The sequence below is a fragment of the Arachis ipaensis genome, chromosome B9 (genome assembly GCF_059453495.1).
Source record: "Arachis ipaensis isolate K30076 ecotype BB chromosome B9, ASM5945349v1, whole genome shotgun sequence".
NCBI lineage: Eukaryota > Viridiplantae > Streptophyta > Magnoliopsida > Fabales > Fabaceae > Arachis > Arachis ipaensis.
In genome coordinates this window covers 1,800,640-1,861,812 of record NC_142444.1, presented here as the reverse complement: position 1 = coordinate 1,861,812, position 61,173 = coordinate 1,800,640, and the positions used below count along the sequence as shown (strand labels likewise).

Below are 61,173 nucleotides of genomic sequence, written 5' to 3'. Positions count from 1 at the left end.
ATCGTTCATTCAATCTAATTAAATCTGAAAAGGCAAAAATTGATTAAAACCGCACTAATTCGGATTTGATTAGATTCTATTTTTTTACAAACCACTAGATCGAATCAGATCGGATTTTGGATATACTTTTCATAACCGATCCAATTCAATTCAAACTGCACAATATGCTATAATATTATTATTTTATTAGTATATTTACAATTATACTTATAACATGTCCAATTTGTTATATATTTTTTATATTATTTATGTATTATTATTTAATAAATATTTTATGTTCAAAATGTTATTTATTTATTTATTTTAACTAACCTATAATTTTATTTCTATTGTTATGTTATTATTGGCTTTTTAAGATATTGTTGAGACTTGTTATGTCATTGTTGATTATTTAAAATTTGATGTTGAAATTTGTTATATGTATTTAATTTTTTTAATTTACAAAACCGCAAATCCAATCCAATCCAAACCGCTTGAAATTGGATCGGATGAAATCGGATTGGATTTTTTAAAAAGTTTATCTAATCCAAACTGCACCGCAAGTAAAATTAATGTTCGAATTGGATGATTTTTTACTCAAAATCGATCCAAACTGCACCACAAATCCCCTAAAAATGTTGGCTCAAACATTATCTTATATGTATATAAATTGAATTTCTATACACTATTTATACGAACAATTAATTATATATTACTATAATACACTAATAAAAATAACCAATTTTTAAACACTTAAAAAATATTCTAAATACTAATTAAGTAAAACTCTATTTATATATATTGAATAGTAGTTGTTTTTTGAAGAGTGAAGAGTTTTTAGGAATTAGGATTTATTTGGAAGCTTAAACCCTTCATTGTGTTCTCTTCTCTTCAGACTTCAGCCGCATCAAGTATTAATATATTGCCGCTTCTTCTTCCAACCATCAAGACATTATGGTGGCAATTGATAAATAGATTAAGAACAATGTTAGGAACCAAAAGGGTATTAGCAAAAAATTAGTTAAATATTTTTAGGTGAATCCAAAATTTCTACGAATTAATATATATGGATGTTTCTTCTGCTATCAGAATATTTCTTTTTCATACTAAATGGATGTTGTTTTATATATTTTTTTAATTTTTTTGTATTGCAAATGTGAATGTCTCTATTTCTTTAAGAATTTTATATTTTTTTAAATTTTATAGATATTTAATTATTTTTGCTAAAATATAACTGGATATTTTTTTTGTTAATTATTAGGATATTTTTTTTTCATATTAAATGAATATTTTTTTTATATTTCTGTAATTATGTAATTTGTCGTCTCTTTAATCATCAAAACGGCACCTAATATCTCAAAACGCAGAGAGCAACATGGTGATGATGCTGCTACTGTGCCATGTTTCGGTGAACCATTGTCCTTTGATGGAGAATTTAAACCCTCATTCATCACCACCATCTTCTTTTCCCTCAACCCTCTTACATATTCCTTTTTATTTGTATTCCTCACAGTTTTTCTTATTGGCTTTGAATTTGAAGAAGAAGAAAAAGAGGTATCACTCATCACTGGAATTACATACCACAAAACACATGTGCAAAGTATCGCCACCGATCTACCAAACACCGTCACTCACCTTGGAATAAACCTTCTTCCTTCTCTCATCGAGTTCAGCTAGAAGTTCCCAAAACTTGTCTAATCCACGTGTTGAGTATGGATTCTTGTCGATAGTGGCGAATCCGACGAATTAGATGTCGATGATAGAAGAGGAGTGGGTCGCGGTGGAGAGGCGGAGAGAGCCTGACGGTTAAAGAGAGAGGTCTGTGTGTGATTGTTGGAGGTGGGTAGGTTAATGTGAGAGAGAAGAGGAAGTTTTTATAGGTTTTAATTAGGTTTACTTAATCAATTTTAAATTTTTTAAATTTTGAATTTAAAAAATTTAAAATTAATTATTAATATAAATTAATGTGGTTTTGTTTAGTTTTTTGCTGGTAATCTTTTGATTCCATATACTTTTCCATAGATTAATCACTATAGCTTATAAGCTAATAAGATTAGGATAGTTTTTGACACTTATACATGACTACATATTCTCCGAATTCGAAATCTTTAAATTTTGAATTTCACTTTAGAAGGTAAAATGTAATTTTTTATCATTTATTTTATAGATGAGACCAAAAAAAATATTAGAGAGAAATTATTTAAAAATGAAAAATTATACTTTATTCTCTAAAATAAAAATTTAAAATTTAGATGATCCAAAATTATATTCTCTGATTGACCAGCTTCAACACTATATGAGTAAATTTTTATATAAAGAAAAAAAAATCAGCTCAGTGTACAAAGCATCTTTGCATTATCACAGGATTTAAAAAAAAACTGCACCCAAAAAATATAATGTACGCAATCTAATTTGATAATTATATTGGTAGCTGTTTTCACGACTTGAATTCGTGACCTTAATACAAATTAAGAATATATTAGATAATTGGATAATGAATATTCGTGAAATATTTTTTTTTATGTTTTTGTAACGTTTCATGAAATTAGAAACTTAATTGAAAAAATTGTATACTTAAAAGACATAATTAATTTTTTTAACTATAAAAAATATAATTAAAATAAAATTGAATAAAACTATTAAAATGTACAGAAAAATTAATCTTATAAGAATAAACTTGGTTAACTGCTCGAGTTTTATAGTAGTATTTTACTTTGTCTGTTATTTATTCAGACATAGCAATTAGCAAGTGTTACTGTGTTACTATTAACCACGATATGCTTTTTGACTTTTAAGACAGCTCATACTCTTTGTTTTCTTTTTTTAAATTAAGAATCTTAACGACTATTTTACCCTTTCTCTTTTAGTTTCTATGTCAACCTCGAAGTCTTTCATTTTGTGTTTTTTAAACCATTGTTTGAGATTATTTGTGTGAATTTTATATTCAATCTCTTGTGGATCTCGATGACTGGATATCATTTTAATTTTTTGTATAGCATAAAGAACCAGTAATATGACATGAGCACTTAAATTATAATTGAATAGTAATACTATTTTTCTATAAGAACTCATTCGTATAGAAAGACTTTCTTTCTCAACTACTTCACGTGTGTTTGGATTTACGTTGGGCAAATTGAAGTTTGAACAGAAATAATTTTGTAAAATTAATTTTGGGTAAAAGTGAGTTTATACTAACATGATTTATGTTTGTCAATTTTTACTAAAATTGATTTTGATAAAATAAATATTATTTGAATAATATTAGTTAAAATCACTTCTAGATAAATAATTAATTAATTACTAAAAAAATATAATATTAAATTATAATATTATTTTTTTAAATATATTTAATATTTTTTATATAGTATTTTTTTATAGTACTTTATTTTAATATATTATAATTTTTTATTATTATAACAAAAATTAATATTTATTTATTAAATTAAAAATAATATATATTAGTACTCTTTCTAAATATTCTTGATAATTTTATTTTTATTATTATTTTAGGTTCTAATTTTTTATAAGTTATATTTTTATTATTATTTATAATTAACTTTTTATTTAATTTATCATTTCTAATAGAAACAATAATACATATTATAAAAAATTAAAATAGTAAACAGTGCACAAAAATTAGAATAATTGTTTTAATATTTTCAGTATTTATTTAAAAAAAATTATAAAAAAACCAATAATAACTAGCAACAAATTTAAACGTGCCTTGAGTAAACACAAAAGCTATAATTTTTTGCTTCTAGTAAAAAATCTTTTGGGATGCAGAATCACGTTGGCCTTCAGAAAAGAAAAGTTGCCAAACATCAAAGAACGTTCAAATTACTGAAACGCACTTTTATCCTCTCCTACTAAATTTCTGTGAATATTATAGCTTTTAAAAAGTATGGCAGTTTCAGACGAATAAATCTCTAACTAAATTAAATTACAAGTAAGTCCTTGATTAAAAAGGAGAGAACCAGATTCCAATTACTGCATAGTAGTTTATGATTGAAATACAGATTACACACAGCTCACATACTCATATGAGTAGTGTTTTATTCATCATCAAGCAAAACATTGAAAAAAAAAAAAAAGATATTAAAGGAGAGAAATGAACAAGTGATAAGTAAGAAAACAATACAACAGCTTTTTCTTTAAAAGTGATGTTATGATTTATGAAGATTTAGGGTGGATAGCAAACCATGTTTGGATAAATGTAAGAACAAGGCCAAGCACCGCAGCAAGCAAGGCAATGATGGTCCATGGCGAGCGGAAAAAGGTGTTAGAGGCCTCTCCCATCCAAGACAGCATCCTGATCTTACCTCTCTTGGATTTAAAATGTACATGGATTTGGTCTCTGATGTGAGCAAACAATGGTGTCTCAGGCACCAGAATAGTATCCATCTTATTAAACAGATCAGCCACTTCTTTGTCATTGGCTAGTTCATTGATAAGTACACCAGCTAATCTGAGTTCCTTGACATCCTCAGGCTGGTCAATGAGAGAGCTCATGAACACTATAAATGAGCTGATCGCGAAGTTGTTGCGAAAACCAGGCCATATCTCATGGGCTACAAGGTTGAGGAAGATATGAGCTGTTGAACCATCCACAGTTAGCTCAGGAAGGTAGAGTATGCCATGATTGAAGGTGGGGTACAAAGAATTGATGTTGGAATGTCTTCTAACTCGAATCCCGGCTGCTCTGAGTTCTCTTATGGTCCCAATTCTATACTTCCTGAGGTGCCAGGATCTCATCTTGACCCTGATATCCTTATGGATTGTCTCTAGATCTCTCATCAAGAGTGCCCTCCTCAAATAATCTAGAAGATGGAGGGGATCAGATTCATTACCCTCTTCTTCTTGGTTATCTCCTTGGACAATTAGCCTTAACTCTTGTTCTTCTTGATTCTGTCTTCGAAGCTTGGGTGCTGTCTGAATACCATGAACTTGGAGGAAGTTCCCGAGGCATTTTTCGAGCCTTTCTTGATCCTCACACAAGAGCCTGAGGACTTGGAAGGGAATTTGGTTGTCCATGATAAGCAGATCCTGGTGCATCCATAAAAGCTTGTCAATGCTAATTTCTAGCTCTTCTTGTGCCTCAAATGAGTTGTCTGATTTCTCCAACAGGTGAAGTACACAACATCCATCCGAAACCAGCGCCAATGTAGCAAACATTTTTCCATCCGGGGGATGGTCATATGCAGATGCAAGTTTTTCATTCTTTAAAAGGTCGAGGTACATGAACTGCATGGAGATATAAGCATTTTGGCGAGTCATCCTATGTACTTCCTGTATCCGATGGAAATCAGCACCTTGAACATACTTTGCAGCCCACAAATCCTTATATAACTTTCCTTGAAGAAGATCTTCTTTGGGTAGATGAATTGGACCAATTGAGATGATCCGTGGCTCATAATAGTTTCTAAAATCCACCCTTTCAGCCATGTGCTGTGGAATTCTTGGTATATTATTTCTTTCATCTGACTTTCTAATTTTCGATTCCAAATTTTCTTCCGAAATTAGTAGTTTGCTCAGTGCTCCTCTTAACCAAGAGTCGTGTATGTTCTCTATTTTTCCTGGGAAACTTTCAGAAGCAAGCCTTTCGTAGGTACTGAAGACAAACATTCTTGGAAGCAAAGAACATGCACAAGAGAAGACTTGTGAGAAAACAGAGAGGAGGAAGAGATAGTATATGTCAAGGTTTAATAATTTTTTTCTAGCAGCTCCATTCCATCTAAGGTTTAATAAGTTTTTCAAGTTTACCAGCTAACTCCGGGGGTCAACTCACATGTTTTAGTCCACATTTTAATGCATTATTGTTTTTCTTTTAACAGAAATAAAGAAATTTTTAAGGTATTAAACACACACATTTTTCATGCATATTTCTTTCTATATATATATACATATATATTTTAAAATGTGTTTACTATTACAACATTAGAAGCTCCATTATGCATCGTTTGTTAGCAAAAAATCAAAGGATTACCGCCTTTTTTTTTAAAGATCTTACAAAAAAAATATTTAAATATTTTTTATTAAAAAAAAAATCCAAATAAGGCCTTAGTCATATTTATATTTTGTATATTTGATTAGATATTGGACTAGTGAATTTATGTATTTAGTATTTATTTTGGTGCTATTAAATTAATAGAATTTTTTTTAATATATTTAACAAATTTTTAGTAGTAAAAATAAAAATATTAAAAAAAAATTTTTTTGAGAAGTTATAATTTATATTTAAAAAAAAATATTTTTTACATAATAAATAAATAAATAATATTTTTATATTATTATATTCGAATATAATTCATAAATAAAAATTTTTTTATATTAAATATTAAATATTCAATATAAAATTATTTTTATTTTTTAAAAAGATAACTTGACAATTTTTTTTTAAAACTCGTCCAAACAAATCCTTGGTTATATGTATATGTAAAAGGATTTGTATGAATACTTTATATTCCACCACTCTTATACCCTTCCAATGAATCTGATCTTTCCATCATTAAGAAAAAGAAAAACAAAATTAAAAGGAATATTTAATACACACACAGATATATATATATATAATATTTTTTTTATAACTAAAATTAAATTGAGTAATACTAGCAAAATGTACAGAAAAGTTAATCCTATTTAAAAAGTATGGAAAAGCTCTGCATACAAGCCCTAATGGCTTGTATGCCATACAAGTTTATTAAACAATAAGATCAAAATACGCGCTGCTTCAGGTACGTTGATTACACGCGCTATATAACATCGCGCGTATATCTAACTACCAGATTTAAAATATTTCTTTCCCTTTTCGTTTTCGTTATTTTGAGATTTCGTTCTTCTTCTTCTCCCGCGTTTACCCTCCTTCTTCTTCATTGTTCTTTTCTTCTCCTTTTCTCACTAGCATCTTCTTCGTTTAGGTTACCTTTGTCTCTCTCTGCAACTCCATCTTCGTTTTCTATTTTTGATTTGTTGTTTTTCGAAATCAAAGTTTGATCTCGTTTTGAAGATAATGGATCATTCAACCTCAGATTGTCATCTGAATGCAGGCGAAGTGGATTATGAGTCAGAATCTAACGAAGTCCCTGAGATTTGATTTACATAGGATTAGTATGAAATTTCTTTCAGTAATTTGTATAGCATTGTGTAGTTGAAAAATTGCTGAACATTACTGTGAAAGTAACACGTTTACGTGAATCTGTCGATTCAATGTATTAGTTGTGATTAATTACCTGGAATTTGTAGCAGACGCTCGGGTGTAGATCAATTCTTGTTTGGGTGTATTTTAGCTAGAAGTGTGGGTGTATCTACACTTTACTGGTTTTTTGTTATTTTAATTTACTTGTTGTTGTTCAGCTGTATTATAACAGACATGATTAGGTGTGTTTTTAGAACTGTATTATATCTGCATGCTGTGTATTTACAGTTTATGGCTTTAAAAGTCATTCTGTAGTTGAGTTGTTGCGGTTAGGGTGTATCGTATTAGACATGATTTGGTGTATTTGAATCATATCTATGGGTGTATTTACAGTTCTGACACGGTGTATTTTGCAGCCTCTCTCAGTTGTTGATGACGAGCTTGTTCCAAAGGTCGGAATGACCTTTACCACCCTTGAAGATGCTGGAAAATTTTACAGGAACTACGCCAAGGCTGCAGGTTTCTCTACAAGAGTTCGGTGCACAAATAGGAAGGGAAACGAGATTAAGAACCAACTGATTACATGTAGCAGAGAGGGAAAATGGAAATCTAAAATATCTCCGACCGAGAAGACCAATTCGACAGCCGGTCTAAACTGTCCTGCAAGAATTTATATACACACATTGAAGGATGTCGGTGCTTGGATCATTTCAAAGGTTGTGCTGGATCATTCACACCCCTGCTGTCCAAGCAAAGCAGAGATGCTCAAACAGCACAGGGAACTAAGCATGTCCATTCGTCGTACGATAGAGAATAACGAGGAGGCCGGTATCAGACCAAGCAAAACCTACCAATCATTTGTTGCGGCTGCCGGGGGTCACCGCGAGTTAAATTTTATCGAAAAGGACGTGAGGAATTACATTACCAGGGAAGTGCGGAATGTTTCCGAACAAGAAGATGCAAAGAAATTCGGGAAATATTTCTTAAGAATGAAAGAGAAGAATCCGAATTTCTTTTTTGAGCTCCAACTCGAAGATGATCAATCGATTAAGCTGGCTTTTTGGGCCGATGCAAGAAGCAGAGCCGCCTTTGAGTATTTCGGAGACGTCATTTCATTCGACACCACCTACAATACAAACAGGTAACAAACTGTCCCTGTTTATGATGCCAAATTAATTTATTTTTACGAATCCGCAGTAGAGGTGTATATTGGCTGTTTCATTGGGTGTATGCGAAGCATTTGTTAGGGTGTAGCTAATGATTTTGCATTCTGGACCATGGTAATTTGTTTCAGGTATAATTTGGTCTGTGGTTCTTTTGTCGGGGTGAATCACCACGGTCAATCAACACTTCTCGGATGCTCTTTGATGAAGAACGAAGAAATTGAATCATTCAAATGGTTATTTCAAAGCTGGCTTCGTTGCATGGGAGGAAACGCTCCGAAAGGGTTTCTCACCGATCAGTGCGCATCCATGAAAAGGGCTTTAGAGGCCTGTATGCCAACAACAGTTCACCGCTGGTGCATTTGGCACATCATGAAGAAGATTCCAAGCAAATTAAACGGGTACAAGGGACATGCCGATATCAAACAAGAAATGAGCCAAGTTGTTTGGAACTCTCACAGCAAAGACTCATTCGATAGGAATTGGAACGATTTTCTGCTGAATTTTGGTCTTGGGGACAACAAGTGGCTTTCAGGTAATGTCTTTTTAAAATCTGCATCAGAGGTGTAAATTGCATGTTTTTTCGGGTGTATTTATAGACTGTCTTTGGGTGTATTATGCAGATCTGTACGAAGACCGTCACATATGGGTTCCTATCTATCTGGATCACCATTTCTGGGCAGGGATGAGAAGCACACAAAGGAGCGAGAGCATGCATTCATTTTTTAACAAGTATATCACCCGGAACAGCTCGCTTATTCAGTTTGTCAAACAATACGATAATTGCCTCGGAAGCAGGGAGCAAGCAGAGAGAGAATCAGATACTGCAGATTTTCATACGGTCATACCGTGTGCAACGAAATCCTGCATTGAAGCTCAGTTTCAAGATGCGTACACTCACGCAAAGTTTAGGGAAGTCCAAGCGCAATTCAGAGGAAAGGCGAATTGCATCACCAGACTAAAGAATTCCGCTCTAGGCTATTCAGTATACGAAGTCGGAGAACAAGTTTCCAGCTCAATATTCAACAAGTTCGTGGTTACTTACGACTCAGTTGCAGCCGAGGTAAAATGCCATTGCTTATTATTCGAGTCGAGAGGGATACTGTGCCGTCACGCACTAAGCGTGTTAAGCTTCGAACAAGTAAGCCAAGTGTCACCGAGATACATACTGGAACGATGGAGCAAGAAGGTAAAGAGGCGACACACACACATCAAGAGCAGCCACGACGAGCCACTAATGGAGCCAAGAAGCAAGAGGTTCGACCAATTGGTTTTTCGTTCGCAAAATATATGCGAATTTGCTTCCGAATCGGAGGAGCTGACTGCAATTTTGCACCGTGCGTACGATAACGTCATGGCCGAGATGGAAGCATTAAAAGCCAAAAGGAAGGGGACATCTTCTTTATCCCACGAAGACGCCAACTTGGAATCCGTTAACGAGCTTCAAAGCCCGCCAAGGATTCGAACAAGAGGACGTCCAAAAAACAGGCTAGGTTCAAAGCTGGAGAAACAGATCGCAAATGCCACAAAGAAGAAGAAGACGAAAGTTTTAAGCGAGGTAAAAGTAATGTTCTTTAAATTTGTGGCGATTGAGTTTATTTTTCTCGTTAATAGTTTAGGTAATGTGTGTGTGTTATATTTCAGATAAACCTGTTTGATGCTGCATCAGCGGCGCATTCAAATTGCAGCCAATATCAAGGACACGTTATGAGTTATCAGTTCAGGGTACCAGCAGCAGGGGATAACTCGTTGGGTGTATAGTTTTACAGAATATGGGTGTAAAAGCACCGTTATTTTGGGTGTATTTTCGTTAATTCACAATTTAGATATAGACACATATATAGATATATATAAAACAAAAGCTGTAAAAATTCTCAGGTTATGGGTTTATATTTGATTTGATGTTTTTCTTCATATTTTAGTACATGTAATTCATACATTTTGAATACAGCGCAGACAGTTTGGGTGTATATTTTATACAACCTTGGGGTGTATTATTAGACTTGCGTTGGGTGTAGCAGTTTATAATTTGTGTTTATATATGCCTTGATTTTTTCCTTCATATTTTACCACCTGTAATACAGCTTTTGAATACATCACAGACAGTTTACCAGCACAGATAGTTTAACTATGGGAAAAAATATACATGGAATAGAAGTTGTTGATAAATGGCAAATATTTACATCATTTGTTCAATTTACAAACTACCAAGCAGTTGGATTACCCAGTTTCTATATCAGCAGAATTAATCTGACAAAATGGACTTAATAATATAGAGGATGGCTTCGACAGCCTTATAGCACTACTCTCTCTAATTGCCTGATCTCTCTGTGTATTCATCTCACTGAATAGTATCCGGGATGCGTACTCCACTCTATAGTGGTCCACCTCCTCCTACAATAAAAAAGTATATTCTGTTTAAACAGCAATATTAATTCAGTAAAGTAATACAGAGTTATATGGTTTTAAAGACAGTTACCTGTGGCCAATTATCCCATTCATACTTCCCCTTTTTGATGTTTTCCGGCTCAATTATCTCCATCCACTTCATAACGTACACAGCGCAGTCATAGCTGAAAACGAAGAAAATAAATTACAAATCACATTTACAAAAATTTAATGTTCAGACTCACAAATTTATACCTTGTTTTTTGGCCTGATATTTTAACATATGGTGATTTAATTTCCTTCTCCCTCTCCCCTTTCTGAAGAGGTTCCCCGCCGGCATATGTTATCAATCTTGAAAATACGTATCCCTTAAATACGAAAACAAATCAGTAATACACCCGAATGAATGGACAAGATACATCCAACTGAATGGACAATATACACCCATCACAACTAACGAAATAGACCTATCTATTAAAGTAAAGAAGACAGATGCAACTTACAGTGAATTTATTAATGGCCTTTCTCTCATCGGTGGGAGCTTTTTTGTGTAGCGGGTCAAGTATTTGACATTTCCGCTTTCTTGTATTTATCAGCCATAACCACCAATGCCCGGCGTAGCAGACAGGGGCAAAAATCTGAAGGATTGCCACACATGAACAGTGTGTTATTTTATTTTGCAAATAAGTAAATAAGTGTACTAACAAATTTAGCAAACGAAAACTTACATATGGGTGCGAAGTCAATTTTTTTCTATCTATGAAGGGAATGAAACTCGGGTAGGCTTCCACCCTGAATTCCTTTTCCGTTTTTGGTGATACGAATTCCCCGTTTGGGTGATCCGAAAGTGCCATGCACTGCAAGAATGGGAAACGAGAAATGAAATACTAAACTTACACCCAATCGAACATGACAAATACACCCAAATCAATACAGAAAATACACCCGAAGTTCGTAGAAGTAACACTTACCACAATATCGGGGGGGAGACAGTATATTTGTTCTTGAAATCTCTTTTCATTTTTGTTGTTGAGGATGAGGCAGATGGCAGATACAATCTAGAAATATATGCCGAAATCAATTTTACATTAATAAGCATTGTAATTGACTTTGGTGTAAAAACAGTAATCTTATTCTAATATTACCTGAGATTCTATATCACTTTTTGCCTGGAGGGAAGCAAGGTGCATTCTCATCAAAATGTATTCTCCTTGGCCAATCAGAGTGCACATCTCCTCATACTCGTTAGTATTGCCATCTGCATCTTCCTTCAGTCTCGTCCCCCAGATGTAGCACTTTTGTTTCATATCATACGTAATCTGATATAATCCCCGAGGAGTTTCAAACTTTGCAGAACTTTCTCCCCCAGTCTCCCTCTGAATTTGTGGACTTGTGTTTTTTCCCTTCGTCGCGCTGCTTGCTATTCTTTGGACCAAACTGTCCAATTGTTCTATCAAATTCGCAGCTTCTGGAGATTTTTCCCTTTCTGTCTCCTGCGTTGACGCCCCCTCCTGGCTTGAATCAGTCAATCCAAGGCTGAATGATGGCACCCCTGGATCTGTTTTAGGAACATAGGAAGCTGTCCGTGCCATCATCAACAGGGCAGCAGCGTCTTCTGCGTCTGGATGACTGCGTCATCATGTATAAGAATAAGAATAAGAATAAGAATATACAGATGATAAGCAAAGATTGATTTTAGTCTGATGAACTTACACTTTAGTTGGAGCTGGGGGAACCGTGGGTGTGGTCTCTTGAAGTTGTTTGGGGGTTTCAGGAGTGCTGCACAGTTACAAAAAATTAATCACGGCGTAAAAGAAACTAATCAGGAACAATATACACCCAAACTGTTAGCTAATATACACCCAAACTCCAAACAAATATACACTCAATACTATTTCTTACGTTTCTGTAGTCCCTTCAATCTGTAGCATAGGGGTTGGTTCAAAATCTGTCTCAGTGGTTGTTTGGGATGCCGGCACAAAAACCTGAATTGGGACTCTAAACAAGAAGAAAAATGAAAGGTTAACAACGCCTTTGAAAATAATAAGGTTATAAGGTTGAATATTATTGTAAAACTCACATTGCAAGCGCTTCGGACGGTGTCTGTTCCCTCACAACCATCATATTCGAATCAGACGGACTCAACCTAAAATACACCCAAAGAAATTCAAGAAATACACCCGAACAATTCAAAAAGAAGACAGGCTTTGTTTTTTTGAGAACTTACATACTTGCAGTTTTTGCTTTTTTTTCCTGCCTTTTTTTTCTTGAATAAAATAATAAAGGGCTTTTTTTTCTAAAAAAAATATATACAGAATTAGAAGTAGAAGGGTAATAGAAGAACAAAAGTAACGGTTATTTGAAAGAGAAATTACATGCTCTGTGACGGCTGGTTTACACTACTCTGTTCTGTGTTTCCTTGAGAGGAAGGAGCATCAGTTCCCAAGTTCACAGCCGGTATTCTAAGACAGATTTGATCCAAGCAACACAACAAAGTTAATATTCCAACTTATTAGACAACATACACCCAACTTGATCCACTCAATACACCCAAATGGTACCACAAGACACACCCAATTCATGATAACAAGATTTTATTAAATAATAAAGCTTCTTACGTTTCAGACGACACATAGCGACCTTCTGTCGATCGCAGGTCAGGTTGGTTCTCCCTGCGAAACAAGAAACAATTATTAGCATGCAAAATACAACAAAATATGAAATAGACAGCCCATCAAGACATACCCCTCTGCAGCAGATTTATCAACGTTTTGCCCTAGCCATTCATCCAGTTCGTCACTTGATATTTCATATGTCTCACTACATTCATAAAGGAAGATGTTAACAAAAATAATTACGACGATAGCGGTAATATAGCTTACGAGGTACTGTACCCGTCAAAGTATTGGTCTTCTTTAGGAGGTGAATCCTCCACGAGAACTTTTTTCTTTTTTGGTTGTGTTCTGGGTGGAAAAAAAAGAGTACCAATCAGAAATAAAAAATTAATTTTATCACAGAATATTATGCAAAGAAGTGCTTACTTTTTTGGTGTTGTTTTTGTTTTTTTCTTCTCCTTCTCCTTCTCTGCAGGTGATGATTCTTCACTCCTATAAGTTAATAACAGACACTTCAGTTAATACACGAAATCTTTATAATGAAGCCAAAAGAAAGGAGTAATAATTTCAGGACATTACTCATTACTTTGTTCAGATTCAGATTCTGAATCAGAATCTGGCTCCTCTTGCCTCTGCTTTCTTTTTCTGGAGTCCATTCTGGAAGGCAAACAGTGATTATTTAGAACATACTAAAATACACCCAACGTGATCAACAAGATACACCCAACTCGAAAAAGAAATTACACCCAAGTATGGTACTTACTTTTTCCCCTTTTTGATGGGGTGTTTTCTTGCTGAATCCTCCGAGTCTTGTTGAGTCTCAGACTCAGAGGTAGAAGTGTCACTGTCAGTAGCTGTTTCTGTCTCCGAAGACGATGTTGGACTCGCCTTCCTTTTTTTGTTTTTTTGATTTCTTGTTTTTTTTCTTTTTTTTCTTTTTCTTTCATTTTTTCTCTTGCTCTTGTCTCCGCCATCTTCACAATCCCCTGAAACATGAGATATTTTAGCTAGCAGCATTCAGGTAAATAAAATACAAGCAACATATTATGTTTACTTACCAAAATTTCTTCTTTTTCTGCAGTCATTCTTTCCACCAACTTCTCCTTAGTCCAGTTGGCAATCCAAGGCTTTGGTGGTCTTTCAGCCCTCTTCTTGCCTTTGTTTTCAGAAAGATGAAAGTATATTATCATGAGGGCAAAGAGGCATCCATCAATTGCCTTCTTCTTCTTCTCCTGGTAGTTTGTGATGCCTTTGATCAAGAAGGTCAAAACATGCGCCCCCCAGTTTCTCTCCGATATGCCGTCCATCTTAAAAATTGGGGCGAGGTGCACGGGCGATATTTTGTTTATCGTCGTTGGCAAAAGGAACGCCATCTGTATGTAGAGGATGAATATCCTTTTGAACATCAGGCGTTCCTCTTCGCTGCCAACGCCGATTTCCATCATTTCATCGGTAAGACTTTTGAGTGTCTTACCCTGGAATCTTCTATAAATTATTTTGTCATCATCAGAAAGTTGCTTATAAAGTTGCTTATACTCAACTTTCTCAGGAAACGGATTTCCTACAAAAAAGAAAACAACAAAGTATCAAAATCGGTTCAAAAACACCCAAGTATCAACCTTAAATACACCCAAGCATCAACTTAATATACACCTATAATTTTGAGCTAGTTACCTGTTGCATTGATGCCAAGCGCATCACCTATTGTCTTTGGTGTTATTTGGAAAGAACCATATCCTGTCTTCAGTCTGTTCTCCCCAAGTTTGAAGTTGTTTGCCAGTTCCCTTAAGAGTTGGTGATCCACCCTTAGAGGTGGGACGTGCATCAACCCACCAAATCCGAGATCCCTGACAATTGCCTTCTTCTCCTCAGCCATGTTTCTGAACTTATCACTCAAGAGATGTGTGGCACACTTAAGGTCTTTCGTTTGGTTTCTTGCTGCCATTTTGTCTGAAACAAAAAATACACACAAATATACTCCCATTAGTAACAGTAAGATACACCCATATGTAAGAATCAGATACACCCATTGATAACAGTGAGATACACCCATTGAAATTATTCAGATACATTCATATATATCAGTCAGATATCAGTCAAACATGTTTCAATATCAAGCAACATTACAAGGTCTAATAACAGTAAGATACACCCATATGTAAGAATCCGATACACTCATTGTTAACAGGGAGATACACCCATAGATATTATTCAGATAAATCCATATATATCAGTCAGTTATCACTCAAACATGCTTCAATATCAAATTAATTCAGATATCAGTAAGATACACGCATATATGAGTCAGATACACCCATTGATAAGAGTAAGATACACCCATATGTAAGAATCAGATACACCCATTGATAACAGTGAGATAGATATTATTCAGATACATTCATATATATCAGTGAGATATCACTCAAACATGCATCAATATCAAGTCACATTACAAGTTCAAACAGTATACAACCCCCAATCTACGGAATAAAGCCCCAAAAATCAACAATAGTAGCAAGAGAACTTAGAACAAGAATGTAGAACGACGTAGAACTTAGAAGAATGACGTAGAACTTAGAACAGTGTGACAAAGAAGCAAGAATAATAGCACAGTAAACCCTAGAAGAACGACGTAGAAGAAAACTAAAATATACAGTAATCTTGATGAACTTACGTTGAGTGTATTTGCTTCGTTTTCTCTTCAGATTCTTCACGGAGAGTTTGATGTTGTTTTGATGGAGGTTTCGAAGAACGATTTGTATATTTTGAACTTTGATTTTTGCTCGAAAATGGGAGCGTTTCCTTGGTTTCGAAGCGTTTTGAGAAGTGGAAGAAGTGGAGGAAGTGGAAGAGTCTGCCATACGTAACCGTTTGTGTTGAGCGCGTGATTTTGACGCGCCATGTTATGCTTCCTTATGCGCGTGTCTTCGATTTGGGCTGGGCCAACTTGGATGCTTGGATACTTGTATGTGTAGCAGGCCCGTAAAAAGTAACATATACTTATTAATTATTTTGTAGATACCTGAATATTTAAAAATAGAAACAATAAATAATTTTGTTAGCCTTTTCGATGTTTTTATATGAATTATTTATCATCTTTAAATTAGGAAAGATCTCCAACAAAAAGAAAAAACTAGAAGAGGATTTTCATGGAAACTATTTTTGTTTATGTTACAATTTAAAAATAATCAATATATAATAAATATAAATTTAATAAAAAAAGTTAAGTTGTTTAATCTCATATTCAATCTTGGAACTAACACTATGCATGTTTGATAATAATAATAATAATAATAATAATAAATATAGAATTAGTGAATATTGAATGTTGCTAACATTTATTCTTTATAAGGCTAGCATTTTAATTTTAAGTATAATATAGAATGTTTTACATATTTTTGTTAATATATAAATATGAAATTATTTTACAGCACATCAAATTTTAAATTTTTTTCAATATCAGATTAGTAACATTTTTCTTTATACTTATCTTATATTTGACATAACAATAATTAATAATTTTTAATATTCTTACTAAAATTGTCGGTTCAAACATTATCTTATTTGTATATAAATTTAATTTCTATACACTCTTTATACGAATAATTAATTATATATTACTATAATTCACTAATAAAAATAACCAATTTTTAAACACTTAAAAAACTAATCTAAACACTAATTAAATAAAACTCTATATATATTGAATAGTAGTTTTTGAAGGGTGAAGAGTTTTTAGGATTTATTTGGAAGCTTAAACCCTTGATTTTGTGTTCTCTTCTCTTCTCTTCTCTTCTCTTCAGCCGCACCAAGTATTAATATATTGCCGCTTCTTCTTCCAACCATCAAAATCTTCGTCGCCAATCCAAGTCGGTTCCGTAAGTAGGGTTCCTCTTCTCTCTCTCTCTCTGTATCTATATATATGCGCATGAATATACAAGAAGACGAAAAATTACTAACTTTTTTTGCGTCATATTTGGTTACATCAGGAATCGCTTTCTCTCTCTTCCGCCGCCACGCTGGCACGTTCTCCTACCATTCTCACTCCCGCAAGTACGAGGTTTATCAGTCTATGTATGTGTTAGTAGTCATAAACTCCTTCATTCATGTATTTAGTTATTTTAATTGTTGTTGTTTTGCTCGTTTAAGGTTTTTGTTTGTTGTGTTTTGCTCTCTTATCAAACCAAAAACCCTACTTGTGATTGTTTATTGTGATTGTTATGTGTGTATGTGTATGTATGCATCATGCGTAATCAACTGGCTTGTTGTTTTTGCTCTGGTTCTGATTATCATTGTTGTGCCAAACTATAGTGCGAGCCACATTAAGAATTATGGTTTTGATTTCACACGCGATAGGATGCTACACCATTGTCTAATTCATGTTATTCAGCAAAAGTTTATAGATGTAGCCAGTGATTTTAATTTGTTTTCAATTGTAAAATTATAATGTAATTAACTTGGTTGGTTTTTATTTTATCTATCTAGGGTTAGAACTTGGGGAGATGAGCCTTAGTAATTAGTATAATGGTAAGGGATTGTGGGATTCAAATTCGAGAATCAATCCCACCTCTTTTGGAAGTAATATGCATACATCTTTTCCTGCAAATCCCACCCGATGGGATTCTCGTGCACTATGCCACCCCACTCTTTCGTAGGGTTAAAAGTATTGTGTTTGAAAAGCCTACCCTGCTTGAATTTGTATTCGAATAACAGAAAAAAGAACATATAAAAGGATATAGAGGGACTGAGCATGAGAATCCTTTTTTTAGCCTTTATATAGGGTATCCTTCTTGGACAGTTTTAGTGGATTTTTCTTGCAGCTGAAGTTCTATGGCTTTTAAACTTTTATTCCATGTATTAAGTTCAATTTTTTTTTAATCTATGCATTGTATTAAATTATATATTGAATATGCTTCATGATTCATTTTGCTAATATATGCATTCACCCCCCATATTGATGACCCTCTATTGTTTCGTTAATTATGTCCTCTAGGATTACACCTGCATTCATGGCGATTGATGCTGGCATTGCTGTAACTAATAACAAAGAGAAACCTGATTTAGGAGAACATCCGAATCTACCTAAGAGAAAGAAGTCTATTGTGTGGGAATATTTCACTGTTGAAACTGTTGGAGCTGGATGTACCAGGGCATATTGCAAACAGTGCAACAAATCCTTTTCTTATATAAATGATTCAAAACTAGCCGGCACAAGTCATCTGAAAAGGCACATTACTTTAGGAATTTGTCAAGTTATTCGGCAGAAAAATCAACAAGGAGAAACTCAAGATACTCCCAATCCACCCAAGAAACGTCCAAGAGCAACACCTGGATATGCTGGTAATGGTGTCTCATTTGATCAGAGCCGGAGCAACCATGATATTGCTAAAATGATAATTTTACATGATTATCCACTTCATATTGTGGAGCAGCAGGGTTTCATTGATCTTGTGCGGATTCTTCAACCCCAGTTCAATCCGATCCGATCTGATTCTGTCGAAGAGGATTGTGTTGCTTTATATGTAAGAGAGAAGCAAAATCTTTTGAATCTTATCAATGGTATTCCCGGACTGGTTAACCTGACATTGGACTTATGGACTTCAAACGAGGCAATGGGCTATGTTTTTGTCCGTGGACACTTCATTGATGGCAATTGGAACTTACATCATCCTGTTCTAAATGTCATTAAGGTACCATTTCCTCTTTCCGATGGTTCCTTAAGCCACACTATATTAACATGTCTATCTGACTGGAATTTAGAGGGACGACTCCTTACCCTTGCACTTGATAAATCCTTCTCCAGTGAGACTTTGATGGGAAATCTGAAAGGCTTTCTTTCTTCCAAGAACCCAGTGATCCTCAATGATCAGTTCTTAAACCAGAATTGTTATGCCCGTGTTCTTAGTCACCTTGCACTGGACGCATTACAGGCAATGAAGGAAACTGTTGACAAGGTCCGTCAAAGTGTGAAGTATGTAAAGTCTTCAGAATCTCACCTAGAAAAGTTTATTGAACTGAAACAACAACTACAAGTCCCAAGTAAAGTGGACCTTGTACTTGATGACACAAGTAGATGGGATTCAACATACCATATGCTTCTTGCTGCCTGTGAATTAATGGAAGTCTTTGCTTGCTTCGATACAGCTGATCCTGATTACAGAATGACCCTTACGATGGATGAATGGAAGCAGGTTGAAAAACTCTGCAAATATTTGAAATGTTTTCATGATGCAGCGAACATTTTGACTTTGCAACCATACCCGACCGCAAACTTATTTTTCCCTGAAGTGTCAAAACTTCAGGTGGAGTTGACTTATGCGGCATTTAGCGATGATCCCTTCCTTAGTGGTCTGATTAAGCCTTTGTATGAGAAGTTTGATCGGTATTGGAGAGAAAGCTGCCCCATCTTGGCAATGGCCGTTGCCCTCGATCCAAGGCATAAAATGAAACTTGTGGAGTTCACCTTTTCTAAGATACTTGGTGAGAATGCAGAGCCATGGATAAGAACAGTTGATGATGCCCTTCGTGAAATGTTCATAGAATATAACATCCAAATGCTTCCGTTTGAAACAATCAATGGGGATGATGAAGGGGATGAGATCATGATAAAGACAGAGCTGTGCCCAGAAGGTTCTCTTGATGATTCTATCTATCTTGATGACTATGAATTTTATATATCCGATTTTGTCGGTAACCAGCAATTCAAGTCAGAATTGGATGAGTATCTAGAAGAACCTCTACTATCCAGTCATCAAGAATTTGATATTTTGTGTTGGTGGAGGCTGAATGGATACAGGTATCCAACCTTGTCAAGAATTGCATCCGATCTTTTGTCTATGCCAACGTCTACAGTGTCTCGGGATTCTGTTTTTGACACAGAAATTAGGAAAATGGATAGTTACAGGAGTTCATTAAGCCCTAGGACTATTGAGGCTCTTATTTGTGCCAAGGATTGGTTACAGAATAAAATCTTACCAACAGATGATTCAAAAGCATTTGTGAAAATGGAATTTTAGGTATAGGTTCTTTTGTAGGACATAGGATTCTCGAGTAATTTTGAGGTATACTGAAGTATTGAAACAAGGTTGAAGTAAACTAATTTGTGTGATTAGTTTTCAGGATTTTTCTTTTGAACTTTTTAGTAACATGTTTATAGTATAAGATTGATTCTATATAAACTTTCAAATTTAGCCAAAATAACCCTTTTTGTAAGTGGAAGAAGAAAAATATTAAGTAATTGTGTTCAATACTCATACTCGAGTTTTAGTGAAAAGCAATTTTATTCTTTTTATTGGGTTTGGCTCATAATTCTCGGTTTATTGATTGTTACTTGCAGTAAAAGAAAATACGTGTTTCGTTTCGGTTGATGATTTTATTATGATATGTTTCGGTTGATGATTTTATTATGATATATAGAAATAGTGAGAGATTATATTTTATCTAATAATTAAAAAAAAAACTTGAGAAGATTTACGCTTCTTTTAAGTTTGAGATTCCAATTTATAAATGCATTCTTAATGGTTTTGATTAAAGATTGGTTGTTTAATATTGTCTAATGACTAATGGTAAAAAGTAAAAACAACCTTTTTCTTTCTCGGAAAAAAAAAATCTTAAGACATAATGATGCTTCAACTTGCTAATGCAAATATTAATTTATAGTTGTGAGGGATATACCAAGTTAAGCTACTAAGTCAAACAAAAACAAAAAAGTAGTACAACACGTGTTGAAATTACTATTTAATCAAGAGTTACAAAATTCTTCATTTTCCTTTACAAATTAAAAATTAATAAATAATAATCACAATATTTCTTTAGAATAATTTATATTAAAAGAATTGAATGTTATTATTTCCCCTTGCTTTTCAATTTTCATATCTTATTAAAAGAGCACCAACGTACATAAAAAGAGAATGTGTTATACAATATACATCATTTAACTTCTCATAATATTTCATTGAAATAAAAAATAACTGTTCAATATTTTAAATTGAATAATAAATCAAATTTATACAATAAACTAACATATTTGCAATAATTTCACTCAAAATAATAATAACAAATAAATAATTCCTTCCTGAGTTATTATTTTGTATTTATTTGTAATTAGAATTAGTTATCTGATAAAAATATAATATTATACATTATCATATAAATATAATATCAAAGGTCTAACCAACCTTAAACCTCGTACTCTGTCTTTTATTATCAAAAGCCTTATTCTATTATTGCATTACCATATGTGACATTGTGACAAAGGATTTTCCCTTGAAAACTGCTATTTAAAGTGTTATTGGAACTTAGTGAGTAAAGTACCCAAAGCTTCAATCTTTCACAAATATTAGAACCTTTAAAGTTAGATATAGTTTTAGTAATTTAGAACGCTTTGTGAAATTCTGACATTGATCTTACAGTTAGTTATTGTTCCATTTTTCACAGTAACATAACATTTACAGTTAAGTTAGTTATATCCATGCTTTGTTTGTCAACTTCACTGTCTTGTTCACATGCAAGTTTCACACTTTCACTTTCCTTGCTCATCAAGAGATTGGTTTCTAAGTCTTCTGATATTGCTTTTAAGTGTTCTGCACATTTTGATTCCAAATGTTTTGGAGAATATGCAATATCTTTGCTTGAAAGGTGCAATTCCATGGAACAGTTAAAGCAAATTCATTCACAAACAATCAAAATGGGTCTAACTTCAGACCCTTTAGTTCAAAACAAAGTTATAGTCTTCTGTTGTACCAAGGATTGTGGAGATGTGAAATATGCTCATAAGGTGTTTGATACAATTCCAAAACCAAGTGGGTTCATTTGGAACACCATGATGAAGGGCTATTCTAGGATCAACTGTCCTGAAATTGGAGTTTCTATGTATATAGCAATGATCACCAATGATACCAAGCCCGATCATTACACGCTTCCGTTCTTGTTGAAGGGATTCAACAGCAATGTGGCTTTGCGGTATGGGAAAATCTTGTTTAACAATGCAGTGAAACATGGATTTGATTCTAACGTGTTTGTTCAAAAGGCTTTCATTCATGTGTTTTCCTTGTGTGGCATGGTTGATATGGCTCGGAAGGTCTTTGATATGGGTGAATCATGGGAAGTAGTTACCTGGAATGTAATGATATCCGGGTATAACAGAGTTAAGGCGTTTCAGAAATCAAAGAAGCTTTTTTCTGAGATGGAGAAGAAAGGAGTATCACCCAATTCAGTTACTATAGTTTTGATGCTTTCAGTATGCTCTAAATTGAAGGATTTACTTGGGGGAAAGCACATATATAAGTATGTCGAAAAGGGTATTGTTGAACCTAATCTGATATTGGAAAATGCCTTAATTGATATGTTTGCAGTCTGTGGAGAAATGGGTGCTGCACAAAGTGTTTTCGACAAAATGAAGAGTAGAGATGTAATTTCTTGGACTTCCATCGTCTCAGGGTTCGCCAATTCTGGCGAAATTAATTTAGCTAGGAAGTATTTTGATCAAATGCCTGAAAGAGATTATGTTTCCTGGACTGCCATGATTGATGGATACCTTAGACTTAATCATTTCAGGGAGGCTCTGGTGCTTTTCCGTGAGATGCAAATGTCAAATGTAAAACCTGATGAATTCACCATGGTCAGCATCCTATCGGCTTGCGCAAATCTGGGAGCACTCGAACTAGGGGAGTGGGTGAAGACTTACATTGACAAAAACAGTATCAAGAATGACACTTTTGTTGGGAATGCTCTGATAGACATGTACTTCAAATGTGGTAATGTTGAGAAAGCAAGGAAAATATTCAAGGAAATGCATCAGAAAGACAAGTTTACATGGACAGCAATGATAGTTGGTCTTGCCATTAATGGCCATGGTGAAGAAGCTCTTTCCATGTTTTCAAATATGATAGAAGCTTCAGTTACACCAGACGAGGTAACCTATATTGGTGTCCTGTGTGCATGTACACATGCCGGCATGGTAGAAAAGGGAAGAAACTTTTTCACTAGCATGACCGAGCAACACGGAATCAAGCCAAATATGACACATTATGGATGCATGGTTGATCTTCTTGGAAGAGCTGGCCAATTAAAAGAAGCTCTTGATGTCATTAAGACTATGCCCTTAAAGCCGAATTCAATTGTTTGGGGATCTCTTCTTGGTGCTTGTAGAGTTCACAGAAATGTGGAGCTGGCTGAAATGGCAGCAAAACAGATTCTTGAGTTAGATCCTGAAAATGGAGCTGTTTATGTCCTGTTATGCAACATATACGCCGCGTGCAAGAGATGGGAGAGCTTGCGCTGCGTCCGGGAAACCATGATGGAGAAAGGAATCAAGAAAACACCAGGTTGCAGCTTGATGGAAATGAATGGCAATGTATATGAATTTGTTGCTGGGGATCAATCACATCCTCAATCTAAAGAGATATATGCAAAGCTAGAAAACATGATGCAAGAGTTGAAGATTGCAGGGTATTCACCTGATACCTCAGAGGTTTTTCTTGATATTGGGGAAGAGGATAAGGAGAGTGCAGTTTATAGGCATAGTGAGAAGTTGGCTATTGCTTATGCACTTATTAGTTCAGGAAAAGAAGTTACCATAAGAATAGTGAAGAATCTCAGAATGTGTGTGGATTGTCACCATATGGCAAAGTTGGTGTCTGAAGTTCACGGTAGGGAGATAATTGTTAGGGATAGAACTAGATTCCATCATTTCAGCCATGGTTCATGTTCATGTAATGATTTCTGGTAAACATTGGCATATCTGTAGTGGGGTATAGGAATTAGGAACAGAAACTATTTTATAAGACAATTGAATCAGTGTATCATATGTATGAGTGTGATTGGAGATATGAAGTGTTCTTGTTCACTTAGTCGATCTTCTTGTATAGCTCGTCCACCTTGGAATGAACTCGGATTTTTCTGGATGGATGAAAAATACAATAATTAAGGAAGAACACGGAGTGTGAATACCTATAAAAAGCACTTTGATACTCAAATAAGTGTTTGAAGTATTTCTTGTGAAAACTTAATTTTAGATTCAAAACATACCTCTTCTTCTAAAGAGGTTATTGTTTTATAAATATAGAAGATAGTTGTTGATCAGTTTTAGATAATTTATACTGATAAAGAGTAATAACTGAATTATAATAAGACAGTTATAGCTGAGTTATAATGGACAAATCATGAAGGTATATGACTTTATTTAATGTAACTACTAAGATCATATTTATTTAAATAATGAGTTTAATTTTCGGAGATTAATACTATATAGTTTTTATTTATTTTTAGCATTATAAGTTAATATATCTTTATCTCATTTAATAAGCACAACAGTTACATAGCATTAAGGGCCCTTCTTTTTTATTTTATCTATCAATCTATCAGTATCCTATGTGGAATAATGAGAGGTCTATAATAACGTAGGGACACCAGCCTCAATTTTTGTAGCCAAAAAAAGTAAAGGGGGAGAAAATTTGGAAAAAAAAAAACAGTGGCTAGTTTTGTTCGTTAAGTTGAAGTTCTTTGTTGAGTCATGTAATGTAATACCACACTTCATAGTTCATAGTTCATAGTTCAAACCTCTGTCACTGATCATAGGTTCATAATACCAAAATAGCAATGGTGTTTTCTTCAGTGTTCTCTCCCACCCTCAACCTTGCTATGTCTTCTTCTCATTCTTGTTATTTTTCCTCCAATAAGTACTGTTACAGTTACAGAAGGAGAAGGACACAAAACACAAGAAGAAGAACAGTGAGAGTGAGAGGTAGCAGTAGCAGTAGCAGCTCCTCCAATGAAAAGGACAAAGAAGATTCAGATTCAGATTCTTTCAACCCTTTTGGATTTGTGACTGATAACCCTTCAAGCCGCAGCGCAATTCAGCTTCCTGAGAGTCCTGCTGAGGATGGCAACGTTGGTCAGATGCTCTATGTAATTCTTTCTTTCAATCATTCTTCTTCTTTATATAATGTAATAATTGTATTCTTTGAAAGTAATTCTAAAACTTTGATAAATTTGAGTATTTTTGATGCTCTACTAAGTATGTATGATTTTGAATGTTGATGATATTGATATTATTCATCATTTAGTGGGAGAGTATGGTATTGGACTAATAGTTTCTGTGATTTGTGTGTTCATAGAGGATAGAGGACAAGGGCAAGGAATTCGGTTCATATGTTAAATCTGGAAAGTTAAGATGGTTTGTGAGGGAAACTGGTAATTTTCATTTCTTTGCTGAGAAATGTTTTCAACTTTTTTTTAAGGAAATTTAGAACACATGTATTGTTATATGTTGCTTTTGTTCTGCTTCTTTTGCAGGATCTTCTGATAGTAGAAGAGGGACAATTGTGTTGCTTCATGGGGCTCCAACACAATCTTTTAGCTACAGAGTTGTTATGTCTCAGGTAAGTTGGTCCCCATTCTGTTGTGAAAAAGCATTGATAATTCAGGCAAACTACACCAATCTTTTCTAAAATTTATGCGATATTACACTCGACACCCTTAGTTTGTTGTATTTACACTAACTTCCTTCAAATTGAAGGATGATGTGTGTAATATGGCCTAACCTGTCCTTTGTTTTCGCTTTACATTGTTCATTTTCATTGGTCATTGCATTTCTTGCAATTTCTAATAATTGATGATGCATACATTCTTTTTTTGTCACTATTTCAGTTTTTGTTCTACATATATATGCTTTTTCCTCTCTTTTTTTACAGTTGGCAGATGCAGGGTTTCATTGCTTTGCACCTGATTGGATAGGATTTGGATTCAGTGACAAACCTCAACCAGGATATGGTTTTGATTACACAGGTTTCCTTTTATGGATGATCTCAGACCAGAATCAAATTTTAGTAATGCAGAAACCTTAAAAATGTTTTTGTTTCAATTCTTATAGAGAAGGAGTTCCATGATGCATTGGATAATTTGCTTAAGGTGTTGGGGGTCAAATCTCCCTTTTTCCTAGTTGTTCAGGTATCTAATTAAGCATGGATACTATACAATCTATGGTAGCATCCATCATTTGAAAGTTACATTGAATTCAGTGAAATACTATGATGCATTTATTTACATGCATATAGGATGCTTGATTTAGAAAGCTTATAGTTCATACTATAGTTGCATTTATGTTTTTGGCAAATTCTATCTGACTCTCATCTAATTGTACAAAATATACATTATCTTCTCCTAAGATCAGATAATAGCAAACTAGATACCTCAAATATTTTGTAAAATTTGACTCTAAACACCCTTCAAAAACTTCATATTATAATCTCCTAAAGGGAGCTTTAGGGCCCTATTTAGTAACTGTGTCATGAAAAAACTACAGAAATTTTCGGAGACACAAATTTATTTAGAGAACGAGAGCGATACGTAAACAGACAAAATATCTCAGTCATGGGAGAAAATATGCTTAGTTTTCAATCTACCTAAAGATCGGAATAGTAAGAACAAGAATAAAGACTTGACTTTTCTGTCTTGAAATACTTACCAAACATAACGCTTGGGAGGTCAATGAATAAAATGATTTATTTTCTTCAATCATATTACTTGTACACAAAAAATCATATATATCTTTTGTAAAATCCTTATTAGACATTGTGTCTAACATAAGGTCACACTTTGTTCTTAAGGGATTTCTTGTAGGTTCATATGGACTAACTTGGGCCCTGAAGAACTCAAGCAAGATATCAAAGCTAGCAATACTCAACAGTCCATTAACACTTTCATCTGTCATTCCTGGACTTTTTCAGCAGCTAAGGTTTGATTCTTATAGCTAGTACCTATGATAGTAACAACTAACATTTTCATCCCTGCTTGTCAATTAAATTTTGAGTAAATGACTATGGTGTCTTGTTACTTGTTATTAGTCACCTTGCCTATTTTAATTGTACTAAAGAGTAAAACACATTATACATATTCTCTAACACTGATGAATGTTTATCTGCACAAATTTGATAGTATATGAATGACTATTCACCATCCTTATTGTAATTGATTCCTTTTCTTCTTTCCTTTGTAGAATTCCATTGTTTGGTGAATTTACATGCCAGAATGCTATTATTGCTGAGCGATTTATTGAAGCAGGTAGCCCGTATGTATCCAAAAAGTTTATTTGGACCTTCTTTTTTTTGGAAATTTCTAACTTCTAAACTGAATTTCTTGCATACAATAATTTAATTAGCTTAGGACTTCAGCAAATAAATAAATAACAGCTTTAGATCATTTTCTGGTATATTTCATGGTTATGAGAACCGGACTGAACCGACTTAGTTCAATCGGTTAAAAGACAAAAACCAAAAGAATCAGCAAAAAAATTGGTAAACGGATCAAACCAGTCCTGTTTTTAGCAGTTAATCGGTTTAAATCTTTGAACTTCTAACTCTACCAGTTTAATTATCAGTTCGATTTTAAGAATCTTGGTATATTCTTAGATTCTTATATTTGGATACAATTTATATATTTAATGTAACAAATAAAAAGAAACAAAGGAATTACAAGATATCAGCAAAAGTATCTTTTGTTCCTTCAATAATTATTGCATTGTGCAAAGGGCATGGGGAGCATATAATAAACCACACACATAAATACATAATCATAACTGAATCATTGCTGTTTTTCACATGCCCTTAAAGGAATTCAAATGCAAAAGCATTATTCAAAATATGATCAGAAATTAGAGGCAATAATTACTACTTTATTTGAGGCTTGACATTAAATTATGTTGCAGCTATGTCTTGAAGAATGAAAAAGCTGATGTATATCGTCTACCTTATTTGGCAAGTAGTGGACCTGGATTTGGTTGGTGACATTATTTATTTTTCATCATTTTCATGGTTTCAGAGTTTGCCATTTTCTGCATATTCATTTTCATAATGAAATTGATAGAGCCTTTATGTAACAATATTTAATTTCTTATATTTAAATTTATTATATATAGTAATGAAGTTTCTAATTGATTTTGTTTGCTCAGCTCTTCTAGAAGCTGCAAGAAAGGCTAATTTCAAAGGCACTTTAAGGGAGATAGTGGAAGGATTTGCATCTGAGAGGTATGTTTCTGAAATTGAGGAAGCAATAAAACTGAACATATTGAATGCATGCATGTATTAAGAAAGAATAAGTAAGTAACCGAAAAATGGTACCAAAAAACCAAAAAGCAATCTAGGCCTTTTGGAGTTTGGAAGTTATATAAGAGTTGTTGCTTGCAATCATGACGGGGGTTGTACACTTTCCATTAGGGTGCCATGCTCATCATTGGTCAAGATCCTGTTCGATTTTGTTATTTTTATCCGGTGTTATTTTGAATAGATTCTATTTGGTCTCAAGTTATGTATTTTTTTTCTAGAACAACAATACATGGTGGTTGGTTAGTTTATGAACGAATTTCAGCAATATTGAAATTTTGTGTGTTTTTTTTAGGTTTAATTACTCTGTTGGTCCCTATAGTTTCGTGAAATTTTTATTTAGGTCCCTATATTTTTTTCTTTTTAATTGGGTCCCTGCACCAAATTTTTTTTTCAATCAAGTCCCTCTTAGTAGTAATTCGCTTAATTTTATAGGGACCCAACTAAAAAAAAGAATTGATACAGGGACCTAAATAAAAGGAAAAAAAAAAGTATAGGGACCCAATTAAAAAAAAGAGTGAATACCCCATCCGGCCCCTGACAATTATCTCGAAAGAATAACGAGGCCCCCAAGAAAAAAAAACACCAAATCCGGCCCCTAATAATTTTTTTTTTGGGACTGATTAGCCCCTGTGCCAAAAAAAATAACATTGATTTTTTTTGGTACAGGGGCCTCGTTGTCCTTTCGAAGTAATTGTCAGGGGCCGGATTAGATTTTTTTTTTTTTTGTCAGGGGCCGGGTTGGGATTTTTTTTTGTCAAGTGCCTCGTTGTCTTTCGAAGTAATTGTCAGGGGCTGATTTGGGTTTTTCTCTAAAAAGAAATTTGGTGCAAGGACTCAATTAAAAGAAAAAAAGTATAGAGACCTAATTGAAAATTTTGCGAAACTATAGGGACCAGCAGAGTAATTAAACCTTTTGTTTATATGGAAACCATAGTTCTGATGGTTAAATTTGTGACTTTTAAGTTTTTTTTTTAAACATACAAATTTAATTCTCAGATTTATATTTTAGTATTAATTTTTTTTAAATGTGCAAATCAAACACTCCGATTTACTTTATAAAAAAAAGAAAATTTATTTTAACATAAATCAGATTCTTTGATTTATGCATTATAGTCATATTTCTCTACAAATTTTATTATTTCTCAAATTTAAGAGTCCGATTTATTATTTAAAATAAAACACACCAATTAATCAGACTTCTTTCATTTCTAAAAAAATTAGCCATATTTTACTACTTGTCATTCAATAACAACTAGTGGATGAAAATCCTTCCTTTGAATCTGGTATGATGCCATGTACCAAAATATTTTATAGTTTAAATATTGGTATAAAATTATTTTAAAATTCATAATTATTTTATCTCGGTGCATCACAGCATTGTTGTCCAAGGTGGGTGGAAATTTATTATTTAATATTTTTATTTTTTTTCTTTATACAATTTGAACTACTTTCAGATGGGACAAGCCAATACTACTTGCTTGGGGTTTATCAGACAAATATTTGCCACAATCTGTGGCTGAAGAATTTAAGAAAGGAAATCAAACAAACATCAAGCTTCAACCAATTGAAGGAGCTGGCCATATGCCCCAAGAAGATTGGTAAGTACAATTTAACATTTTTATTATTAAATTTCATTACAATAATCTTTTAATTATTCACCCTCTTAATTAATTATTTTAACAGGCCAGAGAAAGTTGTTGATGCTTTGAGAATGTTCTTCTGATTTCAAGTGCAGGCATTAATGCATCCAAGTGCTTATTTAATTATTGGAGGATATTCCTTTTCCTCTTTTTCTTTTTTTATCCTTAAATTGAAAATTTAATCTTTAAAATAGTTTATTACTATTAAAATTATTACTTTCTAATGTATATATATGTCCTCTAATTCCGGTCCTAGTAGAAATGAAATTAATTACTTGAAAACCATGGAATAATTCTATTAAATAATAGTGACGGTTTTCCAAAGTTTTTGCGGTGATTTCAAACTGCCGTTAAATGTACACTTAAGATAATTCAACACTATATAGTATATATACATTTGAACTATTATTGAATTACCTTAATATTTGATGTACCAAGTTTAACATGGACACAAAATATATATAAAATTTAAATTTTTACTTTATTTATTAACTTTTTTAAATATTTAATAATTATAATTTTAATATATATCCTAAAAGCACATGTTAATTAAATGCAATAAAATTACAGTAATTTATAACCATTCCTTCCATCCATGTAAAAAAAAAGTAACATAAGTGAAGTATTAATGACCTGTCTTTAACACATTTTTTTCTCAAAATAAAAAATAAAAATGGAAATAAAAGAGAAGGGAAAAGTGGCACAAGCATTTCCCATGAGCAAGGAGGTGTTGTTCCACTTTAATTGGATATATATGTGGTATGATATGTCATATATATATGTTTTAGACTTTAGCTTTTGTTACTGTCATCTTTCCAAAGATTCACTGACCAATAGTAAGATAACGAAAGGTTGAAATTAAATTCTATTAAGAGAAGTAAATATATATAAATTTTCATGTGATGATGCATATAAAGTACCTTTGCAATTATATGTTTTGGACATATATAGAGTTCACTTGATTAGGCCATGACCAATACTCTTTGGGTATGGTTGTTTAATGTACATATTTTATTAACTTGAATGAAAATGGATCGTTCATTATTATTTATTATTAATTATTATGAAGATTCACTTTTGAGATTTTGTCGTATTTAATTTTAGTTTTTATTGAATTGAAATGCACTGTTTTTCTTATTGTAAATAATAGAATATAACTTGATGAACATTAGAATAAGCAATTGAGGATATATTTAATCATAGCTTTACGAAAAAAAACAAGGGTTATATATCATTTGAAAAGATTTAGTAGCATTTTTGTTTCAACCAAAAAAACAGAGGAACTTGGTCTAGTGATTAGCTCACTAGTTTGCTTAAGTAAGTGTCGAAAGTTCGAATTCTGTCTTATGCATGCAACAATTTATTGGTCAGATAAATTAGTCTTTGACCTGTCGGACTCGAGAATATCATGAAAAACAAAAATGAGTGAATACCCCATCCGACCTCTGACAATTACCTCGAAAGGACAACGAGGCTCCTAAGAAAAAAAATATCAAATTCGGCCCCTAATTTTTTTTTTTGGACTGATTAGCTCCTGTACCAAAAAAAAATAACATTGACTTTTTTTTTTTTGCACAAGGACCTCGTTGTCCTTTCGAGATAATGGTCGGATTGAATTTTTTTTTTTGTCAAAGATCTCGTTATCTTTCGAAATAATTGTCAAGGGCTGTTTTGAGTTTTTCTCAACAAAAGAATATGTGAATATTATTTGCTACATGTAGTATAATGAATATATTACACATAAGACTAATAAAGAGTAAAGACAAAATATATGGAAATTTATTATATATGATTTATTAATTTGGACGGTACTCATTTGAACTCAAATGAACTTTAATTTCTCCAATTAAGCTAATCACTTTGAAACTAGTGCTAACCATACTCTAAGTAAGTTTCACTCATTCATGCATGAATTTGAAGCTGAAAGGGTCCACATAAAACATGCTTGACCCAAGTGATTGACTAAACAGTAAATAACAAGGACATCTTCCACTGAGAATGTTACAAATTTCTTCCATCAGTGAAGAATTTGCACTAGTTAAGATGGACTTGGCCTTTCATGAGATTCTAGCCTTGTGATTATGACAAAACCAAACAAGGCCTTAATTAAACATCAACGGTCCACAATAACCAAAACATACTTCTATGTTCTTGTAACACATTAATGTATTTTGGAAACACTCACCAACCAATAATTTATATTTTTAGTATTTTAAAATTAATAATATAATGTGTGGTTGTAAATATTTTTTTGTCATGAAATCACTACTTTCAAAAATTTAAACTAATAGAAAAAATGCATAATTAATTTGACAACAACTTATTACGTGTACACCAAAATTAGTCACCAAAATCAACTATCAATATAAAATATATGTTGGAATACAAATACACAATGAAAATAAATTAAATCACATATGTATTTATACACAAATACATTAGTAGCTGATTTTAATGGCTATCTTTGATGTATAAATAATATTTTTGTAAATAATAATATCTTTAATACGTCTTTTTACGCATGAACTTCTTTTAAGTTTGTGTGAGTTTTGTATAGACTTTTTTTATTTGTTTTATACTGAAATTCTTTTTTTTTTTCCTTTTAGAGTCAACAAGGTCAAATTATAAATATTCGATCATAAAAATTTTGATATTTTCTCACGAAACTATTTTTTTTTTTAAATTTAAACTAACAAGAAAAAATACATGAATTATTATGTCTTTAATTAAAGTATATAATTATTTTTAAAAATAAAATAGAACATTTTTTTAAAAAAAGAGATAAATCTTTAATTATTTTTATTTGTCTTAACAAATACTTTAGTAAAATTCCTTTTCCTCATTAAACCCCACCCCTTTTTTGTCAACACAATCTGATTGGGGTTAAAGAAAAAAAAGAGAACACTAAGAAGGCCCAAACATGTGATAAAACAAAAATGCATCTGCCACCACTAGTCTCTGCCACGTGGCACTTGATCAACGGTTAACTTGCCTCTACCACTGTCCTGTTTTGTCTCTAGCCTTAGACTCAATTGGTGCATGAGTCTCTCTCTCTCTCTACCCTTATAAGCTTCTCTTCACAATCACATGGTTCCCACAACACTATATACTCATAACATTAATAGAGAGAGAAAGAGAAAGAGTGTGTATTTGTGTGTGTTGTGTGAAACTCTATCCCCCAAGTTTATTAGCAACAAGGAGAGGCTAGGATTGCTCACAAATCTTGAAAAAGGTTGAAAATTTGATGACCCTTATCCTATCTTCTTTCAAAAACACAACTTTACAATTTTATTTCATCATATATCATATCATCATATTCTCTTCTTTCACCATAGCAACATAAAAAACACTACTTTGTTATTATGACCATAACAACAAACTTATTATAAACTCTTTCTTCTCATTCTTTCTTCATTCTCCTCCTCCTAAAACATCATCATTCACTTGGTGATTGTATTTATAAAATTTTGCTTCTGTCTTTGTGGTGTTTTCTCTATATCTATATCATCACAATCAATAACCAAATTTGGGTATTGGTTAATGATTTTTATTGTGGCGGTTTTGTGAACTTTTTTGTTACCCTTTTAGTTTTGTGACAACAGCAAAATGGCCCCAAGGTCAGGAAAAGGGAAATCAAATAAAGCTAAGACTGAGAAGAAGAAAAAAGAAGAGAAAGGTATGTTGCACTAAATAGTAATAATAATAATAATAATAATAAAATTTTCATGTGTCATAATCTTTTGCACTAATTAAAACTATATATATAAATTTTCTAAAAAAAAAATTTTATGTGTTTTAATTATTTGCAGCAGGAGCACCTTCTCTTGTTGACATAACTGTGGTTACTCCCTATGATTCACATATTGTATTGAAGGTATAGTGTTTAATTATTTTATTATTCATTCTTTGTATTTTAATAACCACCAACAACAAGAATTAATTAATTAATTAATTAATTAATTAAATGTGATTATATATTAAAAATGTTTAATATAACTAATAATTGTTTATTGTGATGATGAAATTTTCCAAAAGGGTATCTCTACTGATAAGATACTTGATGTAAGGAGGCTATTGGCTGTGAAAGTGGAGACATGCCATTTTACAAACTATTCTCTATCTCATGAGGTTGGCATTTTCTTGAATTCAACAAATACTTGTATTATTTAAATGAATAATATATAAAAAAATTTTCTTCCTTATTTTGTGGCAAATTATATCATCTTTCTTTTTGCATTTCCTAAATTTCCTCAAGTTAATTAGAGTTTGATAAACATTAATGAACTAATTAATAATTCAATGCTCTTGATTAATGTTCCCCCTTTTTAGGTTAAGGGTCAGAGATTAAATGACAGAATTGAAGTTGTTACCCTAAAGCCATGTCTTCTAAGAATGGTTGAAGGTAGGTGTAATTTGCATACTTGCCATTCAGCATCAACCACCAATTTTGTGTCTCATTTGAATTTGCATTTACATTTAGTTGAATCTAAAACAATTAGGTATGTTCTGACAACTGCAATGTACTTTGTTTTTGTATTAGCCTAAATCACAATGTTTTAAGGATTTTAAAATAATTTCATTATTTTTAACAAAATTTTAAACCATGTCTTAACCCAATTATAATATTTTAAAAAATTTTCTAGAATCATGTTATCATCTAATAGTGTTTTTCAATTAAGAATGAATGTTGCTCTTTTTACAATATAAAAAAATATTATATGTATACATATTTAAAAAAAAAATTAGTTATAATATTTTCGTTCAATTTCATTCTTCACATTTTTCTAAACTGAATTATTTAACTATGCTACTTTAAGCTTCTAGGCCGTAGAATGCACGTGATTAAAATACTAAATACCCATATTACTCTCTTATTTTAGGTACTTATATATTAATATAATGCTAATTGAATAGCTTACCTCATGAGGTGGATGAATATTTTATATGGATTTTATTATCATGTGCTCTAAAGATATAGGTTAAATATATGATAAAAAATTAGTTTAATATTATTTATTATTTTTATATATTAAAAACGTAAAAAAATTATTTTTATAATATTAATATTAAGAAAATTTTTATAATATGTTTAATCTATATCCTTAAAACACACTATAACAAAATTCATTTTATATATAAAATTTTGTTATTCTGTGTTCTAAAAGCATACGTTATGCATACCATAAAAAAATATATATATTATTTATTGTTTTTATGCATTCAAAATTATTTTTATGATAAATTATATTAAAATATTTTTTTTTATGATATATTTAACTTATGTCTTAAGACACACTATAGCAAAATCTTTATATACAAAGGTTGTGTTTTGGGTCATGAGTTGTTAATTTGTTGTGGGGTTTGTACCATTTAGGTTGTAGTCAATGCCGCTATTTTGGCATCAAGATTTGGTATTTTAGTGGTTCGAAGTAGAAATGTACTTAAAAGCTAACTTTAAAAAGCTCCCTCTTAGATGTTTTTAAAAATAACTCTTAATTTTTAAAAGTTACAAACACAAATATTTGAGCTTTTTAATTTATCAAACACAAAATAAGGTATTTGTACTTTTAACAAGTACAAACACATTTTCAAAAAGTTTTACCAAATTCGACCGTAGTGTAATTAATTAAAAGTCGAAATTGGGTTTCATACACGCTAAGATTATTTAATACTATAAATTTAATAAAAAAAATATTTATATACCATTAAATTTATCTTCATGTGTCCTAACATTGTCCAAGTAAGGCCAAAACAACTAAGTTGAACATGTTTTAGAGAAGGGAAAAACAACATAAGGTTTTGGAGATTTATACTTGATTTATGAGCTTTATTTTTTAAATGACAAAGTTTTTTGAGATTTTTTTTTTGTTAATCCTCTAAATTTCCTGTGTTTCAAATTCTTCAAATTAGAGAATTTTTCATCACATTTTAAAGCTAATTTATATATATTTTTATCCTTAATAATTATTATAATAATATTGCAAAATAATTCAATAAAATATAAAACAGTAAAATAAGATTGAATTTTCTTATCTTATTTATTTCAAAGCTTTGGTTTAATTTCCCTTGCAACTCACGAAGATATTCTTAGTGATTCTTCTTTTATTGTCAAAACCATCCCTTAATCATGGTTTGATTAAGATTAATTAGAATGGTGGTTGTTGTGAATCACGTGAGTGGGCACAAGTAATTATACAATGTAGTATGTAGTATAGTACCTTGTCATTTTATGTGTTGTGCCCATCCCATGAATGATGAATGGCATTGCATATTTATTCTTTTTTCACTTGAGATTGCTACTTCACAATAAGCCATGTGAGGAAGCAGACATTGAAGTTATGGTTACTTAATTGGTGCTACTTTAATACCATTCCCTATTTGGTTTAGACACAATTTGGTTCCTCCATTCATGTCAATTTATTGACACAAAATCTTCTATTCAAATGGAAAGTTCCGGACCCCTACAATTGCTTTCATCATTTTTATCATTATTTTATTTTTGTTTTGTTTTTTAACTAACAACAACTTAAGTCTTTACAATTATGAACCAACAAAATTGCAAGGAAAAATAAAAAATATTTAAAATAGTAATCATCATAGTAAATAGTAAATAGTAAATAGTAATCTTCTAGGACAATTTACATAATTAAATTGTTTGGGCTTCAAAATTACTCATTTATAACTTTTTTTATCTTATACTCAACCACACCTCAACAGAAACTGCAGCCGCCTCTAGCAGTTTCTGTGTAGCCGTTTTTTCATGTAATCCGCGGTTGTCTGTAGCGGATTATGTGTAACTTATAAATCGCTACTGGTAGTAGCGATTTCTATAGATATGTGAAAAAATATAAATACGTATTCTATTTTAAAAAATTGTAAATAGATGATTTTAAAGTCCAAACAATTTAATGATGTAAATTGCCCAATTTTCTATGACTTGGTACTTATTTTGTGTTTTTTGTATCAAGTAGCAATATATTACTTTTAGATGTTATATTTTGGTTTTTGATCCATCAACAGTACTTACTTCGTTTTATATGCAACTACCTAATAGTTTTGGTACATTTGCATTCAACACTATTTTGATTTAGTTCTTAGAATTTTATTTATTTTTTTATGGAAAATAAGATATTTTGTCAAATGTCACTTTCCATTGTGGTTGTTATCTTGGTATTGTGGGATACACACATTGGATTCGCCAATAAATTGTTGTCATTTATTTATGATGCATCATGTTGGAAGTACCAAACACTTTCCCTAGTTTTTTGGTCTCTCTCTTGCCATCACCGTCTCAAATTTATAGCAATGCCAATCCTCTAATTTGACTTTTTATCCATTATTCATATTTATAAGCAAAAATTAAAATTATTACTTAAAAATACTAAAAAAAAAACTTATAAAAAAATATATCTTTTTAGTTTTCATATAATCAACACATGAAAAAGAACTAATTTTTTTCATTCACTTTCTTATTTTACATTGTAAAATAAACAATAATATAATATTACTAACCTATCATAATCAATTTTAAGGCATACGCATTTAAAAAAAAAAAAATCAAATTATGGAAAACATAATACTGAATTAATGTATTTTCAATATTTTACAACACAATTATTTTGTTAATATTTATTTTATTTTTGTTAATTACAGAGGATTACACAGAGGAAGCTCATGCTGTTGCACACGTGCGGAGGCTGTTGGACATAGTGGCCTGCACAACAAGGTTCGGGAAGCCCAAACGAGGCCCATTAAGCCCAGAATCTAAGCCCAAGAAGAACGCTAAGGCCCAAAATCAGATTAAGGGAGGTTCGAGTCCACCGCCTACACCTAATGGCGAAATCCGTGTCGGATCTCCGCCGGCGCCGGCGGAGCGGGGTATTCCGGCGATATCAGATAGCGTTGGCATGGTGGCGATTCACCCAACGCCGAAGCTTTCAGATTTTTACGAGTTCTTCTCTTTCTCTCACCTCACTCCACCTATTCTACGTTAGTCTCTCTCTCTCTCTCTCATTTTTTTTGTCTTCATGCATTTTTGATTATTCAGTTCATGTTCTAGTTCATTTCACGTGCTTAAATGATAATGGGGGATGAAGATTATGGATAAAGTTTTGAATTTTGTGCTAATGGGTAATTGAGTCAATTGCAGATTTGAAGAAATGTGAGCTGAAAAGTGAAGAAGATAGAAGTAAAGGAGACTACTTTCAGCTTCAGGTTCTAATTTTTTTTCTTCATATATATGTTAGTTTCAGATACAATTAGCATAGAAATTAAACTGTCATTTCTTATAATAATAGTATTTTGAAGCTGAAAATGGTGTTGGGACATGTAGGTTAAAATCTGCAATGGGAAGGTAATAGAAGTGGTGGCTTCAGAGAAAGGGTTTTATACTGTTGGAAAACAATCTCTGCAAAGTCACACTTTGGTTGATCTTCTGCAACAGCTAAGCCGAGGTTTCGCTAATGTATGTATTTTTCATGCTGCACTATTTTTTTGTGTTGGTGCTTTCTGGTTACTAATCATGAACTTGTGGCTGTAATGGAACATATTCATGTTTTAAGTTTTAACATTTTCTATATTCTGTGTTGGTTGTTCTGTAAATTTTAAACAAGCACAATTTTGAAATTCAAGTTTTCTATTGAAATCTTTTTAAATAATTTTCTGATTGGTGCAGGCATATGAATCTTTAATGAAAGCTTTCTCGGAACATAACAAGGTAAAATTATACCAACTGATTTTATTTTTTCTTTTAAATAAAAAAATGTTTTCCTTTCTCTTTTCCTAACAATTTATCTCGTTCAGTTTGGCAATCTTCCATATGGATTCCGAGCAAATACCTGGCTTGTCCCTCCATCTGTTGCCGAGTCACCTTCAAACTTTCCTGCCCTTCCTGCTGAGGACGAAAGCTGGGGTGGTAATGGTGGTGGCCAAGGTAGAAATGGTGAATATGAGCTTAGACAATGGGCTTCAGATTTTGCAGTATTGGCTTCTCTTCCATGCAAAACTGAAGAGGAGCGAGTGGTCCGAGATAGAAAAGCTTTCCTGCTGCACAGTCGATTTGTTGATACCTCGATATTCAAGGCCATCAAAGCAATACAGCATGTCATGGAATCCAATATGAAGAATGAATCAAATTCTCCAAGTTCGATTCTGCATGAAGAGCGCGTAGGAGACTTGTCAGTTGTTGTCAAATGTGATATTCGCAACAGAAATGGAAAGTATGATTCTATATCTAATGAATCCAGTCTGCATAAGGAGGATGCTCAGAAGAATTTGCTCAAAGGTTTGACTGCAGATGAAAGTGTAATTGTTCATGTAAGTTGTAATCCTGTCTAAGAAATTTGCAAAAGAATCAGAATGAACTTTGCTTACTTTCAGTTTTGCACTAAACTTGTTCATAATTGCATATAGTTTTGTTGTCTTCATTTCTAAATAAGGCACTCAATCTTGGAGTCTACATTTTTACCATGCATAAATCATGATTGATGGAGGAAATTCATCTTTTCTGACACATACCTGAATTCCTTCTAATATTTCAACTCCAAATTTTAGATAGATTGGTTTCTTTGTACTTTTGCTTTTCCACCTTGTTGATAAGTCCTTAACTTTTTTTTACAGGATACATCTTCATTAACTTCTGTAGTTGTGCATCATTGTGGATATACTGCAACGGTAAGGGTCGTAGGTAACTTAAATATTAGCAAGCCTAATGCTCACGATATTGAAATAGACGATCAACCAGATGGAGGGGCAAATGCTCTTAACATCAACAGGTTTGAACAATAACCAATTCTGCTAATGTTAATCTATGGATGATCTGATAATGTCTGAACTTTGAATCTTTGTACTAAACAATTTGATGATCTTTGCAGTTTGAGGCTACTGCTTCACAAACATGTAGACGAACCCTCAGAAGGAACTTTATCATCTCCACCAAATTCAGATGACTTAGATAACTCTAAGCAACTTGTCTGGAAGGTAATACAAGATTGCTTGGAAAAGATAACACAGGAGACGGGTGTTTCAAGGAGGTTTTTTAGATGGGAACTTGGTTCCTGTTGGATGCAACATCTGCAGAAACAAGAAAATTCAGCAGATAGTAGTTCCAAAAACAAAGACGACATCAAGGATGTTGAGCAAGCTGTTAAAGGTCTTGGACAGCAATTTAAATTTTTAAAGAGGAGGGAAAAGAAAGAAAGTAATCTCGATGGTTCAGATTCTAGTGAGCAAAATGATTCTAATAAAGTTCAGCAATCCAATGAAGAGTCAAGTAGCTCTGCTGAGTTGGAGAAACTACTTTCCAACGATGCATTTTTGCGTCTTAAAGAATCTGGAACTGGTCTCCATTTAAAGGTTTGTGGAAAATTTAGAAGATTGTGATACTTGCAGTTTGGTATATTCTGTTGTTATTACTTGTTTTGTTTTGTTAATCTCTAAAGTACTAAGCATAAATGTCTGTTCCATCTCTATTTTTTAATTAAAAAAAAAAAATATTTTTGTTGGCTTATATTTTCTACATTTGTATATTGATATTCATATCACTCAATTTATTCTTGCAACAGTCAGTGGATGAGCTAATCAGCATGGCACACAAGTATTATGACGAAATTGCTTTGCCAAAGCTGGTAACATTTTTCTGCATGGATTCTGAGTCTTTTAATGTGATATGAAGGTCATTGAGATGCCTTATGAACTAATTGTGTAACATTTTTAGGCTACAGACTTCGGATCACTTGAACTTTCTCCAGTTGATGGTCGTACACTAACTGATTTTATGCATTTAAGAGGACTGCAAATGCGATCTTTGGGTGAAGTGGTGAGAATACTTTCTCTTTCTACTTGCTTTCTGTAGAATCATCTTTGCACTTAAACTAGTTTGTTAATACAGTTTGCATTTGTTGGTTCTAATTTCTTCTCTGAATCAGGTTAAACTTGCTGAGAATCTTCCACACATACAATCCCTTTGTATTCATGAGATGATTACTAGAGCCTTTAAGCATCTGCTTAAAGCTGTAATTGCCTCTGTTGACAATGTAGCAGACTTATCTGCCATCATTGCATCAACGCTGAATTTCTTACTCGGAGGATCTCAAACGGAGGATGCTGACCAAAATTTGGCTGATGACCATAATCTCAGATTTAAATGGTTACATATATTTTTGTCCAAAAGATTTGGATGGACACTAAAGGATGAATTTCAACATTTGAGGAAGTTGTCAATTCTCAGAGGGCTCTGTCAAAAGGTACAAAATGATTGATGAATACATTTTTTTTTATGTATAGTAATTGAGATGCTTCTTTGAATGTTTGAAAAAGTGCTTGTTGGGAAACTAGATATTTAACTTCTTAAAATGCACTAGAAAGGACTTATTCTATAAATTTTTTCATGAAGCATTCATTGTTATTGTGTTTTCAGGTAGGATTGGAATTGGTATCAAGAGATTATGACATGGAATCCTCAAAGCCTTTCAGCAAATATGATGTTATCAGCCTAGTTCCTGTGTGCAAGGTCAGATTCAGTTTATTAATCAGCTTCCATGGCCATTCCAATCTGTAATTCATTAACTAGCATCTTCTTAAACCATCTAAAATCGAAATCATGTGTTATTCAACAGCATGTAGGATGCTCCTCAGTTGACGGACGTAATTTATTGGAATCGTCAAAAATCGCTCTTGATAAAGGAAAGCTTGAGGATGCTGTAAATTATGGAACTAAGGTACTTCTTAATTTGTTCTGTCTCATCATGGAGCATATTTTCATGATTAGTTTCCGACTTAGCATAGTGTTTGATCATTGTATCATATTTCAGGCGCTGGCAAAGATGATGACTGTTTGTGGACCTTATCATCGAACTACGGCTAGTGCATACAGTCTTCTAGCTGTGGTTCTCTACCACACTGGAGATTTTAACCAGGTAAAGAATCTTTAAGATGCATGCTTCAGAAATTGTAAATTTTTCCTCAGACTTCAATTATAGCCATATTGAAACCTTTTACTTTTTTGGTGCTAAGCTCCTAAGGGAAATGACGAAAGAAGGAAAATGATTAAAAAAATAAATAGAAGTTCTACACTTTCTGGATGTATATATGATGATGAATCAATGATTTTATTCATGGTCTTCAGAAACATAATTTAGATGTCAATCAATAACTTTTGATTACACTTTGTTTATTTAGGCCACCATATATCAGCAGAAGGCCTTGGACATAAACGAGAGGGAGCTTGGGCTTGATCATCCTGACACAATGAAAAGCTATGGGGATCTTTCGGTCTTTTATTATCGTTTGCAGCACATTGAGCTTGCTCTGAAGTAAGTAAACAAGCTTTTGCAGCACATTTTTTACCATAATCCTGTCGAACTTCTTCATTATATCAATTTTGAGTCAATCTGGCGCAAACACCTCCATTTGCCTTTCTCATTGATCCAAATTTGTATTCTTTTACAGGTATGTCAACCGTGCTCTATTCCTTCTTCATTTTACGTGTGGGCTTTCCCATCCTAACACAGCTGCGACATATATAAATGTCGCGATGATGGAAGAGGGAATGGGAAATGTCCATGTGGCACTCAGATACTTGCATGAAGCTCTTAAATGCAACAAAAGATTGTTAGGAGCTGATCATATACAGGTCTCTCTCTCTCTCTCTCTCTCTCTCACATATGTCCTTTCTACCTAGCACTTATTTTTGTAAAAACTTTCCACAAAAAGTTATTCGGTGTTGTAAGAATTGAGTTTAAGCCACCATCATAAACATATAATTCAGGAGCTGATCATGTATGTGGTAATTCATGTTTTAGACTGCTGCTAGCTATCACGCCATTGCGATAGCACTTTCATTGATGGAAGCATATTCACTGAGTGTGCAACATGAACAAACTACACTCAAGATACTTCAAGCAAAGCTTGGACCTGAAGATCTTCGTACACAGGTCAATACCTTTTCTTTCTGGTTTTTACCATTGTATGTTAAAGAAGCTTCAATTTAATAGCTTTCTTGGGTTGGGTTGACTTGATGCTTTATCTGCCATTTTTTATTGAGATTTTTGGTTTGCAATGTAGGATGCGGCGGCATGGCTTGAATATTTCGAATCGAAAGCCATAGAGCAGCAAGAAGCGGCTAAAAATGGAACTCCAAAGCCGGATGCATCTATTGCAAGTAAAGGCCACCTTAGGTACTGACATGGTATCCCCATATTACTGTGTTTCGAATTGCTTACATTTCACAGCACAGAGATGTTTTGACCTTTCTGTTTTCCATGCAGTGTGTCAGATCTCATGGATTTCATAAGTCCTGATCAAGACTCAAAAGGAAATGATACTCAGAGGAAACAACGTCGTGCAAAGGTTCGCAGATTCAATACTTGCTTCTTATTTTTGATACAATCAAAACATGTGACATCTTTTTTTCCTGCCCATACTCCGAACAAATTTTTATATTTATTGAAGTCCATTTTGAATGGCATTCAATCTCTTGTATTATTTCATGTTATTTCTTAAAAGTTTGGTTAGTTTAAAATCAGATGCATCTTTTTAAACTTTACATGAATCTTATAATGTATTTGGTATGCGTTGCGTATGTGATTTCTCAGATAGTCCCACTGAATGATTCCCATCAAGAACATGATGATGGACTAGCAGAGGATGAGGGAATTATTTTTGATGACTCAAAAGATGCTACGAGTATTACAAAGACGGTGGAAGAAAAAAACAGCACAGTTATTGATTCCAAAGAACTAAAAGAAAATAGTGGTCTAACTAGGCATGAGCCAGTGACAAGTGAAGTAGTCTACGAGACATCGTCCGATGAAGGTTGGCAAGAAGCTAATTCAAAAGGGCGGTCTGCAAACCCAGCCAACCGCAAATTTGGACACAGAAAACGTCCTCTTTTGACAAAGGTCAGTATTGATAATTATAATTTTAGAGAAGGCGGTTACAGGAATGACACTCCTTCACCACCAAAGAAGGGATCTCCAAAAGTCACTTTAGCTACTCTGTCTCCATCTAGACAATCGAAAGTTCGCAGCCAGAATTCCAACGAGGATTTTGTTAGTCATCCTACAAAAGCTTCCATGTCCAAAATTTCGTCTCCTCCGCCGTCTCTAAGTTCCTTGGCTTCCAAGTCTATATCATACAAAGAAGTTGCGCTGGCACCACCAGGTACGGTTTTAAAGCCACTGTTGGAGAAAGTTGAGAGGGAAAATAATGAGGCCGAAAATGAGTCATCCACCAGTTCAACTGTGATATCAACAAATGAAGGAACTTGCCAAAGTTCCATAGTTGATTCAGCTTCAAAGCATGATGAAACTCAAGGAACTCATGAAACCGAAATTCAACAAGAAAATTGTTCCTCGGAATCTGAGGTTTCCCCTGTTCCAGATCAGGTAAAACCTACAGAAACTAATGGTAGTAAGCTTTCGGCCGCGGCAAAACCATTCAATCCAGGAATGTTGTCTATGTCAAACCACCATTTAAGCATATATGATGCTAATGTTAGCCAAGGCATGCTTGTTGAGCCTGTTCTTCCTCCTGCTGCTGCTAGAGTTCCTTGTGGTCCAAGATCACCTCTATATTATCGAACCAACTATGCGTTTCGCATGAAGCATGGTTTCACTAAAAGCCATACTCCTATCAGGGAAAGAACATATGGTGCTCCAAGAATCATGAATCCACATGCACCCGAGTTTGTTCCCAGAAATGCTTCTCAATTAGACACTGGCAATGCCAATGTTTCATCCGAAGAAAACAAGGCCGATGAGAAATTCGTCAAAGGCAAAGATAGTTCTCTGAAAAGCAGCATTTCTGAGTCCGAGAAGTCGGAGATAGCAAGGCAGATATTGCTCAGTTTTCTTGTGAAATCTGTTCAGCAGAACATTGATTCTGTGGATGAGTCGAAAGCTAGCGAAGGAAAGCATGAAAAGTCAGAGAACTCTTCTTCTGATGCAATAGCTAAAGACAGTGCTATCATAAAAATCACGTATGGGGATGAAGAAAATAACAAGGTTCCAAATTCCAGTGATAGTGAAGAGCCTGAGGATGTAAGTAGAAAAGTGAATGGAGATGGTGAAGGATTCATAGTTGTAACAAAGAGGAGGAAAAGCAAGCAAAAGATCACAAATGGGGTCACAGAATTGCACAACCAACAATCCATATGTGCTTCAGTTCGTTGAATAGAGAATCATATGAAAACCATCACCAATGCTCCAATGTTTTTTTGTTTTGTTCATCTGAGACTGAGAGTATGCTCTGACCAAAGATCTTGACATCATATTTTTGACAGTGTATAGCAGCAACATGGCAGGAATTTTGGTCATCCAATCTTAGTTTGTTCATATCAGAAGTACATTGGCTTTGTTTATTCTTCATCATATAATAAGGTCTATTCTCCTTAGAGATTTTGATTTGTTAATAAAAGAAAAAGCTAATTGGCAAGTTCATTTCAGTATTATTGTTACTGTTTTAGTGAACTTGGTAGGTTCATAAACATTCAATTAATAAGGTCTGAGTCTAACCAACTTAGATTGATTGAGTCGTTAGCTCACTCTATTCAACCAAGTGTCGGGGTTCAAATTTCGCTTTGTGCATACATCAACCTTTTGGTCAGCGGCAAATTCTTAAATGAATCTCAAATTTGTGACAGTTAGTCCTTGGCCTACTATGCTGGGGTTCAAATTCCGCCTTGTTCATATATCAACTTTTTGACCAACGGTAAACCCTTAAATAAAGTTCAAATTTACAACAGATTAATCATTGGCCTATTATGCTGAGAGATACCGTAAGAAATTAAAAGAAAAATTCCAAGTCTATATTGGGCTATGGTATGGGCCTGGTCAGTTTTTTCCTTTTTTGTCAGGGTATGAGCCTTATAGAAAAAAAAAGTAACATGGGTCTTGTTGGGCTTTACTTGCGACGTGATTCGCCCAAATTTTTGACATAGTAAAAAAAAAATTTTTAATTTCTGAATGATAATTTTTTCACCAACAATGAGATTATTATACTATATAGTATGTAGGGTTTATATTGAGGTTATAATTCTTTTCATTAATGTTGGTAAAGAGCATGTCACACTTCACTTCAATTAGGGAAGCTAAGATATTCTAACAACTTGCCAAATAAAAAAGTTAAGTTACATCACATCCAAGTGGGTTATAAGTTATAACCACTGCATAATAGTGCGTTAATAGCTTGAATGTGAAAACATATAGAGCAATAATAATAATCTTGATTATCATGGTGCATCATATCAGTTTGTGACTTTTAGATTGTGGGGTTTCTCTTGAATATTGTTTGTCAAAACATATATTAATAAAAAAAATGGGGGGCCAAAGTTTTTTGGAGTGATGAACTACTAACTTAATATTTTATGTGCACTTTTCTATGATGGATGTAGTAAGGGGATGCACCTATTTCATTGTTTTCAATAATATAACAAATTAAATCCACCAAATTTGCCCAATATTATTATTGTTATTTGATGTGTATAAGTACAACACAAAAAACAGGATTTGATTGGAACATGATTTCATTATTATCATTTATTTAATTAGTAATGTGTATATACTTCCAATTACTATTGACAAGAAAACATAGTTTGTAGAAAAAATGACAAATAGGTTTTTGACCTTTTGATTTACGGATATTTAAGTCTTCGAAAATTTGAAAATACATTTAAGTCCCTAACTTTTTTAAAATCTGGACACATCGATCCCTCTGTTCACTTGGATCTATCAGGCTCAACGAAAAAATCAAACATGACTTCCGTTGTACTGACGTGGCCGATATACGGATGCACACGTGGAAAAATTTTTAAAATAGGACAAATTAGATCCAGAGATCGATATCTCCAAATTTTGAAAAAATCGGGGACTTAACAAGAATTTAAATGTCTACAAACCAAAAGTTCAAGGACTTATTTGTCATTTACTCTAGTTTGTAATATAAAATAAATCATAATAAATTCAATTTGCCATATTCTCACATTAGTGTGTTTACCTCAAATTTAACAACAATATAATTACATCCTCTTCTCAAATTACTGAGGGAAATGCAAGGATAAAATGAAATTCAAGCTTCTAATTATGACAAATAAATTAAACAAGTTATTAATTAAATTAGAAGAGCAAGTTGCATGTAATAAAAAACAGAATATGCATATGAATCTATATATGAAACTGTTATAAGGTATAATTGACAACACTATTTTTGTATGCATGCATCTATATGAAAACTGTTTTATTGATTTGATGACTAGTAGGACCCTAAATTATGAAATGTTACCCAAAAAATCATGGTAACGAATACGGTTCATGAATTGTTTTCTCTGATAGGCGAGTTTGATACTATATCACAATCTAATTATCATTAAGTGAAGATATAGATATAAAGATTTTGTTTCTCTAATGTTCTAATAATTATTTGGTTGTTCAACATGTCCAAATCATGGTAGCAGCATAACAAAGATCATAACTTATGCATCACCTTTTTCTATTAGCTCAAATGGATAAAAGCAGGTGACCTGAATTTGTGTGAAATTAATCACAAGTTTGATGAAAGAAAATATGTCCCTTTCATAAACAACTATATAATATATGATCAGCTATATTTCTATTTTTGTTTAGTAGAATTCAAGGTATGTTTATAAGGTTAGATTATTAGAACTATTTATAGGACTAATCCTTGTTTAATTTGTAATGAAACAAAAGTGTTATATATGCAATAATAATTAATTTCTCTATAAAGTTTTTATTATTAAAATTTAAATGCATGCTTTTTCTTAGTATCAGTTATTTATTACTACTTCAACCAACCCTTTGTGCTATTATTATTTTTCAGAAGAATTTTCCAGATTCCATATGTCCACCTTCAATGTATGTTATTATATGTTTTTTTTTTTTTTTTTTTTTTGCCTTTTCTATCACAACATAATTATTTTAACTTTTGAATTTCTATTATGATTTTGTATGTAATAATTTTCTTGACCGAACTTAAGCCATTACTAGTATCATTAATATATTTAAGTTTTAATAAAGTCTATCAAAATATAATTGAATGGTCTGCATACATAGCAACTCAGCATTATATTCTAATAGAGAAATATTAGGAGTCAATATTTTTCATTAATATTACTCAATACTTTTAGTTAATATTATGTTTTTATATCATTAGGAATTAGGATTTAATATTTATGGTTTAGAATTTATTACTTAGATATATAATGTTGGCCAAATATTGGTTAAGAAAGATTATTTTTTTGATCTTGTAGTATTACTCATTTATGTATTTAAATTATTTTTTAATTAATAAAATAAAAATATGTGTTAATTATTAAGAAAATATTAGTGACAAATAATATCTACTATATAAAAAAACATAGACGTAATGAAATTGTTTCAATATTAGTCATGCATTATGAAAATAATATATATTAGTAATAGAAAAAGTAAAAAAGTTAGGTTTAATGTCTGAAAATGAAGTGAGGTAATAGAAAAATAAAAGAGGAGTGCTAGGGGCAGCAGAATTTGTGATGTGTAGCTATCAATTAGCTATTATTAATATTTTTAATAGTGTGAGATGATATCTAATAATATAGAATTACTTATTTTTCTTTGATGGTTAAATACTGACCAAATTTTAATAAAAGTGCTAGCCCTAAGATTTTCTCAAAATGAAATAAAAAATACATATGCATTGGGAGTGTAAGAGTTAGGGATGTTCATGGATCGGATCGTATCCGCAGATTCGCGGTAAATATCCGCATCCGATCCGAAAATTGCGGATACGATCCGATCCGCACCATTTACGGATCAGATCGTGGATATCTGCTCTACATCTGCATATTTGATCCGCGGATCCGCAGATCTACATAATAATTAAAAATAAATAAATAAATAAATATATATATATATATATATATATATATATATATATGTTTGATATTATATTTACTTGTTTGTATGTTTTAATTAGTAATTATTATTCATACATTGTATTATTTTATTTTTGTTATTTCGAAAAAGTTTAATTAAAAATATTTTAGGAATAAATAAGTCTAAAAATGTGAAAGAAATATTTTTATTAAATTTTTTACATAGAAATATGATTAAAAAGAAAAGGTTCAATTATGCGGATATATCCAATATCCGATCCGACACTAAGAAATACAAATATCATATCCGACCCGATCCGATGAAAATTGTGCGGATCGGATCGAATTTTCAGCCATATCTGATCCCATCCGCGTATACCCTAGTAAGAGTTAGGGCTTGTTTGGGTGAACTTTAAAAAAAAAGATCTTTTTTTGAGTTATCTTTTTTTAAAAGATCTTATAGAAAAGTAAAAGTAATTTTATGTTTGGATATCTCATGTAAAAAGGTCTTTTTATTTATCAATTATGTTTGAGTATAACAGTATAAAAGTACTTTTTTGTTCATTTATTACATAAAAAACATCTTTTTTTTAAGGAAAAAAGATCTTTTAAAAAAAGATGTAAATTACAGCTTCTCAAAAAAGATATTTTTTTTATTTTACTAGTGCTTTTACTTTTACTACTAGAAATTTGTCAAACACGTTAAAAAATAAAAAAAAAAAGATATTTTTTCAAGAAAAAAGATCTTTTTTTAACAAAATAATGGCGCCGAAACATGCACTTATTATAAGTTATGAAGTATTTAATTCTCATCATTTTCAAATTTTGTAGTATGCATGCGCGTTCTCACGTGCAACATGCCCTCCCTCCAAATTTCAATATCAAAGGTTAATAAATAATAATAACTTCTTGTCTTGTAATATATATTCAATTTAGTTAGCTTCTACAGTACATCAAAATTTATACTAATTTGGTCTCACAACATTAAGTGAAAGAGCGTATTCATATTTAATGCGTACTTTTGCCTATGGCATACGCAATTGAATTGTTTCTCACCATTATTATTATACATTACATACCAATATTACGGATAAGCTTATTTATATTACAATTTAATTTGTTTAAATACTAATAATAATAAGTAACCAAAACAGGTTTGTAAAGATATAATGTATGAGTATGTAGTATTTAGGGACACCTTTTTCTGTGTTATTGTATAATATAAGGCACAAAAAGTTGTTGGTGACATGATTGTGAAACGGACCTTTGTAATGATTGTGTAGTCTAACTAATTAAACGAGAGACCTTATACCTTGTTGCTATAAAAAGTAGTTTGGCCTTATGTATTTCCATTTTTATTTTATATATGGATGAAATGAAAATGATAAGAACTTAATCATTTTTCTAAATTTTTGAAATTACTATAAGAGGAATAATAGAATTATTTTTTTTTTATCAAAGATAAGAGACTCGAACCTACAACTTCTTAATTGAATATGGGAAGACTATGTCATTTGAGTTATAACTCATTGGCGAATAATAGAATTATTTTACCCGAATATCATGTTGAGAAAGTATAACTGCAATTTAATTTATCATGTGTTAAATAATTTATTACTCTATATATTATTTAATTAAATAATTAATACAACAACATCTTTAATTGAATTCAGATATTTGTTATTATAATAATAATTAGATTATTAAAAGAAACATTTAATAATTTAGATAGATTAATATATATATATATATATATATATATATATATATATATATAATTGTTTTTATTGATGAAAATTTATATATATAGATATTGTATATAGAGATATGATTAATAAAAAACTAACTCATTTTAAAAATTCCTAATCAATAGGATATTTTCAAAGTAAAGACAATAATAAAGTTTCTTTTAATCTGAGACTGTTATAGTGTAATTATAATGTATTTATTATATTTTGATTTTGAATACCTAATATCCTAATGTACTAGTTGAATGGATATTGAGTATGATTTGAAAATTTATAGAATTAATGATTAGTCAATAAGAAATTCGTCAACTCTCATGGATCATTCACTGTTCATTATAATAATAATAATAATAATAATAATAACAAGTTAGAATTTAACAATTAAATTATACTCGAACGATTAATCAAGAGCTAAAAAAATAGAAGGAATTATACTTTGTTCTTCTCTAATGCTTAGTAAAAATATATTACTTCGTACTATTAAGTGAGTGTTGCTAGATGCCAATCTTGATTAGTAAATCTAGTATAACTAATTTACTACTTGCTTAATATTAAATCTACGGGGTTACACACTAACGAGTGTTTTAATTTTTGTTAAATAATTATTTAATTATTATTTTTATTTGATCAAATAAATAATTATATTAATTCAAATTAAATATTATTATATTCTTTGCTAGCACCAAGAATATAATAATAATATGATAATTGAGAATATTAAATGAGAATTGAGAATAAATAATTATTCTATTTCTAAATTAAAATTTTAATTTTTGATGAGATCTTAACTTATTCTATTTTAAATTGAATTGGATTATGATTTTTAAAATTTGAAGGATTAAGTTTAAAATAATAAGATATGATTTAAATTTGAAATGATATTTAAATTTAAAATTAATAACAAATCTTAAAACTATATACATGTATGATAAGAGTAAAGAAAAAAAAAATTACCTCTACATATATAATTATGTGTTAGTCTAATTTTTGGAAAAAAAATTTATAATATGCAAAGAGTTGATAACAAAAATTGATTTCGGTGTGGATATACATATCATCTTTGTACTATCAAATAAAAAATTTATTTTTACTAACATATTCAAATATTTGGATTTGATATATGCTATTTGAATAAAATTTTAAATATAAAATAAATTTTTTAAATTATTTTATTATTTTTACGGCCTATTATGAACACATTGTACTTTTTTATATCATGTAATATATATATATATATATATATATATATATATATATATATATATATATATATTAACAAATGAAGTAATTAGATGATGAACAAACATATCCATCTTTAAAGGGGGGCCGGAAAATGTAGTTGACAACTTACTCATGCAAACATAAGTGAAAAATAAGAAGCAAATAAATACAATATAATATGAAACTATAATGAATTACTCATGCAAACATCATCAATAACTGCCAATAAGGTATAGTTCAAATGGCATAGTCTCTCTATACTCAATTAAGAAGTTGCGGGTTCGAGTCTCCTATCTTTGATAAAAAAAAAAAAAAATCATCCAATAACTTCTTAACCATAATGAATTTCATTAATTCAATGCTTGAATTCTAACATTTTACTATACAGATCAAACTAAAAATGTTCCAATAAAATTTGAAATTGATTTGATATGTCATCATAATACTTTATTTTTACTTATATTACAGTTTTAAAATATAAGAAAATACAACTATTAAACTAGATATTTATTGATATTGGAATTTTCTCTAAATTTTTATAAGCCTAACTATCACAATATATAACATAACTCGATGGCTGAATTGATAAAATTCGTCACATATAATAAATTGTTCGACAATATAAATCAACAAAACTTACACCAGGTGTAAACGTTTTATATATTATATATCAAAGTTAGTTACAAGTACAACATTAATAATTTTTTATAGGATAATATAATATGTATTCATATCAATTGGACTATTGAATTATAATACATATAATGGAGATTATGATTATCTATACCAATTTTTACGGAAATCATACATCAATAAACAAGTACTTAGAGAATCCTTTGTTCAAGCATATAAATAGTGTAGCCAGACGAATTTAGATTAATATAAACCTTCTAAGAATTATCTATAACATATAAATAGTTAACCTAACAATTGAATTTAAAAAATTACTCAATAATGGTAATTTCATTTAGGAATAAATTTGCTATTATTCTAAACTTTTAATGGTAAAAATGGTAATTTGCTTATCTTCTATGAATATAAAATTAATTTTGTTCTTTCATAATTAATTTATCATCCTTTTAAATTTTTATCACTAGAAATAATAGTTATCCTATAATATTTACTTAAATTGATATATATATATATATATATATATATATATGTCACAAAAAGATAAAAGAAATATAACTTTATATAAGTGAAAATTATTTTTTCGTATTTAGCAAATTATTTGTGCACTTTTGTGATAATTATTGGCTAACTATTTAAAAAGTACATGTAAAATATATATCAAAATTTGATCTCTAATTCTTTTTATTTTTTAAAAATATTTTTTATCATTAAAAAACATCATTGCAAAAAATATATCTATTTAATATAAAATTATCAAGTATACAAATATTTAATTTTTTAAATTATAATTAAAAAAATTGTATTCAAATCTAATATCTAAAACCTTTTTAAAAATATATATATTTAACAGTCAAGTACTTTTGTCGTATTTTAAAATATTTTAAAAATATTTTCATCGTTAATAAATTTGGAGTAAGCGAATTAATAATTCAAAAACAATTGGTTTAACTATTCTATTATCCTTATAATTTTACTAAATTTGTAATTAGATTATTATATTTTTTTAATTAGGTCCTACATTATTTTTAATTTTATAATTAGGTCATTTCTATATAAAAAATATTAAAACTAATAGAATGTTTCTTTAAAAAAATATGTGGTCAAATATTTAATTAGGTTCAATCTTAATTATAAATACTTTTAATTTACAAAAAAATATTCTATTATTAACTCTAATATTTTTTATAGTGATAGTGATCTAATTAAAAATTAAAAATAATGTAAAAACTCAATTAAAAAAATATATAAAAATTTAATTATAAATTTAATAAAATTATAAGAATCACAAAAATAATTGAATCAAAATAATTTTAGTGGTTTTACTCATAAAATTTTATTTAGATACATTGTAAAATAATTTTACACGTATATCCGATCACATAATACCACATCATTAAAAGTAACTACTATTTTTATTAATCGCGTGAATAATTATGCAAAGGAACGAATTACATCAAAATTAAACACTTACTCATATATTATTCTCTTCGTTCTTGTTTACTTTCTCCTGTTTCAATTCAAGTTTCTTAACAATGGCCCCTTTCTATAAAAGTTTTCAACTCCGTCCATGTGGTATGTTGTTGTTCTAATCACCATGCGTAACACTCCAAAGTAATCACCACTATATGGAAAATCAAATACACATTGGAAAGACATTTCACTATTTCAGTGTCTATATATATATAAGCCATCAGCAATTTTTTAATAAAAATATTTAATTTTTTATGTAATGTAAAAGGATTTTACAAATTCAATTATATATTATTAGCATGAAAATATAATATTGAACAAGTATTGGTCCGGACAGCAATATAATATAATATTCCCATTGAATAAGAAACAACAATCTATCTCAAACATTATCATACATTCATACATATAGAAAAAAAAAAAAGCTCATAAGCTAATAATAATAATAATAATTAAGAAGAAATTAAGAAGAATTATCGTTATTATTAATATCATGAGAAGAAGAAGAAGAAGCGTTTGGAGAATGCAGAGGGAAGAGAGGTAAGAGTTGAGGTGGATCAGATCCTCTTGATCTTGGAGTGTTGGCTGAAGACAAAGGGCTAATTGGATGCAAATAGAACCCTTTCTCCGCAATTACCCTCTCTTCTTCCTCTTCCTCCGCCGATCTCGGACTCCCACGCGCCGCCGCACCATCGAGCGTAGAAACCGGCGACGTCTGCTGCTTGTTCCTGTAAGGTGAGATGATCTTCATGTTCATCATGTTCATGTTGATGGCGTTGAACATCGTCATGCTGCTGCTACTGTTGCAGTAACGTTGTTGTGTTGATGCGATGTTCAGTTGTTCCAGCTTCTTCCGCCGTTCGTGGAGCTTGAAGAGCGGTTTCTTTGCGGCGGCGGCGGTGGTTGTGGTTTGGCGGTGGTGGTGGAGGCGGGAAGGTATGGTTAGGGGGAGTTTGGGGGTGGAAGGGTTGTCGGAGGCGCCGGTGAGTTTTTGAACGACGGCGCGAAAGTTAGAAGGGTCGGCTTGGACAAACGTAGTGTTTGGTGTTGTTGCGGCGGTTTGATCGAAGGACGCCATTGGAGAGTGTGTTTGTTTGGAATTGGAAGCGGGAAGAAAAAGAGAACGAAATGTGTGATTTTATAGTCTCCAATCTCAATTCAGGGATTATATTGTTTTTCGGATTGCTTTAATTTGCTTTAAGGATGGTGCCGTCACCCTAAAGTGTTGTCACCTATTCACATTTAAGAAATATTATTTTAGAACTTCTTAGAAAATTGATAGGTGAAAAGTATACTTTTTCTTCTTAAAGTTTGACAAAAATTTCAAAAATATTTCTAAATTTTATTTTGTTTTAATTTTATTCCAAAAGTTTTCGATTTGCATCAAATATACAGGAATATTTTTAAAATTTTTGCCAAACTTCAAAGATAAAAAATATACTTTGTCCTAATTTAGTTAAATATATTAAATTATTTAATAATTTTTATGTATCATTTAATCTGAGCTTCTATTTTAGAGGTGAGCTTCTACTATATCATTAGTAAAATTTATTTTTTTAGTAATTAGTTATTAATATTTAAAAGTGTAGGTAGGTTAAAATATATTATTAAATTATTAAATTAAAAAAATTTAATTAATAATTAAAAATAATAATAAGAAACAATAAGCATTTTTACATTCTCTGTTTATTATTAAATATTAAACTATCATCGCTGTGTAAAATTAAGATTATTTTGAAAATTATAAAAGATTAATGATTCATCACTATATATATAATGAAGTGGAGTTTAATTTGACCTTAATAATAATTTTACAAAAGGATAAATTGATTTTTGACTTTTTAATTCGTAGACATTTAAGTCTTTTAAGTTTTAAAAATGTATTAATCTCTTCAAAATTTACACACATCGATTCCTGTATCTAATTTGTCCCATTTTAAAAATTCTATCACGTGTACATTTGTGTCAACCAAGTCAATATAACAGGAGTTACGTTTGATTTTTTCGTTAGGTCTAACAGACCTAAGTGAAGATGAATAATTGATATATCTAAATTTTGAAAAAGTCAAAGAGTTAAATATATTTTCAAATTTTCGAAAACTTAAATGTTTGCAAATTAAAAAGTCAAGCATCTATTTATTATTTTCTCTAATAATTTTACAACATGATATATTATTAATATAAAAATATTTTACACCTTCGTTCAATAATAATATTCGTTTTTTTAATAATTATTTACGTAATTAATATAAAAATTATTTTTGTTCATGTAATGTGCCTAATTAGATGCAATTAAACAATATATAGTAACTGATTTAAGGGGTAATAACTTTTAACTTTAGTATATAAATATGCAAATAAGTACATCTTACATCAAATTATTTAAACAGGAACACATCAAAATATTTAATGTGTACGGCTTAAACTGCCTACATCTACAGATGAAGAGAGATAAAATTCACTAAATCAATTCAATGCACTACAATCAGTACGTAATCTTCTAATTTTTATGGTCAAAGTTTTTTTTTTTTTTTTTTGGTTCAAACTTGTTGCAATTTACAAACCCTTAATTATCATCATCATCATCATCACTATTCTCTATCTATGATAATCATATGAATTTTGCTCTTTTAATTTCTCTACTATTTATAATTTGCATGGTGGCAATGTCTATTATAAAATTCAAAATCTAATAATTAATCATGTTCATTTTTTATCTTATTCAAAATCTAATCTAACGTATGTATAAGTTATTAGTTTCAAAATTTTTTTAGCTTGAATTAGTATTCCAAGTTTCATAAATAATATGATTAGTAATTTCAGTATTGGATCCCACGTTTGACTTATTTAAGATGTAAAGTGAGAAAGGTAATGAAAACTTTAATTTGTCAAATATAATTGTGGAACTTTATATATAGATAATCTCTTTTTTGCCACTTAGGCTTTGTTTTGATAAATGAGGAACTTTTCTAATGAGTGGAACTAAAGATCTTTCTTTTATCCTTGTAAGTGAAAATTCATTATCATGAGGTTAAGCTTTAATGTGAGTATTATTCAAGTTTACTACAAAAAAGTCACACGAAATTGAAGCTTCTTATACACTTTAGAGAGAGAGAGAGAGGGAAATGTATGAAATTATGGCCTAATCTCACAGCAAAGCACATGAAGGCAAATCCAAAGTGGCCACATCTTATAGTTTGTAGCTTCATTTATAATTTATTTTGTGAGCATGTATGTGATATGATTATAGCTAAAGATACACAAAAGACATTTGAAAAGTCTCACTAATGCAACAAATATTAAACAATATTTATGAAAATAGAAAAGTCTAGGGGACAGCAACTTTATTAATATCTGGCCAGCATGTAATCAGCAAAAGAAAAGTGAGTAATTTTTAGTTATTGGATAAAATCTCACACCATTAAAATCATCATTGATGGCTATTTAATAACTACAAATCACAAAAGTTGTTAGCCTCCTAACACTCTTCTTTAAAAATTAATTAGTTCACATATAACTATTAAGCAAAAGTTTAATAATAATAATAATAATATTATAACTAACTTCTATTCGTTAAGTAGTTAACTTTTTTATTTGATCAAATAAATGTGGAAATTTGAATCATATCTTGTATATAGAGAAATTTATTAGTTAACGATAAATTTTTAAATAAAATTTAAATTCGTGATAAATTAATCATTGAACTGTTAAATTAAGAGATTTTGTTAAAAAAAATAGTATAATTTTCTATTGATGTATCAAATTTGTATTCTAAAAATACATATTAAAATGATAAGTTAAAAACTAAATAAAATACAGAAAAAATTAAATTTTAATATTAAATAAAATATTTTAAATTTTTTGTACTATAATCTATAATGTGAAGATAAAGTAAGTTGACGTAATTTCAAAAAATTTATATTTTTGTAATATTATTACAGATAAAAATATTAATTTGTACTCTAAAAATACATATTAAGATAATAAATTAAAAAAATTAAAATACAAAAAAAAATTAATATATTTATTTTTTATTTATTAAATAAAAATATTTAAAATATTTTATTAATAATAATCTTATCATATGTTTTAGCTAAGCCTTTTTTATTTTGATGAAGACTATGTGTAAACCTAAAACCTTATAGTATCTCTTGACCAGTTTGAATGACTTTAAATGTGGAAGAAACAATTAATTGGATGATGATTATTCATTTGATGCGTAATGGATTGAAAAGGGAATAATTAATTTAGATGGGAGGATGGGTTTGAATTTTGAAAAAGGAGCAATGAATGAAAGAGGCAAAGGTGGCATTGAATGATGATGAGTGAAGAGTGAAGAGTGAAGAGGGGTCAGCGGGGCATTCAAACAAGAAACATTTCCGAGAGAGAAAGCCAAGAAACAAACACCATTCCCACAGGCACTCTCTGTGCTTGCTCAGACTCTCAGAACAAAACCCTTTATTATTATTATTATTATTATTATTATTATTATTATTATGTGCCTTGTTATTCTTTCTTTCTTTTATTTTATTTTATTTTATTTAAGAAGAGAAGAGTATTAGGAACCAACAAAATTTGTGATGTTTAGCCATCAATTAGTCATCATTGTTGTCCAGATTGCGGCGGTTTCAAATCGCCGCTAAACATTGCGACGCTATTTCTTGGTTTTGCGGCGGTTGTGTCAGCGGTTTCTGAGAACCGCTGCAAAATCATATAACCACCCCCTTAGAGGCGACGCTTAATAAACCGCTGAAATCCAGTTTCACGACGGCTTAAAACCGCCGCAAATCACCCCAAGAACCACCGCTATTTCCCGTTTTCTTTGTAGTGAATGGTGTAGAATTAATCATTTTTTTTTATGGTTAAGTGCTGGTCAGATTTTAACAAAAATACTGGTTCCTTAGACTTTCTCTTAAGAAAATTCTCATCATCAAAAAAAGAAAATTTTACATCCCCATATATTTTTAAAAAAATAATCATAAATCATTTCGATCTAGTAATCAACTCTTTTATTTGTATAAATATAAAAAATTTAAATTTTATATTATATATACAATAATTTATCAATTAATATTAAAATTTTAAATAAAATTTAAATTTGTGGTGAATTATTTTTTAGTTTAACAAGTTGGGACATTATTTTAAAAAATAATTCAAATCAATATAATCATTTTATTATTATAATATTTTTAATGTAGTAATGTATACTATTTATTGGTTATATAATTTTAAATTAAAATTTATACTACATAAAATAAATGTAATTCCCTAAGGTTATACTTTAATTTTCCCACCAAGTCACCAACTAACTTCTTTTTGTCACTTTTAATTTAATTGAATATTATGTAAGTTAAGGTAGTATATTAGCCATACTTTATTAAAAGTACTTTTAATTTTCTTTTTAAACTACAAATAATTATAATTTATTAAATTCTAATTATTTGAACATGATTTTTTAATTTGACTATGAAATTAATTTTGAAATGCTATTATTATCCATAAAATTTAAATTCAAAATTTATTTAAAACTATATATTTTAGTTTAAACAACGTGAACACATTATTATATATTATTAATTTAAAATTATTTGTTACTATGCGTGAGTAGTGCATATCTAGTTGGAGTAGAAAAGGGTAAAATTTTCAGTTTCTTTATGAATCTGTGTATGCTTTCTTTCTTCTTTTCCTTTGTTTGCGTGAGGGAATTGCACTTTGACATTAAGGACAAAAGTTTCTTTCTTTTTGGCTTCGTTCGTTGCAGTTTCTATGCTTTACTCTTCTTTTTTCTTAGTCTTAGATTGCTTTGATGTGAGACTCTATTTTTTATACCAAGAAAATTTCACATAGTTTTTATTATTTTATTTATTTATTTAAAATATATAAAAATAATTGCCTTTGAGTAACACTTGTGATGATTGAAAACTCATGTGCGGTTAACGCAGTTAATTTTAGGTGAAGTTATATTGATAATTGGTAGCGTTTGATTGATGTTTATGTTTCAATAAGACACTGTGATAGTTTGATTTGGTGAGACAGATTTTTGAATGACACAAAAAAAATACGGATAGACAGAGAGATCCCAATCAAATGTGTGTATACTTTCAATTTGGTGAGAGTGAGACACTTAGATATAATTTGTGAAATATTAATTTTTTATTTTTTTATTTTTAATTTTTTTTGAATGAAGAGTAATTCAATCTTTTTTAAATATTTGTGTCTTGTTTATTATTTTTGCCAAACACAATACACAGATACAAATATTTTATGTCTATGTCTTTAATATTTGTATCTTTGTGTCTATTATCTCATTATATACATCAACTAAATAGAATTTAAGAGTTGTTAGATGACCATGTAAATATGTAATCAAACCTGTTAAATTATTTAACGATTCTCAACTATCAACTTTACATAAAATTATTTACATCTGAATTTCTACTTTTAAATTTTCATATTTTAGAATTGTGACTGTTTTTTATTTTAGTTCCTTGCCTATATAGGAGTCTTCCCACACTTCTTTCTTCTTGTTTTCAACTGGTTTACCTTTTACATGAAAACAGAAATGTCATAGACATAGATAGCGATATATGAAAACAATGAATATTTAGGGCAGGGCTAGCAGTCACATTAATTATTAGAATAGAATTGCCACTTTTTTATTTGTATATAGTTCTCAGGTTTGTGATTTTCAGAATAATTAATATAATATTACTATTTACTAAAATATGATGATCCGAATTTAGACTGCATTTGTTTACAAAAATAAGATACTGAGAGACAAAAATACTAAGACATAAAATTGTGTTTGGCAAAGAAGATATAAACAGAGATAATGTGTCCAGAGACACTGAATTAATATATTTTGTGTTCATCCTAACAGGAAGGATACGGAGACACTAACAAGAGACACAACTTGTTTTTTATTTTTTATTTGATTATTCTTATTAATTTTTTATAATTATATTTTTTATTGTTATATTTTTCATCTCAAATTTTTTGAATGAAAAAAATGAGAATAAATTGAATTTTCATAATTTGTTATAGTTTATCACCAAACAGAATATAAGAACACAAAATTTTATGTCTCTGTCTATCAGTATCTTGTCCTATCTTATTCTCAATGTCTTGTCCTGTCCTGTTCTTAGAAACAAACGCAGCCTTATAGTTGGTGTATTGTATTTTTAAACATTTAAAATTAATAAAAAGGAATCATATTTT

The 61,173-nt window shown here is 31.1% G+C and overlaps 9 protein-coding genes across 17 annotated transcripts; 4 read left to right on the top strand and 5 right to left on the bottom strand.

Annotated features, from left to right (window-relative positions):
- Window positions 1-3,939: 3,939 nt before the first annotated feature.
- Window positions 3,940-5,660, bottom strand: LOC107616979 (UPF0481 protein At3g47200-like). The gene has a single exon (XM_088500359.1). It carries the CDS (start codon window positions 5,599-5,601, stop codon window positions 4,150-4,152), a length of 1,452 nt encoding a protein of 483 aa, XP_088356485.1. The 5' UTR covers window positions 5,602-5,660; the 3' UTR covers window positions 3,940-4,149.
- Window positions 5,661-11,555: 5,895 nt separating this feature from the next.
- Window positions 11,556-12,653, bottom strand: LOC148543511 (uncharacterized; the record flags this gene model as incomplete). The annotated part of the gene is made up of 4 exons (XM_088498067.1): window positions 11,556-11,720; window positions 11,808-12,291; window positions 12,376-12,441; window positions 12,565-12,653. Coding segments are annotated over 4 exons (804 nt in total), but the record flags the coding sequence as incomplete, so codon positions are not given.
- Window positions 12,654-12,661: 8 nt separating this feature from the next.
- Window positions 12,662-13,860, bottom strand: LOC148543510 (uncharacterized). The gene is made up of 8 exons (XM_088498065.1): window positions 13,852-13,860; window positions 13,704-13,789; window positions 13,557-13,625; window positions 13,408-13,482; window positions 13,281-13,334; window positions 13,038-13,124; window positions 12,890-12,958; window positions 12,662-12,808 (listed from the first exon to the last, which is right to left on the bottom strand). The coding sequence occupies exons 1-8, from the start codon at window positions 13,858-13,860 to the stop codon at window positions 12,739-12,741; spliced, it is 519 nt and encodes a 172-aa protein (XP_088354191.1). The 3' UTR covers window positions 12,662-12,738.
- A 157-nt stretch (window positions 13,861-14,017) lies between these two features.
- LOC148543509 (uncharacterized) lies at window positions 14,018-16,254 on the bottom strand. The gene is made up of 4 exons (XM_088500538.1): window positions 15,952-16,254; window positions 14,952-15,227; window positions 14,336-14,838; window positions 14,018-14,263 (listed from the first exon to the last, which is right to left on the bottom strand). Exons 1-4 carry the CDS (start codon window positions 16,136-16,138, stop codon window positions 14,018-14,020), a joined length of 1,212 nt encoding a protein of 403 aa, XP_088356664.1. The 5' UTR covers window positions 16,139-16,254.
- Window positions 16,255-16,990: 736 nt separating this feature from the next.
- On the top strand, window positions 16,991-20,474 carry LOC107619405 (zinc finger BED domain-containing protein DAYSLEEPER-like). 6 transcript variants are annotated; one of them, XM_021112718.2, is made up of 3 exons: window positions 16,991-17,155; window positions 17,267-17,351; window positions 18,271-20,474. In XM_021112718.2, coding segments are annotated over exons 2-3 (2,025 nt in total). In that variant the 5' UTR covers window positions 16,991-17,155; window positions 17,267-17,349; the 3' UTR covers window positions 20,294-20,474. The 6 variants fall into 6 exon arrangements, with proteins under 6 accessions (XP_020968377.1, XP_016177173.1, XP_016177172.1 ...); XM_016321687.3 differs by having other exon boundaries at window positions 17,000-17,159; XM_016321686.3 differs by having other exon boundaries at window positions 17,015-17,155; window positions 17,267-17,357.
- Window positions 20,475-21,625: 1,151 nt separating this feature from the next.
- Window positions 21,626-24,256, top strand: LOC107614689 (Pentatricopeptide repeat (PPR) superfamily protein). The gene has a single exon (XM_016316832.3). It carries the CDS (start codon window positions 21,748-21,750, stop codon window positions 24,004-24,006), a length of 2,259 nt encoding a protein of 752 aa, XP_016172318.1. The 5' UTR covers window positions 21,626-21,747; the 3' UTR covers window positions 24,007-24,256.
- A 444-nt stretch (window positions 24,257-24,700) lies between these two features.
- LOC107618879 (alpha/beta-Hydrolases superfamily protein) lies at window positions 24,701-30,342 on the top strand. Its single transcript, XM_016321054.3, has 11 exons — window positions 24,701-25,184; window positions 25,394-25,469; window positions 25,572-25,657; window positions 25,970-26,063; window positions 26,149-26,225; window positions 26,885-27,012; window positions 27,274-27,345; window positions 27,982-28,052; window positions 28,225-28,300; window positions 29,833-29,976; window positions 30,062-30,342. The coding sequence occupies exons 1-11, from the start codon at window positions 24,876-24,878 to the stop codon at window positions 30,099-30,101; spliced, it is 1,173 nt and encodes a 390-aa protein (XP_016176540.1). The 5' UTR covers window positions 24,701-24,875; the 3' UTR covers window positions 30,102-30,342.
- Window positions 30,343-33,077: 2,735 nt separating this feature from the next.
- LOC107617538 (protein REDUCED CHLOROPLAST COVERAGE 3-like) lies at window positions 33,078-45,460 on the top strand. Of its 4 annotated transcripts, none has more exons than XM_088498433.1 (24): window positions 33,078-33,250; window positions 33,621-33,694; window positions 33,828-33,892; window positions 34,054-34,146; window positions 34,348-34,420; window positions 37,672-38,007; window positions 38,168-38,232; window positions 38,351-38,482; window positions 38,693-38,734; window positions 38,821-39,333; window positions 39,637-39,791; window positions 39,891-40,371; window positions 40,581-40,643; window positions 40,733-40,834; window positions 40,944-41,261; window positions 41,435-41,527; window positions 41,634-41,735; window positions 41,829-41,933; window positions 42,196-42,329; window positions 42,466-42,649; window positions 42,819-42,950; window positions 43,081-43,193; window positions 43,284-43,365; window positions 43,611-45,460. In XM_088498433.1, exons 2-24 carry the CDS (start codon window positions 33,625-33,627, stop codon window positions 45,186-45,188), a joined length of 5,031 nt encoding a protein of 1,676 aa, XP_088354559.1. In that variant the 5' UTR covers window positions 33,078-33,250; window positions 33,621-33,624; the 3' UTR covers window positions 45,189-45,460. The 4 variants fall into 4 exon arrangements, with proteins under 4 accessions (XP_088354559.1, XP_088354560.1, XP_088354558.1 ...); XM_088498434.1 differs by having other exon boundaries at window positions 33,112-33,250; window positions 33,607-33,694; window positions 33,831-33,892; XM_088498432.1 differs by having other exon boundaries at window positions 33,112-33,250; window positions 33,607-33,694.
- Window positions 45,461-54,291: 8,831 nt separating this feature from the next.
- Window positions 54,292-55,105, bottom strand: LOC148543508 (VQ motif-containing protein 11-like). Its single transcript, XM_088500338.1, has one exon. It carries the CDS (start codon window positions 55,031-55,033, stop codon window positions 54,419-54,421), a length of 615 nt encoding a protein of 204 aa, XP_088356464.1. The 5' UTR covers window positions 55,034-55,105; the 3' UTR covers window positions 54,292-54,418.
- Between the last annotated feature and the right edge of the window lie 6,068 nt (window positions 55,106-61,173).

Excerpts from the sequence above, each read along its gene's own strand:
- LOC107616979 (XM_088500359.1), bottom strand. The coding sequence starts at position 5,601 with ATGTTTGTCTTCAGTACCTACGAAAGGCTTGCTTCTGAAAGTTTCCCA.
- LOC148543510 (XM_088498065.1), bottom strand. Across the intron at positions 13,125-13,280 it reads CGCTATGTGTCGTCTGAAAC|AATACCGGCTGTGAACTTGG; the intron begins GTAAGAAGCTTT and ends AATCTGTCTTAG. Across the intron at positions 12,959-13,037 it reads AACCAGCCGTCACAGAGCAT|AAAAAAAAGCCCTTTATTAT; the intron begins GTAATTTCTCTT and ends TATTTTTTTTAG.
- LOC148543509 (XM_088500538.1), bottom strand. The coding sequence starts at position 16,138 with ATGGCAGACTCTTCCACTTCCTCCACTTCTTCCACTTCTCAAAACGCT. Across the intron at positions 14,839-14,951 it reads GCTTGGCATCAATGCAACAG|GAAATCCGTTTCCTGAGAAA; the intron begins GTAACTAGCTCA and ends TCTTTTTTGTAG. Across the intron at positions 14,264-14,335 it reads CAGAAAAAGAAGAAATTTTG|GGGATTGTGAAGATGGCGGA; the intron begins GTAAGTAAACAT and ends CTCATGTTTCAG.
- LOC107614689 (XM_016316832.3), top strand. The coding sequence starts at position 21,748 with ATGCTTTGTTTGTCAACTTCACTGTCTTGTTCACATGCAAGTTTCACA.
- LOC107618879 (XM_016321054.3), top strand. The coding sequence starts at position 24,876 with ATGGTGTTTTCTTCAGTGTTCTCTCCCACCCTCAACCTTGCTATGTCT. Across the intron at positions 27,346-27,981 it reads TTTATTGAAGCAGGTAGCCC|CTATGTCTTGAAGAATGAAA; the intron begins GTATGTATCCAA and ends ATTATGTTGCAG. Across the intron at positions 29,977-30,061 it reads CATATGCCCCAAGAAGATTG|GCCAGAGAAAGTTGTTGATG; the intron begins GTAAGTACAATT and ends TTATTTTAACAG.
- LOC107617538 (XM_088498433.1), top strand. The coding sequence starts at position 33,625 with ATGGCCCCAAGGTCAGGAAAAGGGAAATCAAATAAAGCTAAGACTGAG. Across the intron at positions 34,421-37,671 it reads TCTTCTAAGAATGGTTGAAG|AGGATTACACAGAGGAAGCT; the intron begins GTAGGTGTAATT and ends TGTTAATTACAG. Across the intron at positions 42,330-42,465 it reads CACATTGAGCTTGCTCTGAA|GTATGTCAACCGTGCTCTAT; the intron begins GTAAGTAAACAA and ends ATTCTTTTACAG.
- LOC148543508 (XM_088500338.1), bottom strand. The coding sequence starts at position 55,033 with ATGGCGTCCTTCGATCAAACCGCCGCAACAACACCAAACACTACGTTT.